This window comes from Hermetia illucens, chromosome 4 (assembly GCF_905115235.1).
Source record: "Hermetia illucens chromosome 4, iHerIll2.2.curated.20191125, whole genome shotgun sequence".
NCBI classification, from domain to species: domain Eukaryota; kingdom Metazoa; phylum Arthropoda; class Insecta; order Diptera; family Stratiomyidae; genus Hermetia; species Hermetia illucens.
This window is the reverse complement of record NC_051852.1, coordinates 12,090,321-12,151,268: the sequence shown is the minus strand read 5'-3', so window position 1 is coordinate 12,151,268 and position 60,948 is coordinate 12,090,321. Positions and strand designations below refer to the sequence as shown.

The window sequence follows — 60,948 nt, the reverse complement described above, 5'->3', positions numbered from 1 at the left end:
GGCCCCTGAGGTTCCCACCCTTCCTCGACATCCTCAGGCCAGTTTATCATCATATTTTTAGAATGTCCCTATTTAGAAGTTCCGCGGGAGAAAGGAGGAAAAGAGAGGGAGGAAATCGTCAAATTATACTAGATAGGCGGGATAGGTGTCGATTGCATAATGGGTCTAACGGTTCCGGGCCAGAGTGCTAGGTGCTGCAGGGGATGTTTTAACCCGTAGTCTGTCCGAGACCGGAGTCCGCATTTCACCTCCCTACCAAAAAAAAACACACTTGAGTGTATTTTGTCAATGAAGCATTACACCGCGTTTTTTTTCTTCTATTTTGAAAAGCTTGCTTCGGCGCAAAACCGGGATGTCTGGAGTTCCTTATTAAGGCAGGCCTAGACCGGATACCGGTTGTTGCGCCGTTGATGATGATGATTATGAAAAGCTTTATTCTTTTTACCGGACATGCTTGGGGACTCGTCTTCAATTAGCTTTACTGTGACTCATAATTTTCAAGTGAAGGTATACAAACAAATAAAAGAGATTTCGTTAAATATGCACATAATCCAGCAAATATGCTTTGAACCAACCAACGAATTAAAGATCAAAGACCTTACTTTCTTTGACAAATTTATGTTAATTCACATTACATGGAAATTATTTTTTTCATTGTTTAACTTCCGCCAATATTCTACCATCCGATCACGCTTTCAACCAACTCAATGCAAAAAAAAGAAAGACTTAAGCGAGTAACCCGAAATAAAAATTTCTGATTTGGATAAATTTCTCAACTTTTTTTCATAAACCATTTAATAATCGATATTTATATATACATTTGTTATTCAGATGATCGCGAATTGTCCTTTCTATGTTTCCAAAAATACCAAAACTTCTCATCAAAACGTCATCATATAGAATTGGCGAGAAATGGCCAGAGTGGGAAAAGAAAGAAGAAAATATCCACAGCGTTTCTTGCTTCAAGGTGACCGCATGACCCACTAACAATCTCCATTTCTTCTTCGAAAACTTCGACAGCGGAGGTACATCTGTACAAGTTGAAATAGAGCAGTGCGGGGTGTAAAAGTTTGGTGTGGGATTTTGGTAATTTTCAGAGTTTTCTGTTTTCAATTTGTGAAAGAACCAAACCGAGATATAATTTCCTTGATTTATTTGCCTCTAGCCCAAAGAAAGTATCTTTTTAATTCAATGATGATAAAGATATCGCTAATACAGTTCAAATATTTTGAAAATCATTTTCTTTTCGTGTTTATGAAAAGTATCTTGAAGATTCTTGTATTTTTAGATGGTTAAGTTTTGCTCTTGTCCATTCCCCATTTCCCCTAAACCTGACTTCATTCAATTACTGCTCTTTCTCTTGAACTTAACCGCCACATCGTCGGTAAGAAATTTATTTTCTTCAATTTTTTTTTTCCAATCGATACCGTGATCCGGTCAACCACTTCTTTAACAGCTCCAACGTGATCGATATTTGATCATTCGTATTGGTTAGTTCGTTGGTGTAACAACGCTTCCTAGTGCTTTTATCGTAGTATATTGGGTGATACCAGGCTGCAATCCAAAATTTCTCTTAGAAGTTGTTCTTGGGAAAGGTGTGTATAGTGAAGAAGTGTTTTAAGAAAAGCTTACTGGAAGTGTTATTGTCGTGTTCTTGCAATTTACTCAGTTGTAAGGCGTAATCATGTTAAATAATTACTGCCAATCAATTATCGTAATTTAAATTTCAAACATGTACCATGGGAAATTCTGCACAAGTGAAATTGAAATTTCAATGTTTGTTTGTTTGTTTTTTATTTTAGTTTAAACAGAGGCCACTGTTTCCGAATCAGGTAGTGTTTTTAAGTTAATATGGAAGTTATTTTCTAATATCCGGCATGAAATTGGTGAAAATTATTTTTACAAAGAAAAAGATAATTAATTATCCAAAATATGGATCAATGGATCAATTAAGAGTAAGAGTTGAAGCTATGCATATATGAGTGTAAATTGCTTGCTGATTTTTGGTAGCCATTGTTCACTTGCCTTAATCTCAGAAAGGCAGTCGAAAATGTGTTAATACCTCCAAACTCAAGAAATTACCATAAAAAAGTTGGAAGTTCAATAAATTTAATAAAATTCAGAATAGTTTGATAGAATTTGAGATAGCTATGAGAGTTATAGACATTATCGAGAAGAAAACAGTATCTTTTTCTGCCGACCTAATTTATATCCATAGATACATATGTATGTACTTATTTACGACATAATATCTTATGTCAGGAGGAAGTTAATATGGAAGTCATGCGTCACACGAATATTAAAGAAAGACTCCACGATTGTTGATGCGAATATGTTGCCCAACTTTTCTCTGATGAGTGCCACCAATATTGATTCTTCTTGATGTTCTCCAAACTTCTTGTGATTCTGCGGTTGTGACAGTAAATCTTGCTCGCTAGCTCGTTTCCTTAATTAATATTAATTAGAATAGAAGCTTCTGAGAACAGTTCATTTAAGGTTAGGCTGGGAATCAATATTTGCACCACGTATTTCCGGTTCGGTGTGGAAAAATTTCGTAGGGATTCCATTATAGCTTCGTCTTGACTCAAATTGGTAATCTAACTTCAAATAAACCCATCTTATTTGAATATACAGTGGTGAGAATTCATGTAAGCTCAGTGAAATTTTATATTTTTAACATAGCATATTATGGCTTTTAAAGTCTTAAAATGAACACATTAACACACAACAAAATTCATCATATTTTCTTTTCTTTTTGTGACTTCTTGTGGTGTACTTTGTTGAGCCTCCACGATTAAATATTTTTTTCAAATACGCGTTTGGGGGAAGAAATCAACTAGCTTTGTAGGTCCATCTTACGATATGAGATCCTACACTGCCTTTATGATTCTTAAGGTTTTCTGTAAAACCTTAGCATTCTCCTTACCAGATTTTCCGATAGTAGTGCTTCACCTAACGTGTCCTCTAGGCCTCTTCTCTCGTCTCTGAATCTCGGACAGTGGAAGAATATGTGTTCTGGGTCCTCGGGGACTCTTTCACAGGGAAAATCGTCCAATTTGAACCTGTAGAGGCACTTGCAATATCCCCCATGCCCCTCAGGAGCTGAGTGAGATTATAATTAATCTCCCCATGTTGTCTCCTCTGCTACTCCTTCATGGTAGGAATCAGCCTGTGTGTCCACTGACCCTGGTCCCAACGCTCTTCCCATCTATTTACAGATCTTTACCCTTCGCCGTTCTTCTTCTGCGACAAAGGAGAGACTGACTTCAGATTCTATATACTCGTCATCTCATCTGCCAGGATGTCAGTTGGCATTATTACGAAGATGACGAATGCAGCCTCATCTGAAACGGTTTTGAAGACAGAATACACCTTTAGGGCTGTCCTCCAATAGACCGCACTCAGTTTATGAGCATTACATGATAAACGAAATGCCTTTCCCCAAATAGGGCAGCAGCAAGATCGAAGTCACTACCCTGGCAATAAGTAGCCTATAAGTATACCGTGGCGCCCCCGTATTCAGCGTTTTTCCTACCAAGGCCACACTCATCGTGGTTCCTTTGCCACAAGCATATTGCACGTCTTGTTTAAAATTTAACTTCGTATCTAACGTAACTCCCAAGTATTTGATGGTTGGCTTGGAAGAGACGATGTGATTGCCGATTCTAACTCGGGCGTAATTTCGCTTCCGGCGATTTGTGATGAGGACCACTTCCCTTTTTTCCTCCGCAAATGCCGATCCAAGATTTAACAACACTGATTGCTTCGCAAGAGTATAACTCAGCATCGCTAGATGCTCTGCGGCTACAACTAACTAATGCTATATCTTGGACATTACCCACTACCGTGGCCACGTCCGAAAGTGGAAGGTTAAGTACGCCACTCTACATCATGTTCCACAGCAGTGGGTCAAGTACGGAGCCCCGTGGGACAGAGCCTCCGTTCTTGCAGGTAGCTATCGACAATAGCTGCGAGATAGGCGGGAACACCAACCGTCGTATAAAGTTTCAATTTCTCAGGCCCAGGGTCACCACTACGCAATATTTACTGGTGCTACCACTTCCGTGAATTGCATTTTGGGCTAAGCCAGTAACGATTTTAGTCTGGCTTTACGGAACCCATACTACTGCTAAGGCCACAATGGCTGTCCATGATCGGGAGTAATTTGCTGTAAATTACCCCCTTCAACATTTTCCTCATAGTGTCTAGAAGACATATGGGTCTATAAGAGGATGGTTCACCTAGTAGTTTACCAGCCTTCTGCCGCTTTCGTGTTGTACGGAATATCCCCTCGGGCATGCACGCTTCGAATAATTCAGCGAACATATTCGGTCTGGATTTAACGATGAGCTTAAGAGCTCTGTTCGGTATGTCGTTCAGTCTCGGAACTTTGTTATCACCCATTCTGCCGCCGATTTCCAACTGCTCGTCCGTGCAGGAATTTCCATCACATTCTCTTGCTGGGGGAATAATCCCCGAACGAATTTCAACAAGAGAGTAGGGCACATGATCTGTAGGGATGACTGTCCTCTCAACCGGCCTATCACAATTCTATAGGCACTCCCTCACAAATTTGCATCGGCTTCGGAGTAGAGCTCCTTAAAACGTTCCTTCTTGCTCCGCTAAACCGCAAGCTTTTGCAGGCTGTCTTGCGAGCATGCTCCTTTTATCCCTGTTCACTTCTTCCAACCGCCCTCTGAACCGTTTGCCTGGCGCGATGACTGGCTGGTCAAAGGCTGGCCAATTCACTATTCCACCAGTGGTTAGGTCTTCTACTGGGAAATGAGCACCTCCTGGGCATGGATGCGTCACACACCTTGGAGATGCATCGTGTGGCATGAAGAGCTCTCTCCATGAGACCGCCTACCTTAATAGGTTGGAATACCTACACTTCCAAGAAACTTCCTCAGCCCAATGCTTTTGCAGGCTAACCTGATGTCCTTCTCGGCTTTAGGCACCCTGTTGCCCTGGTGTGTCGCTTCCTCCTCAATTTGATGATTCTCTGGTGATCGCTGTCGGTGTAGTCGTCGATAACGTGCCAGAACATACCACGTACGAGTGCAGGGCTGACAAAGGTCGCGTCTACGATTGAGGAAGACACCCCTGTGCGAAAAGTGCTTGCATCACCTTCATTAGCCGAAGCTTTATCCAGCTGGGCAAGAGCCTCAAATAGACTTCAGCATTTGCGCTACTCTCCCTGGTTCCCCATTTGAGGGCCCACGCATTGAACCTTTGGAATTCATTCTCTTGCATCGAGAACAAGGTGGTCTAACATGCCTTCAAAATTCAGGCAATTTGAGACTGGGCGGAGCGTAGCAGCTGTACACGTATGTACTTCTTTTTTTCGCCCAAAAGAAACCACTGGCCGACTGGCTCATGGAGCATTGTATAGTTTGGAGACCGCATAATCATATCGCCGCTCCACCAGTCGAGTCTGTGACCCATACGCCACTGTCATGGTTTCTACAGGGTTCACTTACGATGGCAATTTCCATCTGAGACTCATAAGTGGTCTGCTCAAGTAAGTCTGGAGCGATTCTGCAATGATTAAAGTTTATCCAAACAAACCTCATTTTCTCATTGCAGTCAGCACCTTTCTACATTCCGGGTATTTACCACTTCCGGCAATATCCCGGTTATCCCTTCCTTCCTTTCCTTTGAACAATAGGCATTTGGGGTCAATATTGCGCTCCTTGGCAATATGTGGCAATATATCGATCAACGCCGCTAGTACATGCCTTCGCAAAGTGTCCAAACACGATATACTCAAAACACCTTTTTAATGAAACCTGCTCTCGCAAGCTGACAATAATTTCTGGGCTGCCTCCACTGAAAGTCGCATGGTGGCCGTTTGAGTCTTACCATAGGCTTTTCTCAAGCTCACGATGGATTCTTCTTCCAATTCCTCCAACTTAAATTCTTCTTTTAACGATGTTTGTCTGTCCATCTGTCTGTCTGCCTGTCTTTTTTTGGCAGGTAGAAAGCTTCAAAAGCTACCGTTGACTTCCTGCGGCTTTTCTCCACTAAAGCCAGCTCCTTCTCCATCCACTCTCCTGACGAGACTACCATATGGTATCGCGTCGCGGGGTTGGATCATTGTTTAACTGTTCTCCATGATGGTCTTATTATCTCTGTCTTTCTTCTTTCTTCTGTCGCAGAATTCGATAGCTCAATTGAAGCCAACATATTCTCCACGATGCTGTCGGTTGTTAAGTGGCTATTGGCAACCGCTTCCATTTCCGTTCTGTATGATGCAAACTTTGGGGGATAAACGGTGTATATTCTGAATCCTCCGTTACGTACCCGCATTTCGGGCAGTTCAATGAGTCATCATGACAAAATCGGTGAAAGTAGCCTCGATATCCACCATGTCTGCCTAAAAACAGGGTCCAGTGATAGCCCACGTTTTCATGCCTTTGTTTAATGCAGCTCTCGAGGTTTGGGGTCAACCTATGAGTCCAACTTCCCTGCTTCCTCTTATCCCGTCGTTTCTGAAATCCTACCAATGATTGATTCCTTGCCGATTGCCAACGAACGGCATTAGGTTCGCCAGTTTCATAACTTCGTTCTTGAACCAGTAGGGCTAAGCACTCTAGCGATCAACGAGCTGACGTTAAATACTTTTGTAGCTCCGTACGTTGTTTGTAGTTCAATTTCTGGTCAAAAATTAACCCGAGATATTTGAGAGCAGGCTGGGGATGTATAACTTAGTCTCCGACTTTAATCCTCATAGACGTATTTTTTCTGCGCAGCACTAGTTCGGTTGTGTGCTCTGCGCGTAATAGTGCAGCATTTGCCAACCACCACCTCATCTGCCAGATTGTTTTGTTGGCGTATCTTTCGCTATTATCAAAGTGGCTTGCTAAGATGGAGGAGGAGGTGACCCCACTGGGGAGACGCGGCGTTAGCACTTCATTATGTTCCACAACAAATGGCAGAGGACTGATCCTTGTGGTGTTATTCGATATTCATTAGGATCCTCATTTGGATAGCCGTTTTATTAGAAACTCGAGGACAATCCATATAAGGCATATAGCGGTATCTACCCTAGGAAGTGCCCCAGTGATTTGTTTCCCCTTCGCAAGGCATTTGTTTGCTTCAATAGTCGAGTTAACCTTCCTGATAGGCCGCGTTCTCTTTCCGCGATTGAGAGTAATCTATTGAAGATTACTTTTTCGAAAAGTTTGCCAATGGTATTTAAAAGGCATATTCGCCTATACAATGAAGGTTCGCCCAGTTACTTGTTCGGCCTTGGGATGAGTATCTATTTTGTTTCTTCCACTGCGCAGGAAAGGTACCTCTTTCAAGCAAGGAGTAAATGCTTGTGGGAAAGGTTTCGGTGCTATCCCCACTGCCAATTTGACAGTTATGTTCGGTATGTCATCTAAGTTGCTTCTGGCCGCTTCCAATACCTCTGCGTAGGTTATCTATGCTTTGGGGTTAATTTGAACGCTCGGGGAGGTCTCCACAAAATATAACCATGTGGGTTTTCAAATGAGAGGTCTTCATTAGTACTTTCCATTTTGACATCCCTTGTAAAGTGGGCATACAGGGGGTGCAAAGTGCACAGAAGTTGAGAGGTTGATATCGTCTGTATCCCTCAGCCAATAAGTAAACGTAGGTTGCTTTCCAAAATCTCATATCAATGAGATTTAACAAGTCCAATGTTGGGTCCTTTTTGAGAATTTAAGATTTGAATATCCTCCAATCTTGCGTTTTTTAGAAAGAGATTTGCAGGATCATCTTTTCACATATGCAATAAATAAAATTTTATCTTTTCCAATCCAGGTGATGTCGACATGGAGGAACACAAATACCTCATTCTTGTTGCAGTTTTATTGATTGCATATATCTCTAATTTCGCTGATGGTGGCCTTCGTTCAAAGCAAGTTCCAAAATGGAAAAAGCAGGTATCTATGCCAATATGTTTTTACTTTAAAGGAAACTATAAAAGATCTAATTGTGCAGGCGTGCGAGTTTCCATCCTATCAAAATGAACAATCTCACTATGTTTGTGATTCAACCGGTGATGTAAAATGCTTGCCTGGTTGGCAAGGTGATCTTTGTGATGTTCCAATTTGTAGAAAAGGATGCGATCCTATGCAAGGTAGGCTTTCAGATTTGACAGTTTTTTATTTTCTAGATGGAAAAAATATTAATTTGAATTTTGATGAATTTTTTATTTAATTTGACTTTGATCTCTTCGATGTTCAGACCAATCTTGGCGACTGAATTCTTGTTAGTGCGAATTACGTGACCATCGAAGACACCTCTCTCCCTGTTTTTCCACGATCAGTGCAACTCCATATCGATCGCGGATATCCTCAATTTGGATGTGATCAAAACGTGTCACGCCACTAGTCCAACACAATTTCTTCGTCTCCATTACTGAAAGTCGCTGTTCATCGTCATTTATAGTCGGCCAACACTCAGAACCATAGAGAGTGACAGGGAGGACGACATTGTGGTAAATTTTAGATTTGGGACGTTCGTTGAAAGGTCGATCACAAAGAACACCAGATGTGGAATGCCACTTCATCCACATTACGCTAATACGTAAAGCAATTTCAAAACGCAAATCACCATTGGCTGATAGGATTGACCCGAGATATTTAAATCACTCAGTTCTGGGCAGGTCACTTCCATTGATAGTGAATTTGTCCATTTCATGGGGATCGGTCGTCAAAAATTCAGTTTTCAGAGTGATGAACACACTTTATTTCCGGCTTGTTATAAAGGACGACTAGAAGGAATACAAAATTTGTTACCGAAACATTAACAATGTCTCGGATTGTCCTCACTGCTACGACCTTTGAGTATTGGAAACCATTCATGATTGGTTTCTCGAATGAGCACAAACCCCTCGATGGTGGCATAGAAGATTCCAAGATGCTCCGTTTCTCCAACTTGAACAAGAAATAGACACGGGAAAATTTGTTAACAGCGTGGGAGGGACTAAAGGAAAAGGGAAAGGAAAAACAATTTTCGTTGTCAAAAATTAGTTTTCAATGTCATAGCCAACGAGATTCACACTGACGTGCGTCCGACACGCAAGTTGCTCGCTCCACCTTAACACTCCACCCCCAGCTTCAAACTTTTGGACTGCGGGTGGTACGCGGTTGTACGGTGGCGTTTAAAGACGAGGAGTTTGCCCAACTCTAAGAAAGGGAGGATCGGTGATTATAATTTCCGGCACACCAAAACGTGGAATCCATTTTCGACAGAGGGGCTAAGCACAAGATTGTGCAGGAATGTCTTTCAGAGGTTTCACTCGGGCCACGCCATGAACTTATCGATCATTGTGAGGGAATACCTGAAACCGTGTCAAGGGTCAATGATGTCGAGGTAGATTTTGTGAAAACGCTTAATGTACCGAGGGAGCACTCCTACCCCTTCCTCGCATGCTTTGTAGTCTTGCACTTCTGGCATGCGATGCACTGTCTGGCCCAAGAATTAATGTCCTTATCATGGACGGCCAAAAATACTTCGCGGTGACTAGTTGATTCGTAGCCCGAATGCCTGGGTGCGCTATAACGTGGACGACGTGAAATGCTTGGCCCGTAGTCCCTTGTCAGAGGCCTCGTATACTCTATGTTGAGCCGAAGATAGGAAACTCTCTAAATATGCTTTTGGAGTGTGTCCTCAAGCTCTGAAGAACTACGTCGTCCTTCTGCGCCTCGACGATTTCCGGAAAATCAACGGTGGCGGGGGTCTTGACCTCTGCAACACGTGACAAAGTGTCAGCAATCAAGTTACCTTTGACAGGAACATGTTGAATGTCCGAAGTGAACTGGCTGGTAAAGGTCAAGTCCCGAAGTTGGCGACCGGGCGGCTTACGGTCCGTGAACAATGGAAAGGCCTGCCTTCAAAGAAATATTTAATTGTGAACTACGCGGCAAATAACTCACGATCATAGGTGCAGTGTTGCTCCGTTGAGCGCTCAGCTCAATCTGTTTGGAGAAGAAACTTCATGTCTGCCAAATTTGGTTAAATTTCTAGTGAAAAGCTGCATCTACGGCAATGTCTGAGACATTGACGAATACGCTTAGGGGTGCATCTTGCTGAGGGAATGTTAGAAATGTAGCATCCACCAGTTGTTACTGGGTGGTCTCAAACGTCTAGACAGCTTTTGGGAATCACACAATTAGATGGGAGTATTTGGGTTTCGGCCCAGACAAGAAGGCATTAAGGGTCGATTGATGGTGCGTGGCCTTGGGCAGGAAATGAGGATAGGAATTTATCATGCTCAAAAAGCTTCTGAGATTCTTAACCAATTTTGGAAGGGGGAAGCTCTAAATCGCTTGTACCTTAACTGGGTCCGGTTGGATGCCTTCAGGGGTAATGAGGTGGTCGAAGAATCTCACCTGAGATTGTAGGAGCTTGCACTTTTCAACGTTAAGTACTAGACCGGCCTCAAAGAGACATTGAAAAATTCACTCTAGGTGTTCTAAATGCTCGGGCTCAGAGGAAGACGTGACCAGAACATCATTCAAATATACGAAACAGAAGTTTAGATTTCGCAGCACAGAGTGGCTGAATCTCTGAAAGGTGCGCGCAGCGTTGCACAGTCCAAAAGTTATCGTAGTGAACTCGAAGAGTCTGAAAGGTGTGCATATTGGGGGGAGCTACAGAGATCTGATGGTATGCCATGACTAACTCCAGTTTGTAATAGAATGCGCAAAAACGGGGATAAGTGGGATATCAAAAGTTCTCCATTCGCCATTGGATTTAGAGACCACGTAAAGTGCCAAGGACCAACAACTGTCTGAAAGTCTGCAAATACCCTGCTTAAGAATTTTTTCGAACTCTTTCCGCGCAACTGCGAGCTTCTGCGCTGGTAACTTAGAGAAAAATGGAGAGCCAGTAGTGTTGATGTGATGCTGAACATCATGCTTAACAGGTTCAGAGAGACTACGCCTGGTAGTGATGTTGCGCTATTTTTGAATACGTGCGTCGGTAACGCCTTCAAAAACAATAGAAAGAATGCTGCCGCGAGTTTCTATGATTGTGGTATAAAATTTTTATGCGGGGATCCGGGAAGAACCGAAACTTCAGCGCCTGTATCGAGTTTTTAACTATTTATGATGATATATAAAATTAAGCTGATATTAAGATATATAAAGGTTAGTTAAATCAAGCATGCTAAACCTCCTTCTTTCAAGTGATAGCAATATTGACAAAGGACTGCTCTTATATCCTTCTGATACAAAAAAACGTGAGTTCTGTTCACCTGAATCTATAACATAATCCTATGTTAGAAAGGCTAGTGTCTTCTAGAATGAATTACCAAGTAGGTTTAGACCCTTGGTCCTGAAATTCAAATTATTGTGCGCAGAATCCAGTTGCGGTCACCTTAAAATACCAGATTAATGCCAAAAGGTCGGGGGATAATATTCACCGGGATTTAAGGCCGAAATGTATGCGTTCTTAAGAGCAACGATTTGTATGATTGACGACCGGTTGAAGGAACAGGTGAAAGTGGTTGAATGCAGAAGTTAATTAATGCTCTATCTAGATACAATGAGGTGGAACTATTCCGGACAAAAATAAAAAAGATAAAAATTAAGTCTTACAGACTTAAGTAAAAAGGGTTCAATTTCTCCTAATCATCATCAACGGCACAACAACCGGTATCCGATCAAGGTCTGTCCTAGCAAGGAACTCCAGACACCCCGGTTTTGCACCGAGGTCCATCAATTGGATATCCCTAAAAGCTGTCTGGCGTCCTGACCTATGCTATTGCTCCATCTCAGGCAGGGTTTGCCACGTCTTCCTTTCCTACCATAGATATTGCCCTTATAGTTTTTCCGAGCTGGATCATCCTCATCCATACGGATTTGGTGACCCGCCCACCGCAACTTGTAGACCCGGATTTCATCCACAACCTGACGGTCACGGTATTGCTCATAGGTTTCGTCGTTATGTAGGGCACGGGATCATCTATTTTCATGTAGGGAGCCAAAAATTCTATGGAGAATTTGGGACGCGTTGCCTCCACCATATGTTTCGTTCTTACGTTTCTTGCGCGAATTACCGCTAACGGTAGAGTCTGCTGCATCCAGTGTGGCTCTAAAAGGAGTTATTAATTTGTCTCTACCTTCCGCCGAAAATTCCGCTTCCGTACGTCTGATTGCTCTGGGCATTACCACAGCTGATGGTGCAGGCACGTCTATGTCCTCATTCCCAAGTAACTTACCTTCTTTTTTTAGTGCTTTCCTTTACCATTGGCTGGGAGCCTTCCCAGGTTTATGATGATCGGATTTATTGGCTCCAATTTCATATACCGGCGTTAAACTAAGTCAGCTCCCTTTTTTCCGCTTTTTCTAATAAGGGTAAAGGAGAAGGTTTTGACAGGCAGGAGGCGGTGGAAAGGGGAACGAATCTTTGACTGACAGTCGTATGCGCTTCTAACTGATTTCAATGACATAAAGGATAATGTTTTTAAAATCTACCCTGTTAAAGCCTTTTCCTTTCAAATGCTAGTGAGATTGACAAAGCAGCGGGATCGCCCTTTCATTTTTCTGGTACAATAGGCATGGGTTCGGTCCTACCGAATCTGTGGTTTGGGGTCAGTCAGAAAGATTAGGGTCCTTCAGAATGAAGGACCCAGGAGCGCAAGAGCCTGTGTCCTGAAATCCAGGTCATTGAGCAGTCCCTTGAATGTAGAAGTTATTAGAGCCTTATCTATATCTAGGTTCAATACGGTGGACTGGTTCTGGTTCATTCTAGTGTAGATAAAAATTAAGTCTTAGCGGTCTTCGGAAAAGAGGAGGTCAATTTCACCAATACCGGAACCGGGATCATCAACTAGAGTGTCAGTAGCAATGAGCCCCCCCGCTCATAGTTGTCTTACACGGTAATTTCCTACGATTCATTTCACTCTGACGTTTGTTTTCGATTTTCGATATCTGTTTTATTACAGAATTATCAAAGATTGAATTTCCTAATTTGAATTTTTCTTTAAATGCTCAGTGCTTCCTACTTCCAGCGCTTCATTGAATTTTTTTAACGTGTTCCAAAGGAAATGTTTCTTTAAAACTCCATTAAAATAGCATATTAGCTGCTCTAAAATAGACGAAAGACAAACAGTTATGTTTGCTTAATATATCAATCGATATCCTTAACTCCATATGCCACTTCTTCCTTTTCAGGTTACTGCACAAAACCAGGAGAATGTCGCTGTAAGCTCGGTTACTACGGCGAAAGATGTGATAAATGCATTCCCCTGCCAGGTTGCCAGCATGGTTCTTGTAATGAATCCTTTGAGTGTAAATGCCATAAAGGATGGGACGGATTATTCTGTTCAGAACGTGAGTAATATACCTTTCCATGGTTCCAGATAATTTTCACTATGCTTCGCTTATGAAACAGCTATGTGTACTCCCAATTGCCATGCGACAAGAGGATATTGCGAGCAACCGGGAGAATGTCGGTGCAAGCTTGGATGGTCAGGACCCACATGTCAAGACTGCCAAGTTCTACCAGGATGCCAACATGGGACGTGTACGAAGCCATTAGAGTGCAAGTGCCTTCCAGGTTATACCGGAATTTTGTGTCAAATACGTAAGTTATTTATTTGAATGGGTGCCATGATGGGATCAATTTCAACGGAAGCCATTTGCTCGTATATCATAAAAGTTTATCACGCAATACGTGGAGGTTATGCCAACATGTTCGTCAGTAGAATTCAGGAAAGAAATTAGGTGTCCTGAATGGTTTCATTGTACACCATCGTTCGCTTAGAAATTAAGTCAAACTTTGCAAATTTTCACTCTCTAGTTTTCACATTACAGCCATCTGCTCCGAAACGTGTCACAGACAAAGGGGATACTGTCGTCGTCCTGGCGAATGCCGGTAGGTATTTAAGTTCTTATTTCCATTTTATCAAGACTATCGCCATCGTACCTTCTGTGACAGTACCATGGCATTCATAATACCTGAAAGGAAAATTTCCACTTAAACTCAGAACCATATTACAGCCTTTACCCAAACAAATCCTGCAGAATTAATTGCATCCTCCGTTTGTCCTCATTTCAGCTACTTCCCTTCATACCATGCTCTCGTCCTGTCTGCTCCTCCATAACCTGTTCGCTTTGTTATTCTTATGCTCATTAATGAATAAATAAAATGTTTTGTTCTCACATTCGTTTTTCGACCTATTTTCAGGTGTAAAGTAGGTTGGACAGGTGAGGACTGTTCAAAATGTCATCCGTACCCGGGTTGTGTGCACGGGGACTGCCGGAAGCCATGGGAGTGTAATTGTAAGCCCGGCTGGGGTGGAATGCTGTGCGATCAAGGTAGGTTTGCATATTACCTTTGATGTCGTTGTAAAGCGTACGAAGGCTCAACGGTAGGAAGTAATGGGAGCCTTTACTTAACTCCTCTTTGGGTAGCATAAATAAATTTCCATTTGGAAGTTAGAGCTTTAGTTGGCAGAGTAGCCAGAGTGTTCCACCTAAAGCTATAACTTTCATATAAAATTCCGAGGTTTTAATGAGCATCCGCTTGGAAGCTCAAACTGAGAGCCAGGAATGCAATTGCATCAAAGTTTCGATATATCGCTGGGAGTTGACAGTGGAACTCCATCAGGACCAGTCCAGATATTTTCTTTGCAGTTTAGGGGCTCAGTGAGATATCATGATCTGATGCATTCCCAGGTACTCAACTTTGTGCGGCACCATCCTTTGGTCCGAATTTTTATATTCTGTAGTTGCGCTGGGTCAGATTTTTTGAAAATACTACCAAGGATCAATCCCTGGAAGCTTACTTTTCCGCAGCATTATGATACCAGTTGTGAACTTTGTACCCTTTCACGCAATCTAGCGCAAATTTAATTTATTTTCAAACAACATAAAACTTTGTTTATTCTAACCATATATTCTGCTTTTCTCGTCCACCTTATGCAGAACTGAAATATTGCGAGGAGAATCCCGACACTTGTCTCAATGGCGGAAGATGTATTTCGTTACTAAAGGAAGATGGTAATTTCCGTTGTTTATGCCCGAATGAATTCTGGGGAAGACGATGCGAAACTGCACTGTTCACTACAATATCTCCACCAACAATAATGGCATCGCCATCAGGCGAATTGCTATCGTCATCATCAACATCATCGTCGACTTTAGCACCTTTCACAAATACCAGTGGCAATAATACTTTGTCGTCCTTGCCGTCGTCGTCCTTGTCGTCATCAACAATGTATGCAAATGATACCGCCGGCAGTGATGATGTAAGCGATAGTATGCTCGTGGTGGGGGAGAACAGCGAGGAAGCAGTTAATGATATGGAATCGACTGTGGAAATGATAAATGCACCAGTTCTTCCTAATGAGGATGACTTGAATAATGAAGCCTGAAATTAGAGCGACACGCTGATGACTGAGTTGGGTGCAAAGCGTTCTATTACGAATTTATTCTGCTTGTGTTTTAGAATATTTAATTACGTCCGTTAATTAATTTATTTATTTATTGCTTGAATATAGTATTTAACCGCAATAAATCTGAAGTATTTTATATAATTGCAAAAAAGTGTCCAGAATTAGGTCGTTAGGTGATATCTGACCCCCGGCAGCCGGCATTGTTAGGCGGGAATCATCATTCTCCATACAGGTCCTAGGCACCTCCTAGTACACCAGTAGCATAATATTAGAAAGTTTGATACAGACCGCTACAATCACAGCCCTAAGAAATTGCTGGATATTTCAATGAATGGACCTTAGGGTGGAGAAGACTTACTTGAAACCGTCTCAAGCTGGCTATGGTACTACGTGCATATGTGCCCCTTTTCGAGAGAAGGGGGTTAAATTCGATCATCTACCTAATATAGCTCAACAGTTCGTTGGAGGCCGACAGTGACCATTGAATGGAGAGAGCGACAACCGAAGGCGCTTTATAATCAAGGGACTAGGATCTCGCGAAACTTTTTGTTAATCATTGTAAAGGAAAAAAGTTCAAAACGTTGGACTAGCTCCCGCCATATGATTATTTGATGTATGTGAATGTCACTAGAACAAAGAGTCAATTCGTTCGGGAAAACCACTCCCATGTATTCGAGAATGGCGGTCAGACTCGAGTCTGTAAGGGGCTCATCTAAAGTGGTTCTTACCACGAAGCCTCACCATAGGAACCGGGAATATACACTCCAGTTGAACTCCTGAAGGATATGCGCTCGGCCCGGTTATTAGAGGTTGGCTCTCTTGTGGGAGTTTCATAGTGGTTGTGCCCATATCGTCGGCTCGAGAGTGGAGTTGCGTTGTACAATTCAGCCTCCATAACCTTTAGTTGAGGCAGGGGTGTTAAATGGAACCTGATTTTGGTGTCCAAATCAATCCGTGTCCGAAACCGAAGGATTATGCCTACATGGGAAGTAATTACGTCAAACACCCAGGACCTTCATGTCATTAGAACCACCTTCCCCTTCTTTTTTGCTTACGGGTAAACTCTTAAGACCATGACCGCTATGAGAGGTGCTTTAAAGAAAGCTCTTAGCATTTGTGAAGGATACCAGCTGAGGTTTCCAAAGAAGTGTTTATCTAGTCTTTACTACCAGACCTTAGCTACACCCTGGGGGTTTCATCCTCCTTTCCGCAATTCTGAGTCTTACATAATTTCCTCGTCTAGGCCAGTACCCCGTGTGAACCCGGTAATCCTATAAGCATTTGCACATCTGTCTGAACCAAAAGCTCCTGCGATTAATTGTTGTTATAGAAGGGTCAAAAGCTCCTCCGATTGGTTCTTCCTAAAGGAGGGTCAGATCTCCATGGCTTAGTTCAAGTCAGAGGTTGTTAAATAGCGCAAGTTAATTTCACCCCTTTACAGAGGAGAGGAGACATTTAAGAGCGGAGCTTCGCCACCCCAGGTTGGAATGCCGAAAACAAAATTTCTCGAAAAGTCGACTTGCGTGTGGCATAATGTGGAGGAGGGGTAAGAATACGTGCAGGGCATATACCAGACAGGGATGCTGAGCCTAAGGGGCACCTTCACACGTGGTCCTCTCAAATTTTCAAAGCCTGGTACTATTGTGTTTCTTGCTCAGTTTCTGCCACAATACATTAGAACAATACGTTAGGATGGGGCAAATCAAAACTGTGTAAACCTTCCTCGACGGAACAAAGGTTCCGTTGCATGCGTTGAAAATGATGTAGGCCTTTTTAACACTCAGCTCTATGTTCAATCTCCAATTAACCTCAGAGATGCCTTGATAATTTTTTTTTTTGGGTACAGTACGTGAATGGATTTAGGCACAGAGTGTTGCACTGCCGCGACAGCACGGCGTCGGATTATCCACTTCACACTTCCGCATCCGAGAGCTACCCTGGCACCGGTCGTCACATTACTTCGCGCTAGTCTTCGAGCTCTTCTGCCTTACGGAGCATTCAAATCAGGGAATTGCTTTCACCAAACGGGAGGCGAGAGAAGGAAGGGAACTGTTAGTTCAAGGAACTTCCTGTCATCCAGCCCCTCCACCGTTCGAGCACTATCGAACGTAGATGTAATTCAAAACACGATTCCACCCGTCAGCACTCTTCAGCATCTCCTCGACAATGTTGTCTAGAGAGAGATCCCTTGTATTTAAATAGAGCTGCTGACGAATCCCATCCTACCTTCTACAAGAAAAAAAGGTGTGATGAGCATTGTCCACAACTTCATAGCAAGGAACATAATCTGGAGATCGCGCCTTTCCAGTTTTATTCAGGTAAGATTGAAAACCTCCACGCCCGCTTAGGAACTGAGTAAGAAAATAGTCAGTCTCGCCATGCTTCCGATTCAGCCGCGAACGTAAGTTGCCGATGAGCCGCGCAGTCTATCTGCCTCTAGTTTCATTTCAGCTAGGGTACGTTACGGTTCTTCTCGAGCCTCCCTGGTTTCTTCTCCCTTGACGCTCCCTTAGCAAGGAGGGCAAGGGGGATCACTCCCGCGATCACCATCACGGCCAGTTCAGAGACAGTGCGGTACGCAGATGCCACCCGCAAAGCTCCCGTCTCTGTACTTGCGCGAGACGCTTACGATATACCTCCTTGCTAAGAGCATCAGCCCACACCTCTGCACCGTAGAGCAGGACAGACTGCGTTGAACTCATCAGGAGACGTCGTCTGCTGGATGTAGGACCTTCAATATTTGCCATTAGTCTTACTTAACGCCGAAAGTTCAGCTGTAGCTTTGTTCGCTGCTGCTTTGATTTGCTCAGAAAAGCTCTTCTTTGAGTCAAAGTCAGCTCGAGGTATTTTACCGCTGATTTTGACTAGATTATAGACTTGCCGAACGATATGGGACACAGGGTCGGAATTCTTTTATTAGTCAGGATTACTTTTTCAGTTTTTTCTAGTGCAATGTTGAAACCATCAGCAGTAATCCATCCGCTTTTTCGTCAATATGGCAAGTCTGCTTTGTGCTTGCCAGACAGCGCGTCCAGCAACAAGCGGCGCGATATCATCTGGATGACCGGCTAGGCCTCACTCTTCTGGCATGTCGTGTTTAAGTAGACTATCATAGGAAACATTCCAGAGGTCCGGCCCTAGGATGGATCACCACCCGTTAAGTTCCCTGACTATGTACTTCCGCTCGTCGGACGGTATCCAAGACTTGCATGGCAACATCAACTGAGGATCTCCCTGCTCTAAAGCCAAACTGCCATGCGAAGAAGTCTCCGGTAACACGTATTGCTTCAGCGAGTCTATTTCTGATGAGCTTTTCGAGCATTTTTATAGTGTCAAGCATATAAAGTGGGCGGTATGGGTATGAAGACGGCAATTCAGGGTTACCTTTCCCTTTGGTGATCAGCGCAAGCCTCGCCAGCTTCCAACGATAAGGGAAAATGTACTCTTTTAGGCAAGCGTTGAATGCGCCGAACAGTAGGTCTGGCCGATGTTGGAATACCAGTTTGTATAACTCTGCTGAGATCCTATTGCCTGCTCCAACTCTTTTATAGAGAAAAGTAGACAGTTCTCGATGCTCTCCGCGCCGACGTCATCATCCCGCACGGGGTGCGCAGGGAACAGTGCCCGTACAATGCGGTCCATCTGCACGGGGTGAAGTGACCAGGGTTTCCGCAGAGCCTCGATTTTGCGGGTTGCCAGTTTGTAACCGAGTCTCCACGGACCCATATTCACCTCGCCGAACAGATCCTGCCAGCAGCGAGCTTTGTGACTGTTTATTGCGCAATTTGGCTTATCTATACTTTATCTTATGGTACATGCCTCCTCCCGCTTCGCTTCGTCGCTTCGACGTTGTTTTAAACGGCGGAATCTGTGACACCCCCTCTGGGGCTCTGCATTTTCCACCGTCCACCCATACATAGAAGGCCTCGATGTCCTCCTGGACATGGAGGCTTCGCAGGCCACCGTTATCAGGTTTATAATTTAATTTACGATAGTATCAGCTGCAGTGCCACCACCCACAGGGGTACCTTCCAGCGCGGCCCCTTTTGTTCTGAGAGTTTCGACAAATTTACTTTCGCGGCGTTCCATGTACAGAAAGAGCGCCGGGGTGGCGCACAACGGGAGTTTGTATCCACCACTTCGAAGGCAATAGATTGATAGTCGCTTGTCAAAAGTCTTCCACAACTCGCCACTCGTCCACTGACATCGTCTCATTCAGTGTAAGATAGACACTGAAAAACGTTATCCCTGAACAGCAAATCCAGACAAAACCGTCCCCTCGGCTTTGGGTAAGGACCATGAGGACAGTACCCCCCAGTCCCGAACCCATATGGCAGCTGTCCCCGATATGTCAGAGTGCCATGAAGCTGGGTCCTTGTTTCGGTACTGCTCACTGATGAGTACTAAATTAGCTATGGCCTCCGCAGTGGGCTACGCTAGGAACTCGTGAGCGGCTGCACTGCGGTGCATATTGATTTGTAGAATGCGGAATTATGTTGATCGCCTCCTAGCTGTTTCCAGTTCTGTTCTGAAGACTGGACACTGCCCCAAGCCCACAGTGTGCGCAACGTTCTTATGAGACGGGCCACGGTCCCTGCATAGGACGCAGCTTTCCTTTTCATTGCAGGTGTTTGTATTATGGCCAGACTGACCCCATTTATGGCATGTCGCCCTTCCACCAGGCGTTCGACAAGTTGCAGACGTGTGCCCATAATCCAAACATCTGCAACATTTGGTTGGGGCGGTCCGGATTCATATCCTACACAATACCTAATTAATTCTGATGTTGCCGCTGTTTAGAAACTTCCTAACGTATTGCTCCGCAACATCCACCATTGCGTGTTGCGTCAGATCTTTGGAGTACACTGGCTTAACGTATTTTAAACGTACAAGTTTGTTGCCGTACAGGCTTGGCATTAGTATGCGATATGATCCGGGGAGACAATTGCATTGCGGGATTGCCATGCAGTCGAATCCACTCTCGCAAGATGGCCGACGAGTGAGCCGCCCCAAGGGCACTTAGCACAGAACAGTAGAGGAGGAGTACGAGAGTCTCGAGAAGTCGTGGGAGGCTCAAGTGCATTTCAGGTAACCTTAAGTGATAGCGTTTAGTTGTGGTTGACGCGCTATACCTCACCAAGGGGTGAAATATAACACAATTCCTTACGGGACGCAGCAGCTATGGCAAATATTTGTTCTGCTTCTGATTGGATGAGCTTCTTGAATGTTATGTTATATATGTTACATTATCCAAGGTTTATTGAAGAAAGATTGAGGCTGAGTGACGTCTTCGATGAAGACATCGGGCTCCACAACCTTTTAGAGGAGATACTGACATTAGAGGGAAATTGAATCGTAAGCAAGACTGTGGTTGCTGCTATTCAATAGAAATTCCAGGAATTGGATCACGCCCCGAAGGATATTATATGCGTGATTTGAACTGCTGTACATCAAGACCTTTTTCCGAAGTGATACTTCAGGGAGGTCCCGTGGGGATATAGGCGGATTAGTGGGATGCTTTTAGCTGCTGAGTATTTCACAGACTTTTGCAACTTGATGCGGCAGCGTCTTTTTGGGGTTTCCACTTCCATCAATTAGGTAAAAGGAAGGTAATATTTGATCAATCCAGTGCTTCGTCCTTGTGTATACCTAAAGCTCTTTAACCAGATAAAAAGTGAAGATTGATTTTAAGAGCATAAAATATAAATTCTTGGATCTATGCAAGCAGAGATGAAATCGACTCAGCCCTTTGAAGCAGAATGAAAAATAGGTTCGTAGGGACAAAATCTGGTACCGGAGTGAAAATCAAGGGGATCTCCTCTAACCTTGCACAATCAACTCAATTTTGTTGAAGGCTATGGGAGCTACTATGCTTTATCCGATCTTCGGACATTTCTACTTTACGTCTACGATGAGCAAGAAGTAACGTCATACTGAAGGTCCTGCAAAATGAGTTTGGATATGCTGATAGTTTTCTATGGCACCTCTCCAGAGATTCAAGGGTAGTTTGGTGGGGTTAACGCAACACCATGATCGTGAAACTTCGGAGAAATGAAAAAAAATGGCAAAGTCCTGGGTCTGGGAAATTATGCATTGACTTGAAAATCCGCTGTTTATTGCAAGCGACCCTCCATTTCAGACAGGATCAGCTCCAGGTTTAGGACCAAAAAGAATTTGGAAGTTCCGCATGGGAAAAACATAACAAATAATGAAACCGTGAGGATCTGTAGCTTCGATGAAAAGGGAGAAGAGATTACTGAATCTGTTGATCCTGGGGTTAAAAAAGACTGGGAAAAAATTTATTGTTTCCTTCAATGACTTCTAGGTAACGAGAGGAGGGATTCCAAAACATCCGGTACCACAAACACCAAAAGGTCGCTTAAAACGAAGCTGCCCCGAAAAAGGAAGAGAATTTTCAAGGAAAAGGAATGTTTGCTTTCTGAGCGTGATCCTTTTGAAAGGAGGGTGGGTACCTTTGATTTGTTTTAAAATAAACTTTAGGATAACAATTGAAGGGGTGGCAATTCTCACTGCTAAAGTCCGCCTAACATAGACACCTGCAGGTGGTATGACTTCTAGTTCCTAAAATTTGACACTTACATAAAAAATTTACATCACTCAAAATTAATTTTGAAAAATGAGCATATTTTGGAATCATTAATGTTTTATAAAAAAAATATAAAATTACAGTGGGTCAATATTTTTGTATATGGAAAATTTCATACGTTTTTTGGCTCTAAGTATTCTGGTTTCAATGTGTTATGCAAGAGAGAGGGCCGCGCATGTTGCTGATTCTAAATTCGCCACAAAACAAGGTCAATATGGTTTCGTGGTAAGTTAAGATATTTTCCTTTTATATACGTGGACAGCGTGATAATAATATTTTGTTTCCTGAACTCGCAGGTGAGCATTGAATTGAAAGACACTTTGAGCTTTCCATTATGCATTGGCTCCTTACTATCTCCGAGTATAGTCCTAACAGCTGCTTTTTGCCTGGGGACCAACTGGGGGTAAGGAACTATCAAATTATGTAAACTGCATTACTGTATTACCTTTATTTCTTTTTTATTCTTTTTTTATTATTTTTTTTTAATATTTTCTTTATTTTTTAAAATGTTTTTTATTAATATTTTTTATATTTTTCGTAAATTTTTTTATTATTTTTTTTTTATTATTTTCTTTATTTTTTGAAAATTTTTTTATTATTTTTCTTTATATTTTTCGTAAATTTTTTTATTATTTTTTACATATTTTTAATAGAATATTTGGGAAATGTAAGTAAGAAAAATTAAAACAAGTCTCCCTTTCAGGTCAATTGTGAAAGAACTACAGGTGACAGCTGGCTCGTTGTACTTGAGACCAACCAACTGCTCATCTGTAGAAAAACGTAAGGTCCTGAGGCAAGTAATCCATCCAAAATATCATCAACAATATCCTTATAATGATATCGCCGTTTTATTACTCGGACCGCCATTTGATTTTAAGAAAAATCCCAACATAAATGCCATTTCACTCGCCACTAAAGATTTTGAAGTTGGAAAACAATGCAGATCTTTGGCATGGGGATCGCAAGAAAATGTAAATTGATTTTAAGCAATTGTTGTTACTGTCCAATGGTGGTTCATGATTTTATTACTGTTTATCTTCTTTTTAGTTATTTCACTGAAGTCTTAGATCCACCAGAGCGCCACAGAGCGCGGTCGGACGTTTCGAGTTCTGTGTTTTTGGTAATATAGATTTTTGCCGCCGTATGACGGCCAACAGTGTTACGTGTTACGTAAGGAAGTCCATATTATAAGGAAGCCAGGACTTTGAACGAAGAACTCGAAAAGCCTGACCGAGCCCTGCGTATGCTAGCTCATAACTTCGTTGTATATCTCCATTCCGCACCCCCAAGAGACTTCGCCACCGAAGAAAATCACCTCCTTCTCCACTTCAATCTTTGGGACTCAGTAACTTATAGTATACCAAACACCTCCCAAGTTTGGAGTATGTTGTTTCTATCTTTCAGGACGTCCTTCATAGTAAGATTCTCTTCCTCAAATTGCCTCTTATGAGGTGAGCATACCCCAGTTTTTCAACGTAGAAACCATCGACTGGTCTAAAAATTTTAAAATTGACGTCCTTATCCCCCAGTAGACTTCTTGCCCAGGTACAGGGAGAAATTTTTCTTTTTGTTTGGGGTGATTCTTCGTGGATCCACTTTTCGTTTTTTATGTGTTGCTACATTTTGGTGCTTGCTGTTTTCGAATTCGGGCGATTCCTTATGGAAGGTCGCTTCTTTGCAATTTTCAAGATATGTGACATTACTTTTACATTTTTCGTTGTATTGCTTTCAAGAAGGATATCTACCAAGAGCTGGCACAGGTTGAATACCGTGGTACCTTACTGTCACGGCTTGAATTCGCCGTCTGATCTGGAGTGAATTTCTTGAATACGTGCTAGCGGCTACTGTGATGGAGGCATGTTCCTTTCTTTGACCAAGACCAGCTCACCAACCGTCTGAGCCCTGCGTCTACTTGGAGCGTCCAAAACCCCTGGTGCATTGCTGTACGCATTTGTCAGCGCTCATGTATAGTCCGCGACGTCTTAGCAGGTTCTGGGAGTGCAAAAAGCGTCGATCAGAAAGTATCTAGGTGTCCGGTTGGGTCCCTAGAAATCAGCATTAATGGTCGCAAATTCAGACAGACCTTGATATGAAAAACCTCTTCGAGGGTTGGAACTATCTTCGTCTCGTCAAAAACCTGCCTCAAGTGGCCCTTTGTAGACTTGACTCCGGCCTCCTATAAGCCACCAAAATGAGGAGAAGCCACAGGTATTTGCTTTAACGAGATACCGTCCTTGACTGATTATTTCGTTGGTGGAGCTATTAATTCTGCAAAGTCTTTCTTCAGTCTGTTGTCTGTTGTAATAAAATTTGATCCATGATAACTGCATGTCCTTTGACATCCGTGTTTTGAAGGGACCTGCACAGTCTACAGTGCAATTTGTGAAAGCATTCGCAGGATTTATTCGAACCGCAGGTGGTCTCTCACCAGTGTACTGTTGTTTGAATTTGCCCCGCCCCGAATAATCTTTTTGATCAATGAATTATTCAGTATCTCATACGCTGGTAGTTCCGTACAAAAAAGGGTGGAGTTGTTTCTGCCTGCCCTTGGAGGAATAACCCTTTTTTTTATTTAAATTGCTGGAACCCTTTTCTTCGTTTTACATTGTTCTTGCAAATATCACATTGGATGACGAGTTAGTGTACACTACACGCATAGCGACCGTCAAGTAATGTACACTGTTTAAAATAATGGGGAGCAGGAGAATGGGGCATCTGAGATACATAAAGTCATGCCGGAAGAATCAGTGGACTTCAAAGGTTTTTGACGCTGAAATGTTCACTGAGACATTTAGGGATAGTTTCACACTAAGGGGTAGGTACATCGTGAGAAATATTTGAGTTAATTGTCGGAATGATCATCGCAACCTGAGATGCCTCTATGCCAAGCCGTAGAAGTGACGCTCACAGATTACCGAAACCGTGGTAAAACGACGAAATCAGGTGATTGCAAGTCGAATCTATGCAAGCAAAGAGAAATTACCAGAGCGCGAGGGAGAAAGGTGATATACAAAACCAGTTGGCGAGAACTGGGAAGGGCGATCAGTGAAAGTAATTGGAATTCCTTTAAAAAAAACCCTGTGAAGAGGCTGACATCAACCCGTGGGAAGGAGCCTATAGAGTAGTAATAGCTCAGTTGAAATGAAGCAGAGCCTCGTAGATAAAGTGTGAAGTTTTATTGTAAAGAAGCAGCAAGGTAAATACAATATTGCGGCCGAAAGAGAGCATCCCCTAAAGGATATCTCAAGTATAACAGAGGATGAGCTCATCATTGAGTACGAGAAGGTAGGGGCCAGAAAAGCACCCCATTTGGACGGAATACCGAACGTAACTTTGAAGGCGGCGATAAAAGCAAGACCGAAGTGGTTAATTTCTGCTTTTAATATCTGCTTGGAAAAGGACACCTTCCAGACTCAGTGGAAAAGGCAAATGCTGGTGCTACCAAAGAGTCGTAAACCCTCTGGAGAGCCATTGTCGTATCGCCCCATTTGTTTGCTGAACAGTATGAAAAAGTTACTGGAACGCATTATATGCAACAAGCTGCTTCCAATTGTAGAGGAAGCAGGAGACATGCCCACACAACATTACGATTGTCATGCCGGCCAATCATCGGCGCAATAGTAGCATAAAGTACGATCCCTATGCCAACTGAATGTGCTGACGTATATTCAGCTAATCACCAGGGACTATTTCGTCGATAGAAACGTCTTCTATGATAGCGAATTGAATATTTGGTAACCGACGGACTTCCCACTGCTCTGGAACGTGATGTATGACCATGCGCTGCGCATCAAACTTCGGCGGCAAGCTACCCTTATTGGTTATGCAGACATCATTGTTATTGTCGTAGTCGACAAATGCCTGACAGATGTTGTCCGAGCAAACGAGACATCGGTTACGCTGATCAAGGATTTGTCGGTATCACATGGATTCGCATTGACGGAACACAAAGCTATGCTGATCCATTTTGCTGTACACAACAGTTTGGACAAAGGTCCTTAATGTTCGACATATTGTAGGAAATTATCTTCAGCATATCTTCTAAATGCGTTAAGAGTCGCTAGCGCATTCATAACGAGGTCAGACGAAACAGATTTGGTAGTCGCAGGAATGGTGCCCATTGATATTTTGGCTAAGAAGATGCGAAGATTATACAACCGGAAAGCATTCAGTGAATATTCTGCCGAAGATCTATGATGGAAGGGTAGAACGCGTACAATCAGCGTGTAGCAGAGACGTTGGGATAATTCTTACATGGAAAAGTAGACACACAGGCTGATTCCAAATATTCACCTTTGGATTATGCGCAGCCATGGAGATGTCTACTATCGGCTGCGCTTGGTGGATACCACAGGTATTTACATCGTTTTGGGCATGACGATTCTTCCTTGTGTCCAGGATGTCTGAACGAATAGGAGGACGTGAGCACATGCTCTTCTTGGTATACAGTTAGTGGCTGTATTCTGGAGGAGCTTCGAAATTTAGAGAACTACCGAAAAAGCAGCCGCTTGGATACAATTCTCTTGGGTAATATGAGTAATGTCCCATAACCACTTGTTGCTTGCTATTGCTGGCATTATGGTCAACCGTATAAATGGGCGGTTCAGACAAACGGGCATCTATTTTTAAGTGGATGTTTGAGGGACTGAAGTTCCAAGGATCGGATACTTATTGGGGGATCAGAGGTCATCTAGTTGTTTGATCGTTGATTATATTGTTTCACTTTGGCTTGAAAGGCTCTCAGCGTAACCCATGGCTCAATATACATATGTATTCCTCGCGCTATTGCTATCAATGAGTTTTTCTCGATCAGCAATATTTAAATTACTTGGAGAATAGGAAGGTAAGGTGCTATCTCAAATCGTCACATTCTTACTTTCTCTCTTTATCATATGAAAAATTTCGCTAAAATTATTGCTGAGTGTCATATAAAAGACTCAATATCTTAGATGAAAAAACATTGATAGATTCTAACACTTCCCAGTTCAAAGTAAATCAAACGAACATTCCACTGAAAGCAATACCAGTTCACCTTTACGATCGAAAATCCTGCATGTTCGCATTCCAGTTTCTAATAAAACCCGGCCAGGCATGTTCTGGTAAATATTTAAAGCTTTTCTAAAATTTCATTTTCCAATTCAGATAACCTTTTTTCCTTTGGTTTTCTTCCTACAGAACGTCCACCACTATTTTCATCTCTTTGCCCTGTCGATATTGGTAGTCCATTGATTTGTGGAAAATTTTTAGTCGGAATTGCGACAAGAGTTCATGACTGCCAAGACATCAAACAGCCAAACGTTTACACGTTGGTGTCACATTATATTCGATTTATTGAACGTGCCATTGTTCCCATGTCCATAGAAAAAGGATCTAGACTCAAACCAAAATGGCGAATGTGTTTGACTGCAAACATTGTTACTAATTTATTTATGCTATCGTTAGGAAGTTCATAGTAAAAATGTAGGGTAGAGAATTTTGTTTAATTTAAGGGAAAAATAAAATATATTTGTCTTTTTGAAGTACATCTTCTTAGTTTTCTTTGGCCTTTGTCTCATTCATAAGCGGGGTCGGCTCATCGTGATCGGTTAGGCTACCTTGTCCTATCAAAGGCATGTATAGATGCAATAACGAGGCTTTCAAATCACCATCCAGCATATTAAGGCACGGTTGCTTCGACCGTCCTTTTGGTAGTTTAGACCAATTTTGGCAAATGAATTCTCATTAATGCCAACTGCGTGACCATTCCATCAAAGGCGCTTCTTTCGGAATTTTTCCTCGATCGGTGCATTGTCGACGTGATAATGGCATGTTCCGCCAATGCAATATCTTCGTCTCCATTTCCGCGAGACTGCATTCATTGCCTTTTACATTCGACCAACAATCAGAACTATTTAGGACAACATTGCGATAAAATTTCGACTTGAGACGTTTGTTGATACGTCCATCACAAAGAAACCAGCTGTTGAACGCCGCTTCATTCAGATTGCGCTAGTGCGTGAAGCAATTTCATAACGCAGTCCTCCATTTGCTGATAGCATTGATCCCGAGGTATTTAAATGGCTCAGTTCTGTTTGGCTCCGATTAATTAACATGCGTGAAGAGCGCTCGAAGATTTCTCGACAGGACCGAGACACGATCAGTTTTGTTTTTAACAACATTTAAAAGGCTTTCTTAGTCGATTCGGGGCCTGCCGCCAAGAGAGATCAAGTAAGATTACGATAGGGGAGTACCTCCAACCATACTTCTATCTGTTACGAATGACATTACCTCAAACCTTCTTCCTTTATCTGGGCTTGGAACTTGCATGACGATTAAAAACAAAAATGTTTTAGGGTAAGCATTGATGTCAAAAAGGAAGAAAAAATCGAAAAGGAGGTTTTGACACCAAGGGTAGAAAGGAGGTATCTTTTGCTAATAAAAAACAATAAAATCTCGTTGAGGGAGTCTGTTGTGTTTGCGATTATACATAAAGGAGCAAATACCACCAGTAGCCACTTTCGATCGTGCTGCTCCTAGGTTACAGGTAGAGGCGTTGAAGAATTACAGAAATTTAGCTATTTTGATGTCAAAAAGATAGGATTCAACTTTGATCTCATTTAGTAATCGCTTCTCCTAAAAATTTGTAGTGTCTTAAAAGGACATTATTATGGTAAATTTGTCACCCCGGCCTCAGAAGAGAGCGGGTATGGAAAATGCCCGTGAGGAGGAGAAAACCTTTTCTCTTTTAGCTTTGCTGAAAGCTTGCATTGACTGCCAAAAAGTGGCTATTTTCATATCGTTCATAAACTTATAGGGCCAGTATTTCTCCCTTTATCCCTTCCTACTGCAACGGCTGTGCATACTTTTTGAGAGGAGGGAGATAACTGCCAGGAACTTGACTCTTGATTATAGAGGGGTCACCTCTAGATTCTCCTCTATTACATCCCCAACCCTCCTGGGATGGAATTGAAACTCAAACTTCGCTAAGAAGTGGTCTTACTTGGAATTCCTGGGGCCTCCATGATATAACTAACAAAAATGTATGCAAGCTCATCGAAGTCGCTTGCAGTAGAAACATAGCAATCTCATTCACAAGAGACTATAGAGTTCATCAGATGAATTGGCTTCAACCAGATCAATAATTGAGGGACGATCTGCATCTAGCATGTTTGCAGTGCGGAAAATTGCGAAAGACTGAACCTCTGTACAAAAGTTTTGACGGAGAATACTCGCAGGTCATCGATAAAGAGCCCTTTTTGGCTATGACCCAGGTTATTGGGACTGCATCATTTCATGGGTGAAAGGAATTTTATGTAGCTATCATCTTTCTATCAGTTCCAAAATATTGGAATAGTGCGAACTCAAGAACCGTGGGTGTACCGGGGCAGATTCGCGGTCTGGAAAGAAAAAGTATGCAGGGCAATTTGAGATTCCTCTAGTGAAAAACCAAGAGCTTGCATCATTCTCAAAAGAAACTAAAGATACCAGTGTTTTCCAGCGTTTCTAATTGGAGACCTCATGGCACTCCAAGTTTCACTGGAAGCCGGGGGAGGAAACAGTCGTGGTATCAGGCGACACTCGGTTCCCACCTGAATTAGTCGCTTGGCTAGCAAAGCTCTGCGAAAAGTAGGAACAACCTCTTCTTCTCAGCTACGATGCCAACAACCACCAAGGGGTCTGGGGAAGCAGCGATATTATCCGAAGAGGTAAGCACCTTCTGGAATATATCCTCAGTTATAAGTTAAAAATACATAACAACTCTGATAAGCGGCTTGGTCAAGAATTGGAGGGTGTCGGATAAGCCCTCTATGTCGGAAGAATAACCAGATTCAACATTGAGGGTAACTCGGAAGTCAATAAAATAGAATAATAAAGAATTCCTGAAGAACAGACTGGGACTCCTACACAAGACTCCTGAGTAATAACATATATATGTGAGCGGTGACATCCAGAGCAAAATAAAAGAAACAGTGGTTGAACGCCTCAAAAAGTCAGGATTGACTTATATGAGCCCAGCTGTCCGGCCAAAACACTCAGTCATCAAGGGATGTACCCTGGTAGGAACAGAAACCTAGCCAAAATGGAAAAGAAGCTGCAAAAACGCTTCAACCGGGCGAAACGAATCGGGGACTGACAGAGGTACAAGAGAGTACTGACGAATATAGCAAAGCGATCAGGAAAGCAAAATGAAACAGCTTCAGAGAAGGCTTGTGAAGGAATAGAACAATCCACAGAAGCATCCAGGGTAAATAAAGCTATAGCCAAAGGCAAGGCACTACATTCTATCTGTGTGAAGTAGGAAGATGAAATATCGACCGAAAATGAGGAGGACAGGGTTCATCTGCTTTCCAAAACACATTTCCCGGGGTCATACCCGACGGCGGAAGGTGACAGCATTCCGCTTGATTCCCCAACAACGAATAAAAAGGGGAAGAAATGAGAAATGGAAACGCGAAAAGGTATGCTCCGAAGCTTGAATAATAGGGGCAGTGGGAACCTTTAAACCATCGAAATCTCTCGACATTTTCCGAACCCTACTCCAGAAGGGCCTTGAAATGATCTTAGGATCTCTCTTAAAAGTGATAAGGGGCAGTGTAGCCTTGGTATATATACCAACGGCACGGATGCGGGCAATAGTGGTCTTTATTCTGAAAGCGAATAAAAAGAATCCTTTCCACCTGATGAATTTGAAGAGCCAGGAGTAGCCATTGTCTTGATTGCCGTTGAGAAGTTTATTCTTCCGTGTTTTGTAAATTTCTTTACTTTCGGCCACGTCTAATTTCCTCATATCGCTTATGCAGTTCACCAACCTTATGTTCTCCCTGGAAACTCTGGGTTTGCTTTTCCCTGCAAGCTCTGTGTTTACTTAGGACGATATGCTCCGCTACCTTTGATTTGAAAGCCAACGCACCCTTTCTTTCTGCCGAATCTACTCCTTTAACTATTCTCTAAAACGTGTTTAACTGTTCATTCTAATTTGGTCCAATGTATACTTTCCTTTAATCATCGTGGGAAATTTCATATACCCCAGACTTTATCATTTGATCGATAGGATCTTTGTTTGATCCCAGAAGGGTTTTCAATTGGTTGTTGCTGATGATGACGTCCAAACCATGTCTCCCCAATTTTCTTTTCAACGAAAGGGGGATTTCGTTGAAATCCGAAGCTATTCTCGATCTGCACTGTTGATCCGGGGTCAGCATGGTGAGTGCTTGCCGTTGGAGCGTTCTTTTCCTTTTACTAATCAAGCTGCTGATGGTATCGTCGGAATAACCAGTCAGTCTGGTCACATCAAAAATATACTTTATCTCTTTCATTACTCCCTCCGAAGAAATGGGAAGAGTTAGCATTCGGTGAAGCATGGAGTTCAAAGAGGCGACTTTATGCTGATAAGCGTGATTCGAAGTGCTGGGGGTAACCCGTGTGATGTCCGTCGGTTTTCTGTAGATTTCAAAGTCTACTTTCTTTTAATTCCTCTTCAACAGCAAGTCCAAGAAAGGGAATTCCCCTTGCTTTTCCATCTCCAGAGTGAACTCTATACGGGGGTGCAGTTTATTGAGGAAGTCAATCGCTCTATCCCTATATGGTAATCTTCCTTGATGATAGCGCAGATATCGTTCACATACCTCCCCCAAAATCCGAACCGCCGAAGATAATTTTGCTGTCCACAAGATGGGGAATTATCACCATTAATGTGGAGTATGGTAGTTGCTGAATTCCTAGGAGATTTAACAAACACTGGGATACAGGTCCAGGGTTACGCTGATGATATTGTTTTAATCTGTAAGGGCAAATATGAGGACACCCTATGTGGCAGAATGCAAACTTGTCTCCTAGGCACTTGCAACTGGTGGTGGAAGGCGAGGCTGCGCATCAATTCAGCCAAGGCCAATATGGTATCATTCACTAGGAAACGCAAGCTTGATCACCGGAGAGGAATGGGGGAGGGAATCATATTAACCAAAAGAAAGCTATTCTGGAAGGCACATTTTGAAAACAAATGGCGGAAAGCCATAAGGACTCTGATGACCTGCAGGTCCATCCAAGGAAAAAAATCTTCTGAATATGCTTAAGTTTAAGTGAAGTAGGGAGCTGCCTTAATAGAAGGAAAATTGATATTCATTCTAGCGGCATCCCGAATTACTGATACCAAAGGATAACGTGACAACAAGGTTTCACTTCGGTAAGAAGTTTGAAACACGTTGGCGCAACAGGGCAAACTGGTACAGCATGACATTGACATACGGCTCAAACCAGCAAATGATTACTTGGTACATTGACTGATCCCTTACAGAAGACGCCGGGGTCACTGGTCAAAGGAAAACGTCATAGATAGATGCGCCTACTTCGACCTTAAAAAGACCTACAGGGGGCAGAACTTTACTATTTTAACCGACAGCCAATCAGTTATTAAGGCACTTGAGGGGTGGTGTCACAGCTGACACCTTCGTAAATTCAGTGATGAATCTGATAACGACGGCGTGTGAGGCTTCCATGCCACAGAGAGGCCCCAGGCACGACAAGCCTTCTATGTACTGGTGGACGGCGGAAATTGCCGACCTACGGAAGGAGTGTCATAAGCTCCGCCGCTTGGCACAACGTTTGTACGCCAACGAGGAGGCATGTGCCATAAAGGCACAATATAGATCAGCAAAAAGGAGACTCCGCAGCGCTATAAATAAAAGCAAAGCTCTGCGGCTGGCAAAATCTTGTTAATGAGGTGAATGATGACCCGTGGAGACTTGGCTATAAGCTTGTCACTCGGAAGATCGGGGCTCTGCGGAAGCTCTGCATATTGAGCACCGACCAGATGGACCGCATTGTGTGGGCATTGTTCCCCAGACACCGTGTACGGGTTGATGTGAATAGCGCGGAAAGCGTCGTGGATTGCCCCCTTTTCACAATGGGAGAACTCGAAGAAGCGGTTCTCACTATGAAAAACAGGAAGGTGCCAGGTCCTGATGGCATCCCGGCGGAAGTTTACATACTGGTGTTCCGCCAACGGCCAGAATTGCTGCTCGAAGCGTTCAACGTGTGCTTGAAGGAGGGCATTTTTCCTTGTCGCTGGAAAGTGGCCAGACTCGCGTTGATCAGTAAGGGTAAAGGAGACCCGGAGCTCCCATCTGCATACCGACCGCTGTGTATGCTTGACACGGCCGGAAAAGTGCTCGAGAAGCTCATCAGGGGTAGATTCGCTGAAGCGATCCGTGCTGCCGGGGACTTATCCGCAAGGCAGTTCGGGTCTAGAACAGGGAAATCTACAGTGGATGCTGTTATGGAGGTCGTAGATGCGTTTAATCGAGCCGGGGACACAGCCGCCGATCTCGATGGATAGTGCTCCTCATAACGCTTGGTGTCAGAAATGCCTTCAATTCCGTAAGATGGACAGATATGCTAGGCACACTAGAGAACTCCTTTCATGTGCGGATATTGAGGGATTATCTGAAAGACCGCTCCCTGTTCTATGAGACGCTAGAGGGCCAGAGGAGGATGGAAATCACGTCGGGAGTAGCGCAGGGATCCATCCTAGGGCCGGACCTCTGGAACGCTTCCTACGATAGTCTGCTGAGACTCGATATGCTCGAAGAGTCGCGCCTGGTCGGTTATGCAGACGACGTTGCGGCACTTCTTGCCGGACGCACTGTTGAACAGGCGCAAAGCAGACTTGGCATATTGATGCGATGGGTAAGCGGGTGGATGACTGCTCACGGTTTCAACCTTGCGCTGGAAAAAACCGAAGTAGTCATCCTGACCAAAAGGAGAATCCCGACTTTGCGTCCCATATCGATCGGCGAGTTGACTATAGAGTCAAAACCAGCGATTAAATACCTTGGTTTAATGCTCGACTCGAAGATGAGCTTCTTCGAGCAAATCAAAGCAGCCGCGGACAGGGCTGCAGCAGGAGTCGCGGCCTTGAGTCGGCTAATGGCGAATGTCGGCGGCCCTATATCAACTAGGAGACGTCTCCTTATGGGAGCAACGCAGTCCGTCCTTCTCTATGGTGCGAAGGTATGGGCTGATGCTCTTGAGAAGGAGGTGCATCGTAAACGCTTCGCTCAAGTGCAGAGGCGGGGAGCTTTGCGAGTGGCGTCTGCTTATCGCACCGTCTCCGAACCGGCTGTGATGGTGATTGCGGGAGTGATCCCCGTTGCCCTCCTTGCCAAGGAGCGCAAAGCTATCTATCGCCGTAAGGGCGAAAACTTAAGAGAACGCACCCTTAACGAGTGGCAACTTTCTTGGCAAAATGAGCCAAGGGGCAAGTGGACTGCGCGGCTCATCAACAAATTAGACCCATGATTGAACAGAAAACACGGTGAGATTGATTACTACCTTACCCAACTTCTAAGTGGGTATGGAGGTTTTCAGTCTTACCTGCACAGGGTTGGGAAGGCGCGATCTCCTGATTGTGTGTTCTGCAATAGAGTGGCGGATGACGCTGAACACACCTTTTTCTCTTGCGAGAGGTGGGACGGCCTCCGCCAGCAGCTTTATGCAGACACAGGGGAGCTCCCTCCAGACAACATTGTCAGAGAGATGCTGAAGAGCGCTGGCAGCTGGAATCGTATTGCGCATTATGTTCGGGCTCTTCTTACTACGAAGAAGATTGATCTCGACCGGCAGAGGGATCGGACTGTAAGGGGTTCCCTGAACTAACAACTCCCTTCCTCCCCTCCCCTCCCGTTGGTGAAAGGAATTCCCTGACTTGAAGGCTCCCAAAGCCGGGAGAGCGGGAGGGCTAGCCCGAAGTAATGTGTCAAACGGTTCCAAGCTAGTTCTCTGATGACAGGGAGGTGTTTAGTTGGTAGTCCGCCAGCGTGCTGTGGCGGGAGTCCAATACTCTGTGCGTAAACGCATTCACCTACCCTACTCCCAAAAAAAAGGCACTTGGGTCCTACCGGGGAAATTCCTGAAGATGTTCGGCTCTGTCAATAAAGTCTAAATACTGGGTTCCAGGCCATACTGAGTTAGAAGGCAATGAATTAGTGGATGAGCTGGCCAGGAAAGGGGCAGTCAAGCCACTATATGGACGAAAGCCATTCTGGGGAGTCGGAAATTGGGTCATGGCCACGACTTTGAAAAATGGAGAGGAACGGCTGAGTGAAATTTACTGAGCAAACTTACCAGGAATGTAACAGCCCAGGATGCTCATGAGGGGAACACGAACCCACCAAGAAGAGCCTCCGAATCATAGTTGGAATTCTCACTGGTCTCACCTAAGGAAGCTAGGGATATCTACTGCTAAGGAACTGCCTGCAGGTTCGACGTGGGGTGTGATACATGTTCTGAGACAGCGTCCGGCACTTGTGTAAAATAGGTCTAGCCATCTGGGAGAACACTTAATACCAGATGCAAAGTTGAAAGACTTGGAAATAGGGAATATACTAAAATCCCTTCCCTTAGCAGAATAATAATAATGATTTCGTTTTTTTCCAGAACAATTAGTGCTAAATGTTTATTCAACATTTTTATTTTACTGGAAATGTGAAGCTGACAGCGACGACAATGACGACTCACCGGCAGACAAAACACAATACCGAATGACTGAAAATACAAAAGATTTGCCTTTTATAACAGGTGGATTTGCAGAGGCAAATTTTGGTTTTCAATTTCTATTCAAAAAGTGCTGGAAATGCTATTCGCCTAAACAATTCAAATCCACCAAGTGCCTCTCAATAAATATTTTTATTTACTTATCTGATGGTACTTGATTACCATTACTATGTATATTCGCAAAGTATCTTGTAGTTCTATAACCTTGCCAAGCAGTCTAGGATTTCCTGTTCTATGTTTAGCCTTTTTTCAATCTTACCAATAGCATGGTCACGTGGAGAAAACGTGATAGAGATTTAGAAAAAGGCAAGTGTTAGGAAAAAATGATATCACACATTCCGATAGCTTTGCCTGGTAAAAAAGATAACCTACACGGACTTGGAAAACGGCTCAGCATTTTTTTTTTTATTTTCAAATCTGCAAATCTTGCAAATACAGTATGGTACTGTTATGGACTTGAATATACACCATGCCATTTTTGGCAATATCACACCGTGAATAGCCATAACGCCATTACCGGAACATTAGATTTCAGTAGGAGCCACTTAAATTAATATTCATATTGATGAGGAGTACTTAAATGAAGTACCTCTTGACGATGTGATCCTACATAATTTCGATAAGAGCTGAAGCTTTTTGCATGCTGCATACGAGAATTGCAGAATCCCGCCATGGTATAAATATGCATGTTTCGCAATATCCCGGCATCATTCAATCCTCCGTTGAATTCATATTAACTTGATCAAAATGGTAAGGATTAATATTACACCAACAAGGATACGTTATTGAACTTTTCGAATAAATCCTCCTTTTATATTTGAATTTACAGAAAGCTGTGTTCGCACTGGTTCTTTTGGCCCTTTTCGCCTTTGCTGCCGCCGATGTGTCGGAGTTGAGCTCGAATTTCGGGGGTGGTCCAGTTGGATTTGGACCCGAACGTGAATATTTGCCACCAACCCGTTCAGGAGAAGCTGCTCCTGCTCATAGTTTCGGGCCTGACGGCTACCGGTACAAAAGCCCATCCAGATTTTAATATGATAAATGGATCTTTTCGGCTGACTTTTACATTTCATTGATTATTTGAATATATTGAACCCAAAATTGGAAAAAAATGCTTTATTTGTTGTACCCCTTCACCAATTGGAATATATAAGTTGCTTGGCTTGTTTGAGATGGTTGAGTGTTCGCTTCTTGGCCATGAAAAGTCCCTGTCAGAGAGTAACAATAAAAAACGGGCTGGCCATTCTTTCAAAAGTTACGAGTCCAAACATTCTAGTTGCCGGGACCCATGTGGGTGGAAGATGGTTTGGCAATCCAGTTGGAGAGGGTTGGGTGGGACGTACCACTTATTTTTTGGGGTAGTTTTGGTGAATATTTTTACGTATAGAATGTTGCACCCGCACAACGATACGCCGTCGGAGTATCAACTAAACATCTCCCATCGTCAGAGGGCTAACCTGGAGCCGTTTGCCACATCATTTCGAGTTAGCTTCTGAGCTCCTGGAGAGTCTTGGAGAGCTTTCGAATCGGGGAATCTCTTTTCACCAATAGGAAGGGAGAAGAGGAAGGGAACTGTTAATTCAAGTGACCCCCTGCCGTCCGGCTGCTCCACCGGTCCTGCGAGCTCTATCCCCTTTGCAACAAGAATAACCCGAACGTTATGCGCAACATGGCTGCACCCATCAGCGCTCCTCAGTATCTTCTCGACAATGCTGTCTGGAGATAGATCCCCTGCGTTTAAGGAAAGATATTGAAGAGCCCCATCCCGTTTTCCACAAGGAAAAAAGGTGTGATGGGCTTCGTCCACAACCCCCAAACCAAATTTTGAAACTGTGCCTTCCTAATCTTGTATAGCTAAAACTGAAAATCTTCATGCCCATTTAGGAACTGGGTAAGGAAATAGTTAGTCTCAGTCTCACCACGCTTCCGAGTCAGCGATGCACCTATGATGCCAATAACCCACGCGGTCCATCTGCCTCTTGCCTCATTTTGCCAGAGTTGCTACTCCTCCTTAGCAAGAAGGGCAACGGTGATCACTCCCGTGATCACCACCACTGTCGGTTCAGAGAGTGTACTAGGCAAACGCCACGCACCTCCATACCGCTTCACCATAGAGCAAAATGGACTACTTCTAAATCATCAGGAGATATTGCCTGCTAAACGTAGAATGCCTAATATTTGCCATTTGCTGCAACTTCACCTTCACCCTTGTTCGCTACTGCTTTGATTTGCTCGAAAAAACCCATATTTGAGTCACTGACAGTCCAAGATACTTAATCGTTAGTTTTGACTCGATTATCGATCGATCGATCAATGTAAAATGCAAGGTCGGGATTCTCTTTTTTGTGAAGATGACTATTCCGGTGTTTTCCAGTCCGTGATTGAAGCCATCCCTCAATATGCATTCCACCTGTTCGACAGTACGTCCAACAACAAGCGCCACGCTTAACCGATAGGGCGTTACTTTTCTGGCAAGTCGAGTCTTAGCAGATTATCATAGGAAGGGCTCCAGAGGTCCGGCCGTGGGATAGTTCTCTACGCTGCCCTCGGCGTGACCTCCATTCGCCTCTCTGACCCTCTAGGTCTTCGTAGAGCACCCGTCGAGCTCGGCGGCTGTGTGTCTCCGCTCGATGCACGGCATCCATGAATTGCATGGCAGCATCGACAGTACATCCTCCTGTTGTAAATTCGAACTGCCGGGTAGATAAGTCTCCGGCAGCACGTATCGCTTCGGCGACTCTACTTGTGATGAGCTTTTGGAGCACTTTTCCGGCAGTGTGAAGCATACAAAATGGTCGGTATGAAGATGGCAGCTCAAGTCGCCTTTCCTTTTGCTAATCAACGCAAGTCTCGCCATCTTCCAACGAGAAGGGAAAATGCTCTTCAGGCAAGTGTTGAAGGGACCGAACAATAGGTCTGCCGATGGTAGAACACCAGTTTCTTCGTGTTTTTTATAGAGAGGATTTCATCTTCTAAGTCTTTTATAGAGAAAAAAGAGGCGGTCCTCGGCACTCTCCGCCCTGCCGTCCGGGTGGCGCTAGAAAGACTGCCCATACATCATGTTCCATCTGCTTGGCCTTAAGAGAACAGGGTTTTCAGAAGACCCCGATTTTTGGAGTTACCAGATTGCAATCGAGTCTCTGTGGGTCCTCACCCACCACATCGACCAGGTCCTACCAGCTGCGGGCTTTGCTTCTATTTATTGACCTCCGCAGTCTCCTTTTAGCTGATCTGCAGTCTATCATTGTTCTACAATCCTTCACGCGGTCATTTCAAAGTTATGGCGGAGTTTGTGACTCGGAGCTCTGCAATTTCGCCTTCAATACATAGAATGAATGCCACATCACGATGCCCTCCTGGGCCGTCGTTATGAAGTTCATTACTGGATTTACGACAGTGTCAGCTGCTGCACCATCAGTCCCAGGAGTGACCTCCAACGCGGTCCCACCTGCTCCAAAAGTTTCGACAAACCATCCGGTATTCGTTCCACATGCAGAAAGAGCGCTGAGGCGGCACACACCGAGAGTTTGTTTCAACCACTTAGAAGGCGATGAATTGATGGACGTTTGCCGAAAAGTCTTCCAGAACTAGTCGCCCATTCACCAACGATACTAGACGCGAAGGTGACATCGGGAATTTCTCCCTCGAGGGCGCCGGACTGTTGAGTGGATCCGGTGTTTGAAACTATGGGTCCTGTTCTCGCCGCAATTTCGAGAATTTGATTCCCCGTCGTGTCTAAGTGAGGCCCCCATTAAAGTGCCCTGGCTTTGAAGTCACTCCCAACGAGGATAACGTCTTCCAGAGCATCAAGCTGGAATCCGGCATCGTCTTATTCACACGATGAAAAGCATGATCCCAAATCGCGAGCGGCATGGTTGCTTCTATTTTTCGCGCATCTTTTGTTACTCTACATGTCCGCCTGTAGTTCGGAATTTAATCCAGGAGCTCCTCTAGCTCCATCAGAACGTTTTTCATCCCTTCGCTGGCTCAGACCACATATGCTTCATAACTGCCGCGCATTTCTTAATAAGCCTTTTCTTTTCGACTTTCGCAAGAGTAGTCGACTGCGCTCCTACTCGGCTTATGTTCGAACCCACTTCTTCCCGAAGGGGTAGATCCTTATACACGCCACAACAACCACCTTGCCAGAGCTAGACTCACATCACCCTATCAACGTCGGCAAGGAGTTTTCGACGGCTCTGGGGATTCTCAGTGTGTCCCGATGTGTATCGGTCATTAGGAGTTCGCTCTTCACCGAGGAAAGGCGTATGAAATAGGTATATTGCCAGCGAGGGGTGAGAACTACTGGAAACATGGATCACAGTAGAATATGGAGTTAACGTCTACCTTAAACGTTGGTACTGAACTCATATAGGTATGTCACCATAGTTACATTAAGGAACTTTTTTTAGACTTGTCATTTCCTAAAAGTCCATTTGAGACTTCACATCATTCATAATGAAGAAACAAGGAATGATAGTGTCGCTTCCCCGAAAAAAAATAAAGATCGGGTAAATCCTATTTTGACGGCGTAGATAACATTTTCGACACCATGGTATAAGCGCAGTAATTACGACGATTGCAGGTTTTGGAGTACCTAATGCATTGAGCCGAGATCTGCTACGACATCTTCATCATCCAAGCATAAGGAGTAATTACGAAGAAGCTTCCAAACAACAGAAACGTTCGTTTCATTGTACCTTACTTTCCTCGCACTAGCACTATGTTTTAAGGGTCTGTGAATTCTCTAGGTATACATCTGTGTCAATATAGGCCTTTTCGTGTTATCTGAGTTTTTGAAGAGGGTAGCCATACCTTTTATAGTATCCGTAGAAGCAGCACCGTCTCAGGAAGATCACTGAACCCTTGGGCGCATTTCCATTCTTCGGATTCTTTTTCAAGAAGTCGATTTCTTCAAAAGACTAACCCCAGGGTGCACCTTTCCTGAGAGTGTAGGATTTTCCACCACTAAAACCACCTCTTGCCAAGTTACGACTGAGAGTTCCCCATCCAGTAGCTTTCTTTGGATATTTGAGTTTTGTTTTGATTGGGAGCAGACCCTGTGGTCAATCCCAGCATTTTAGTTGGCTCCGCTGAGGAACTGGCTCTTCCTAAGTAGCTTATATCATTAGTGATCCTTTATGTTAACAAGGCATTATGTTACCAAGCCATTTGGCTCCCTCTCATCTCTTCTGGAAACTCCAGCAGAAATGAATAGGGTAACCCCCTTAAAGTTTGGCCTGTGCTGAAGCGAGGGTAGAAAAAGGACCCCATTGGCTGTCCTTCCTCTTCATCTTAGCCAGACTGAAACTCAACTATCATAGTCATTTCCCTTTTTTAACAATTTCCTGAGAACTTATTTTTTAGGAATATTAGGCGAAGACTGTTGTACGGTTTCTTACCAGGGCTGAGGCCAATCGTCAGACCCTGCCTCACCTCTACCCTGGGAACAGCTTCCCATTTAGTCCGGTCCGACATCAACTGGATGCGGACTTAGGACCCCGTAATTCTTAAAAAAAACTATTTTTAGGGCTTACGCTTTTCTTACAAAATAAGATGTTTTCTGCTGAGTCTATATGGCTTTGGATGGATTAATCTATGTCAATCCTGCCCTGTGACCATCATAAAAGCAGTTAGAGCAACCAATCGGTATTTAATGCTTTAACTGGAGGATGGAGTTAATATACAACCTGATCTGAATTGGTCTATGGGACCATTAAAGAGACAATATCTCCAATCGATGACATTTGCTCGCTGTCACTGATTCTCCGATAATACCCGTGGAATTCTTCTAGTCTACACTTTCTATCATAATTCACAAGCGGTTGGACATTCTGGCATGCTCAGTTTCTCAATGATTTCGTTGTGAATAAGGGGCTTATTTCCCTCCATGAGATTCTAGACCACTTCGATGTTGGCAAATACGAACTGAGGCCTCAATAGATCCTTTCTAATATTTTCTAAACGTTGATTCAGACATCAGACATCATTCAGATCTGCCTCACTTACAAGTTTTTACAAATCAAAGGACGACCCTATTGGCAGATAATGTGTTGACTTTTCTTTGAGGAAGAATCACTCCTAGCCATGCTAGCTCCATATGAAATTAAGGACCATCTTTTATTTTTCTTTTTCTTCCGTGCTAGGGACTTATTTTCTCATGTCCTTAATCTTACGTGCTACACAAATTTTGCGGTTATTCACTCCGACAACTTTGAGGGTTAGAGGAAAACGGCTATACCCTGCGGCAATTAAATCAAAATTGGCCTACATTGTTTGCTCTGGTACCCTCTATGGTTCCGAGTGCTCGGCAGCTACAAAAGACAGGGGACATCATCTGGCAAGAGGAGACATGAAGGCGTTGTACAGGACCATTGTCATAGTGGCTCAGGAAGAGCTGTTCAGGATTTTTTTTCTTATTTTCAAATCTGCAAATCTTGCAAATACGCAAAATAAATATGGTATTGTTACGGACTAGAATATGCACCACGCTATTTTTGGCAATATCCCACAATGAATAGCCATTACCGGAAAATTAAATTTCAGTTGGAGCCACTTAAATTAATATTCATATTGAGGAGGAGTACTTAAATGAAGTACCTCTTGACGATGTGATCCTACATAATTTCGATAAGAGCTGAAGCTTTTTGCATGCTGCATACGAGAACAAGAACTGCAAAACCCGCAATGGTATAAATATGCATGTTTCGCAATATTCCGGCATCATTCAATCCTCCGTTGAATTCATATTAACTTGATCAAAATGGTAAGGATTAATATTATACCAACAAGGATACGCTATTGAACTTGTCGAGTAAATCCTCCTTTTATATTTGAATTTACAGAAAGCTGTGTTCGCACTGGTTCTTTTGGCCCTTTTCGCCTTTGCTGCCGCTGATGTATCGGAGTTGGGCTCAAATTTCGGGAGTGGTCCAGTTGGATTTGGACCCGAACGTGAATATTTGCCACCAACTCGTTCAGGAGAAGCTGCTCCCGCTCATAGTTTCGGACCTGACGGCTACCGGTACAAAAGTCCATCCAGATTTTAATATGAAATATGATAAATGGATTTTTTCGGCTGCCTTTTTTCATTGATTATTTGAATATATTGAACGCAAAATTGAAAAAACTGTGTGGATTTATTTGTTTACCCCAATTGGTACATACTATATATGAGATGTTTCGCTTGCTTGAGGGCTTAAGTGTTAGCCTCTTGACTTCGTCTTCAGGGTTGACTATTGATCCTGTTTACGGAAGAAGTATGCGTGAGTTGCAGCCCTTTGAACTAAATCCAATTCGTAGTGTATAGATTGGGAAAATGTCAAATCGAACTTTATAACAGTAAGAACGAATTAGGAGGTTAGCCAATGTAGCTCCTCCAATGCTACTGCTGAAGACGAATCTTTTAGAAACATCAATCAGATAATGACAATCAAATAGACCACCCCGAACACCTAAGTCCAAATATAGCACGAGGTGCCGTGTGGCATAAATAAAGTGTTTGGCAAACCGTCATATGCTACAATTTCCTCACTAGCGTGACGGAATGGGGAGATCCCCCTCTTTAACCCAAGTGAAAACTCGTGACGATCATCTCCCGTAAAAAGAATTGACGTTTTTTATGTCATGCTGTAGTTTGAATTTCTCTATCCTCAGAGGGCAAGAGATGGGTACATCATGTGAAGGAAAGAGGGCGGTCCCCTTTTGACTCTGTTGAGAAGAATTCTGACAGTCAATCGGCCTTAGAAAGCAATAGTGCCTGAAAGTGGGGTTGTTTCGATTTCACAAGGATTGGATCTAATTTGAATTTCAACCCCCGAAGGAGATAGGGAAGATATGGAGAGAGAAGTGGGAGTCCTCTCTCCCCAACTTGATATGAAAATCATGGCCCCTGCCTTCACCTCTGCTTTTGAAAAGTTATGGCGCTGTGCAGGCACAAGCTGATCAGCGAGGATTCGTCCGAGTTCCGCACGAGAATGGTGCAATTCACCACGGAGTGAAACTCTCCTTGCCTGAGTCAGCAATCGTGGAAGTAAAAAAAATTTAGAGAGAGATCGGTGAAAAAGGGTTGAATCAATTTTTTTCTGGATTGGATTTGAAACAATGTAAATGACATTGCTTTGTAATTGAGTTTTCATATTTAATAAATGATTTAAATTTCATTGATGCGCTAATTAAGTGTGGAAGCTACAATTGGAAGCAACAGGGTGCTTCCTTTCGTTGATTCCAGCAAATTTAAGACGATACTGATAAAAAAATCGCCGCCGTCCACCAACGGCACCATGATTATAGGGACCCAAACTACTACTCTGTGCCAGATTCTACGTCAAGTTGTCAAAGCAGATTTATGATCAAGGAATTCAGACGAAGCCAGTGGAAATTAAACAGCATCTAATGAGAAAACGCGGACCGAGCACATCGAGATTTGGCAATAAACTATCAAGGAAACAGAGAAACGCCGCCACGAAAACAACTATTTACCAAGAGGATTCCCCACGAATGCATCAACAGCAAACACAACTCCACAGCTCTTAATTGTCCACGCTCTCCGTGGCCGCAGTGGTAGTACGATTGCCATCCTTTTAGCGGCGTAAACCGAAAGCCTGGTCCCGGCAATTGAAGGCAGAGTTGACGCTCGCTGGCATCACTGCTGATTCCACAACATTTAATTACGCGCTTGTCGGCCTTAACAAGGGGGCGATTGGACTCGTCGCTGATGTTCTGGAGGAGTGTTCCTGTGCATCCTCGCCAAGCGACTGTCAGTAAGTGAGTCAGCAAAGCTGAATCCCTTTCTGATGGAGCTCACCTTAGGCGATCTTTCACCGAGCCAAGGTTGGGGTTGAGCTTCTGAAATCGCTGTGATTGCAGCGACTTTTGGAAAGCACTCAGACCATCTTGGCCTCTGCGGACTCCAGATCTTTGGAGGTGTTAGCAAACCCTGCTGAACAAATCCACGAGGTGCACGCGCGTTCCGTGGTCAGTGAAGTGTCACGGGAAGCCACGGGTTAAATCACGGAGCTTGAGCAGACGGTGGCAACCCTCACGGCTCTCGTATCCAAACTAGCGGCAAGGGTTGGAGTTTTGCGTTGGAGTGGTAGGCCCCAAACTCATGCGTGATCCGCCAACCAAAATGGGGGATCGGGTAGTCGTGCGCCGAAGTCCTCAATGAGTCCTGCAATTTGCTGGTACCACCATATATGTGACGACAAAGTAGAGAAATGTGTCAACCCATGCACGTTCACAACTTCAAAGAACTAAACTCGTTGGGAGCTCCGGTGGCTGCTACCCAGAACGCAACACCACCCCGCTTAACAATATACGACTCCTTGAATAAGCGCCATTAGCTGGTTGACACAGGCGCAGATATCTCTTTTCTCTCGGTATCCCGGAATCACGGCAAATTCTTCAACCATATACACTTACGGCTACAGGCAAGTGGATGTAATTCTGCGATTTCGACGGACGTTCTCATGGCGTTTCGTTGTAAGGGATATCACTAGTTCCATATTAGGCGCAGACTTTCTAGGCCAATATGGCTTGCTGCTGAATCTGCAGAAGAGGTCTCTTATAGATCGCCTAACTTTCCTCAGGTCTTCAGGAAAACTTGCCACCTGCTCAACCGTCGGTATTTCATTCATTTTTGAAGAGAAAATACAACAACATAAATACCGAAAGTAATCTTTCCTTTTGCTTGGCCTACGTACAGCCCAACGCGAAGAGTTTGCTGCCAGTTCCGCCGAGTTGGTATACGAGGGAAATTTGAGTCTCCCCAGTGATCCTCTGTTCAATACCAGGTCGATCTTTTCCACCATTGATTTTTGCGTTTGCTCGGGGACACCGTGGTAAGATTAAAATCGCCTCCGCGATCCCGTCATTCTTCAATGAGGACTAATATCCCTAAGGACCTGGATGTCTGTACACACGTCTGGTTCGCGTGGATGCTTCCCGGAAGTGGTTTTAAACACCATATGAGGATCCACATGAAGTGCTGAACAGTGGGGAGCACTTCTTTAGGCTTCACGTCGACAGAAGACCCAAGAACATATCCATGTGCAGGTTAAAACATTTTGTCTCAGGGGCTGTGGTTTCGCCAAAAATAGGGTGCACGGCGCGTGAGATTTCATCTGCGCCTCTAAAATTGGCGGACTAGACGTCGGGTTTCTCGGTGAAGCATGGTATCAGTTGGGGGTGGGGTAGTGTGGAGGCGCAAGCTGACGTTGTTCACTAAGGAATACTCCTCTTACCATTCGACTTGGTTTTTTTCGTGGGCGCCATCACGTAGGATACCCACCGACTGTCCATCAATGACCGCCTCCAATGCGAAACCTATCTTAGCCTCTGTTTGCTGTGTTACCCTCTATGGTTCCAAGTGCTAGGCAGCTACAAAAGACAGTGGACATCACCTGGCAGTAAAGGATATGAAGATCCTGCACAGGATCGCTCTCATACCGTGTTATGATTCCACATTCGTGACTTCTCGTTGGTTGAGTCGAATCTTTATCAAATTGAATTGTAGAGAACGAAAGAATTACTAATAACCCGTTGAATCCTAAAACTCTCTTTAGTGTTGACGTACTTAAGATGTTGAAAAAATCTTATTTGCTTACTGTTCTGCACCAGGAAATAAATATACTTCGGAAGATAGTTTTGGTTTTTCCTTCCTAAAAACAGCACCAGCATAACAATGCCACTCACCAGAACATAAAATTCGCATAAGGACCACTTGAATTAATATTCATATTGGATTATGTACTTAAGTGAAGTACTACCTGATAATCTGTACTGCACTTCATATGGTTTTGTTAGCAAGTTAATCTGCTACCATAGTGTGTATTACGTACCATAATTAATAATTAAGCTAGTCTTGAAAGGTATAAATACGCATGTCTTTCTGAAGCTAGGTATCATTCACTACCGTGTTGAATCCAAATTAACTAATCAAAATGGTAAGAATCAATGACCAATCCTAGGACTTTTCTTAGCTGATGGTTTTATCTTTTCTTGGTTTACAGAAAGCTGTGTTCGCACTGGTTCTTTTGGCCATTTTCGCCGTTGTTGCTGCCGATGTATCTGAGCTGAATCGTCCTTCTAATGAGTATTTGGCTCCCTTCAGGGGTCAACAGGATTCAGGACGTGGTCCACTTGGTTTCGGACCAGAACGTGAATATTTGCCTCCAACTCGTTCAGGAGAAGCTGCTCCAGCTCATAGCTTCGGACCAGATGGCTACCGATACAGGAGTCCATCCAGGTTTTAAATTGGGGAATGATAAAGGATCGTTTGTATGGATTAATTAGGCTGATTTCGACATTTCATGGTACATTTAAATAAATAACTGATGCAGAATCACAGTATTCTTTATTTATGAATATATTATTCTACTGTGTTATGAGCTCTTGATAAGGGTCGTCGCAAATCTGCATTCAACAAAAGAGACTGTAGACCATCAAAAACTCATGGGAAAAATGGGAGCTGACCCTACGATATTCCTGAGCTTCATCTAATGTTAGCATAAAACTTCAAAGCTTTTCGAAGGTTGGGAGTTGCTCGTTGGCTACTGTATTCTGTCGTAGAGAATGACATTGCTGCGGAGGACCTTAATTTTGACAACTATTTGGTAGGACGAATACAGTCAATCGAAGATGATGGTCCTCGCAACAGGCTGGGATGCGCATATTGTTTGGAAATCAGTTAGTGTGACTTCAAATGACAATGGTCTTGAAGTTTAATCGCCGTTGGCAGAGCGTTAACAACATTAACAGTGAAACCTGCTCGATTGGCGATGGAGGAGGATGAGGTTGTCAGGATCAGGCTGGTTTCAGTCTTCCCGTGAAAATGTTGACTGTGTAAAATAAGATCTACTCTGTAGACGGTCGTTTAAATTACCCTATTGACGCGATGAGGACTTGTAAATGGATAAGTTGATAGTTTCTTGCTGAAGCGGGCATAAGTTGAGATTCCTGTTGTTGTGGTAGACTATAGGGTTTGTTCGAATCTTTCTCAGAGCAAGTCGTAATTTGTTGAGGAAAACTTGTAGATCGCTGTCGTCGTTGTCATCAAAAAGCTTCGCGCTCGGTAACCTTCTCCTCTTTTTTACGCTGGTGCGAAAGTCTAGTAAAACCCTAGGAAAAACGTCAACTCATTGGATTTTCTTTGCAACACCACATAGCAGATACACTTTCGTTCTGGTATTGAGTGAGGTCACAATCTACTTAATGCCGGGATGTAGTGATTTGAAGAGTAACTTACTCCTTCGGTAGGGTGCACGGGCCACTTTTCCTTTTGACGGTCCTTGCAAGTGGCAAAGTCAAGTCCAGGTGTGCTTTCAGCTTAATGATTTACTTCAGGTTGTAGAAGGCTCTGGTTCGAAATAGATCTTTGGTGAACAGCTAACTGTGTAGCTTCCAGCCAACGAGTATATCTGCCTGCCAACATAGTTTCGGTAAACCTGGAAGGGTGGAGGTAGTCCATTAACGCCCAGATGAACGTGCTGAAATTTCTTGTCGGAAAATTCGAAGGGTTCGTAATATGTTTTCCTGTTTGATAACTTCTGGAAGCTGTTGCGTGGGCCCGCACAGACATATATCTGTCCACATTTTGAGCCACACGAATTTTCTAATCAATGGTTGTTACACAGTGTCCTGGATGAGACCGATCATCATGATTTCCGTTGAAAACTCCGAAATGAAGTTTAAACGCTTTGATCACGTTGACAGGTCATGTCTTCCGTTTTTTTGCGTGAATATGGATGGGTTTGTGGTGGAGTCTGATGGTGAAGTACATACCTTCTAGAATATGCCGGAAGTGGCCATACTGTAGTAAATTGCCAATAATTCTCAGTCGTAAATGGAGTAATTTTGCTCGGCTGTATGTCATTCCCATTGAAAGTAGACACATAATTGGCTGCCGGTGATTCAGATGCTAAGGGTCACGTTCGTCATGCGACGGAAAAATCGGTAAAAATATGGTTCCAGGGTGAAAATTATGCGGAAAAATGGGGCCCGGACCCTTCTGTAATCCCTTTTTTCATAGAAATTTCTACTCTGGATGCCCGAGAAAACTCTGGGGTAAGAGGGAATTCCCTCTTTTCATCCCCGGAAACATTAGCACTCGGTCGGTCGCAAGACGCGCAAGATCTAAAATTTACGAAATGCCGAGGATAATTTGAACGTTGACGGGCAACATCTGAAACCACATCGTGAGTAATACGTTTTCCAACACTTTTATACCGCCTTTGAATTTCATTGCCCATAGCAACTGGAACGGTTTTTCATCACTCAATTCCAGACCAGTAAGAATAATAATGATCCTTGACCTGACAGTCCAAGCACTTCATTCAAGATCGTAACGGTATACTACAATATACTAGTGGAGGTAATGATGTCAGCATTACGCTCGCCTGTGATTATTACCTTGATTTTGACTCAGGTACTCATTCACAGCTGAGTCGACTGGTACCCGACATTCAGTTATGATGCATAATCCTCTACCCCAAATGTGAATTGAATTTGCTCATACTTTTGTCGTACGCCTGTTTATTGAAAAAAGGGACGAAGACGGCTACGCTTTCGTACCAGGGCAGACGCAACTCATCAGACGCTGGCTCACCTCTACCCTGGGAACAGCGTGACAGGTGTTATACGTTCCCATTTATAATTCGCAAAATACGACAAGGGCGTGAATTATATTCAACGGAAACCCGCCAACAGTTTGGACCAAAGCTTGGCCGGAGCTACATAATTTTTGTTTAGCGATTGAGGAGTCCAAAGTCCACATCCAATTGGGTCGGACCGGACCAAATGGAGAGCAATTTACTCCCACTCTTTATGGACCACGGACCAAACACCCAAAATTCAAAAACTTTTTAACTTCGTGTTCGTTCCGCTTCTACAGGGTGTTCTGTTCATGATGGTAGAAATTTTAATGGTGGATAGTACTATTTGATTGAAGAAAATTGTTTCATGGATGGACACTACTCTATCCTTTACAGAGTTATAGTGTTTTTCGAGAGTAGTGTCAAAAAGCCTGACACCATTATGTTAGCTTTCAAATGACATGTAAAAATGATGGGCTTAATTATGGAAAATTTATCAAGACCACGTTTTCTGGCATTTAATGGGTAGTATTCCTTAATTTTCCATAATTACGCCCATTTTTTTAAGGTTTTGTTTGTAAAACAAAACCTTATTAAAATCGGTTTACTGTCTGTCTGTCTGTCCGTCTGTCTGTCTGTCTGTCTGTCTGTCCGTCACACGCATTTTTCTCGGAGACGGTTGTAGCGATTGGCACCAAATTCAGTAGAAAGGTGGGAACTGTGAACGCTCACCCATATAGTGAGTTACATCCTTTTACGTCGAATTTAAGGGGGAGTCCCCATACATGCAAAGGGAGGGTGTAAATTTTTTTTTCATCAAATATAGTCATGTGGGGTATCAAATTAAAGGTCTCGATTAGTACTTTTCGAAGCCAGTTTTAGTTTTGACATTTGTTGAAAAGGTGGGGGGTGTGGGGGGTTTAAAGTGGTCATTTTTTTAACGAACCCATTCTCAGAAACTACTCAACCGAAAAATCTGAAAAAAATCAGGGGGCTGTTACTATATGGTGCCTAGGCTCCGAAATACCCTCCATACCGATACCTGTTCAAATAAAGTTAATAATAGTACATTACTATAATTTTTAGTAATTGACAGGAAAACCCCCCTTAAGTTCACCCCAGAATCACAAAATTTTGCAACAATATAGGCTACAGCATAGAGCGTAATCCTGACAAATTTGGTGAAAATCGCACTATTACTAACAAAGTAATACTAAGTCAAAGCTGTCACTTCTCTGCAAATTCGAGACTATGAATGTCAATATCACTTGAAAATGGCTATTTTCACATAATATATGCATATTTTACGTGCTACATGCTAATGGGACAAATGCACACCCAAATCTCTTTATAAAAGAAATAAACAAAACCTTTCATACCTGAAGCGTCTAGCTTCCGGTTTCCCGACTTGTTTACATCTAATTTGAAAGATAACACAATGAGGCAACTTTTGTCAATTTTGCAGGTTTGTAAGTTTAAAGTACCGTTACAATAATGCATACTGAAATTTAAATAAGAAATTGAGTTTGAAATTTGTTTAAAATTTGAACAGTTATATCTTCGAAATGATGATGACCTTGCAATTAAAAAATTTCCATTTATAGGAAATATTCTGTAGTTTCCAAAAATGGTATTAAATTTGGGATTAAATGATTGAGGGAGTGGGAAATCGTGATTATTTTTTTTTAATGTCAAGCTTTTTGACAAAAGCTATAACTATGTAACGATAAAAACGTCGGTATAGCCCGTGACCCGTCGGCGGCACAGCGCTCATTCCCTTCAACAACACAGAGGTAAAAAAAATGAATTTTTTCACAATTTTTTTTGTGGAAAAGTAACTTAAGTAACAAATCAAAAGTAAGCTAATTCAAACTAGGTTTTAAATTATATTATATTAATTAAGTAAATATAAATATATCTTTATATTATTAATAAAATTTATTAATTTGCACTTTAAATTTTAATATTAACTTGTAGAAACGTCCGTTCTCTACAAATGTCAGCGTACTACTTCATGAGTAAACAGTAACGCAACTTGATATGACGCTAATTGAAACTAGTACATATCAGGTTAATAAAAGATAATAAAGGATCTTAGAATTTGCCACAATATGCCTTTATGAAGCCACACTTCAGATGACGTATATGTACATATTTTTGCTTTATAGAAGGTATGAATAACCTCCCTCAATGGGATTAGAAGTGGAGATAACGTCTGCATTACGTCGTTTCTTGAAACAAACTTGGTTTAAAAATTTAGGAATTATTGGCGAAGTTGAAATTCACACGCTTATATGGAATATAAGTGTCTTTCATTTTGGTACGAAACATCTTAGTCACAATATAGTGAACAATCCGTGCTGAAGTACGATGTTTGTACAAACCTTTCCCTTTATGAATCAGGAAAATCAGTTTGAATCTAAAAAAGTTAAGTGCAATGTTAAGTACAAGCTCTAGTGGTATATAGAAGGAGGGTCAAAAACGCTGAGATCGCTGTGTTTTATCATTTTGAAACACGAGTGTATTTTTGCACAGCAAATTTATTTTTAAATCAATCCATTATCAGTAGTTAACCTTTATCAGATAATCTAGAACCTGCGAGCACTGGGGTTTTTGTATCTGTAGCCGTCAGGACCGAAGCTATGAGCTGGTGCGGGTTCTCCAGATTGAGTGGGTGGTAAGTATTCACGTGGTGGTCCAAATCCAGCTGCGACACGTCCAAAGTCCTGTTCATTTTTGAAAGGAGGCAAATACTCGTTTGATGGACCACTCAATTCAGATACATCAGCGGCTGCGAGGGCGAAAAGGGCCAAAAGAACCAGTGCAAAGACAGCTTTCTGCAGAAGTATAAAATGAATGAATCAATCGATATTAATTTAGTATTCACTAATTATTTACCATTTTGGATATGTTGCTTTTGATTGAACAAGAAACTGAATGATACTATCTGCCAATGAAGGTGCCTATTTATACACGCAATTATTTCTTGGATTCTCTTGTAATTCGCACTTAAACATTTTTTGGTAGGAACCACTTGTCTCAAGTAATACAATAGACGGTCAGTGAATAATGGTAGGTTTTTTAGTTGAAGCCAGTGCCATTGACGCCGGTTGAAGACAGTACACTCAATTGTCTTTTGATTTCTTCCATAGACACTACGTGAACAGACCAAATTTGAACTGTTAGAGATATTTTTTGCCCCTTTTCATCAATAAAGTTATTTTTATCACAGAAGATTATTAATTAATGGATTATTATTATTGGATCGAGTTGAACCAATAAAACAGAAATAAGGAATACAAATTATATGGTTTCGATTTGCAATGCTCCTAAGGAAAATTATATTATGAAATCACCCTCCTGAGTGGCCGAAGGCGACCTAGAGGGAAGAGCTATCACAGAAACCCAAAAAGTTGGCAAAGTTGACCGTGGAGGACCGCCCGCAAAGACTAAAGCTTCATCAAAGTGCTGGGTTGACACGTTCGTGCACGCCTCTGTGCGAGCCAGGCTCGAGAATGTGGGGGGGGGGCGGCCTTGGGGCGCTTTGATCCCTCACGCGTCATTAGTACAAAATTAACGTGTCTATACCGATGCGTGGGTCCGAACTGGATGTAAAAATAGACAACAAACAAAGGAATTCGCCAGGGCCTAAAGAAAAAAACCAGAACGCGAGCTAAACCTGTAAAATAAGAAAAAACGGCTCGACCGCGCGTGGAGCCGTAAGCCTCCAGAGCCAAGTACCGCGATCGAGAAGGAAGATCCGGGACGCATCACAGTCCCGATCATTGCTTCTTCTACCTCAGATAGTTATTGAGGCGCGGCCCCTGAAGTTCCCTCCATTCCTTGCCATCCTCAGGTCGTTATATAGAGGATGTCCCTAAAAAGATTTGTTGCTCTTTTATTAGCAGGGGGCCAAATTAGGCGGCTAACCAGTTGCTTGCTGCTTTTGGAACAAGAGAAAAGGAACGAAATGGGACGGTAATTCCCAGCAAGTGTGCGATCAAAACTGTGTGAATGAGGATGATGGGAACCTCTTTCCACGTGTTAGCAAAATGACCCTCCATTACTGGAGAGGGGAAGAAAAACTGAGAGAATCTGTACGCTCGAAGCATTTATCGGAAGAGTTGATTCGGTTGATAATTGGCGAGGAGGGTGTCGTCCGCTAAACAACTTCTGCTGGCGTCGAAAACTTGTTCAGCTTTTTGCGTCTACTCGATGAGTGATTTGTCACCCTTTTTCTTCTACAATTCTGGTGCTCAGAGGTGGCGGCGAGGAAGATGGGGCGGCAACCCTATCGACCAAACCAAAAACCAAGTTGCCGAGGAGAACCTCCATAGTGGTGGCACCGGGAGACGCTGTAATCACTTTGGTTTGCCGGCAGTGATTCAGTAGGCGAATGCTCCAAAGGCCTAATCAGGGCGATCAGACCCGAGTCTGTACGGGGACTCATCTGAAATGGCAAATCGGTCACGAAACCTTACCAGGGGTACACTGGTACCATGGGAACCGGGAAAGCCCCTGGACTCTCATACTTCGGGTGAACTCCCGTTGTATGTGAGGACAGCTCGGTTATTTGCAGTTGGCCCCCCTAGTGAGAGTTTCATGGTGGTTGTGGTTATGCTCAAGCGAGAAGAGACCTTCGGGCCTCGACGTGGTGTTGCGTATCAACACGGGTGCCGTACTCCATAGTTCGGTAGAGATTTAGGTAATTCTTGCATCCACCAGTATGAATGCTAAGCCATGCACTTGGTATAGACTGGTACCGTTGTTGCTTGTCTCAGCGGGGCTCTGATTGTGGTCGCAAAATCAATCCGTGTCTGAAGAGGACCGTAGGATTAAGTCTCACGACAGGTACCTACGTGAAACACCATGGGCTTCACCCTTTTTCTTCTGGTGGTGCAAACAATCGCTCAACCGTGTTCCGAAAGGTCACAGTATCTGAAACAAATCTCCGAAACTAAGTCAGGACATCAATATGAAATCGATGAAGTTCCTTCACACTAGTTGATCACTTAACCTTTTTTTTATGGCTTCGACACGGAATGACGGTGAAGAGTACCAGGCTCATTGATGTGGAAGATACATTTTAAGATGTTAATGACCAGCCCATTGGCTTTACGTCTACAAAATACTTGACGTAAGTGTTCCTGGTATTATTCGGGTGACCCTGAAGCATTGCTGATTAGTATTTTTGGAATGTCAATGTTTGCGATGGAAATTAGGTGAAGTTCGCTTTTAGAAAATCCGATCTGAAGGAAATAGTCAAACTTCGCGCTCATTTTGCAGCAGAAAACTGGGAGTTACAATCTTATGCCCAACATTGTGTATCATATATATTTTCTGGCATGATGGGTTGATGATTTTCGGTAATTCATCGAACAGGTGACGAAATTTGCAACCTCTCGTAACCGTCGAGATAGAATCGAGCCTACTGGGGGCTTGGAGTTCCAGTAGTAGGGTCAGCTAGTTGATGGTTTTTTACATCTTAGTTCCCCTTCTCCCATAAAGGGACGATAACGCCGCCTTACCAAATGCTGCACTAAATGCGCTACACACTTTCAGCGTAATTAAATGATATACAAAACTCACTATATCACTCCGGTGCCTGATGCTCCCACCCATATAGGGGCTTTAATCTTTAAGAGTGTAAAGGCCATTTAACCCTCGTAGTGCCACCCAAAAAAATATTGTTCACCCCCCGGGTACCCAAGCATAGAAGGTTAAAAACGCTGACATCCCTGTTCTTTACCATTTTGAAACACGAGTGTACTTTTGCACAGCAAATTTATTATTAAATCAATCCATTATCAGTAGTTAAGCTTCTTGAAATAACCTAGAACCTGCGAGCAGTCGGGTTTTTGTATCTGTAACCATCAGGTCCGAAACTATGAGCTGGTGCTGGTTCTCCAGATTGAGTGGGTGGTAAGTATTCCCGTGGTGGTCCAAATCCAGCTGCGACGCGTCCAAAGTCCTGTTCATTTTTGAAAGGAGGCAAATACTCGTTTGATGGACCACTCAATTCAGATACATCAGCAGCGACGATGGCGAAAAGAGCCAAAAGAACCAGTGCGAAAACAGCTTTCTGCGGAAGTAAAATAGATGAATCAATCGATGAGGAATATTAACTTCCAATTCAATTCATTTAATATTCGCTATTAATTTACCATTTTGGATATGTTGCTTCGAATTCAACGCGAGACTGAATGATGTTTTCTGCCAATGAAGGTGCGTATTTATACACGTAATTGTTCCTTCGATTCTCTTGTAATTCGCACTTCAAAATTTTTTGGCGAAACCACTTGTCTCAAGTAATACCAGTACAATAGGCTGGCAACGAATATGGCTAGGTTTTCAATTTCAATTCGGTGTTATTAATGCCGGTTAAAGACAGTACACTCAATTGTCTTCCATTGATACCACGTGTATATACCAATTGAAAATCTTAAGATTTTCGGGATATTTTTTGTAGCTATCTATTTAGTTACTTTTATTATTTGAAATTATAAATTAATGTTTGGGCTTTAAATCGTGCAGTAATAAGCTATGTGAATTGTATGGTTTCGATTTATTTCACGACTGAAGACTGGCACCCATGAGATAAATAAGAAGGTTCAAACCCATTCCGGACAACATGTTGTTTCCTTTCGAAAAATGCTTTGCGAGAACAAGTGTCCAGTTTTCTTCGTAGTCAATAGTTTTGACGATCCTTCAAAAGTGGCCGATGGTATTTGCTGATATCTAAAAACACTAGATTTATTTATAAGCCAAATAAGCCTTTGGGCGATGTCAAACAAAAAGCGTCGCAGAAATAAAAGCAAACCCGGCTCCAAATAGAATGAGTCGGAATACGGGCACGCTTTGAAGAAGCAGAATGGGATCCTTCTCTGGAAACCTGGAAATCTCTGGAAGCGCAGGTTCGTGAATTGAAATCGGCGATTGCTCCTCTTGAGGCAACTATTCGGAGAACTTTTGAAGGATCGTGCACGAAAATGACGTATTGACGCACTACAACCACGCGTACCGATCCAATCTAAGTACAGGCTGGCATCGACTTAGGTGGACATTACACCAGCCGCCCCGACCAACCCATTCCAACAGCAACCATTTTCGTCCAAGGGACAACAACAACAAGCACCTCGGAGGAAGCAAGTAAGTACTAGAATTCCACCAATTTTAATTGTAGTGCTCACCGAAAACTCTAGGGCTATCTGGAACATCATATCCAGCTCCATCACCAAGCACTTCCTGGTCAAGTAATCAGGAGGTTCCAAACAATAAAATCCTCTGTAAAACTGAGGAGGACTACTCCGCGACCAAAGACCTTCTTGTGAAGAACCAAGCGAAGTCCCCTCGGAGAAAATTGCGTCGCTTATCATTCGTGAGCTAGACTACACATACTCCCCACAGGAGATTGCCGATAACCTAAATGACGGCGCACACGAGCCAGCTGAGTGCCCCAAGACGCCAGATGAAAGTCATAAATGCGTTTCTTTCGTCGACGCAATCCGTAGCGGCAACCCAAATGTACCGACTTTCCGAGCACCCACCAATCCAACTATCCTCGATCTTTAGCAATCTCTACAGTGTCTGACGATATTCAACACCAAGAAAACCTCCTGGCATACAAATCATGGATGCCAGGATGATTGAATTGAACATCAACTCTTTAGTCGGTCCTCGGCGAACGCAACCAGCAAGTAGTGGTCCTGTCTAAAAACCAGGCTGCTCTATCGTCATAGTCCCGAATTTCTTAATTTTAACCTCTTTCGAGCTGACAGACACCATCCTAACCAAACCCTAGAACGTCCCGCCGGGGGTATCACAATATTAGTTTCCAACAAGTTCCTCGTCACTCAACTTTTCCTTCCTTCCACCATCTTGGAATGCAAGTATCGCCTCTATCGAAACCACATTCGTTTTCATATATGTCGTTTCCCTCTATTGCCCTAATCATCTTTTTCATGTCGCCTCTCTACCAGCAGATCCTTCTGCAAGAACTAAGTAGGCTAAGCTGGCAAATCGTGTTCACTTATTTTTCGGGGTGATTTAAATGCCAGACATATCTCTTGGCTTGATTTCTTGGTAAACAACAATTGTCACCAATTACACCGGTGGCTGAGATCCAATCCGCTCTACGAAATATCTCCCATTTTAGCCCGACACTCCCTACTTACAACGTAAGGGACCGCCACTCTTATCTTGATCACTTACTGAAAAGCAGCAACATCAACGTAAATCCGAACTCGAATACTTCCCCCTTTTTCGAAACCGTTTCTGGCATCAGTGACCACCATGCCATTCTCCTTGATATCCAACTCTCTGATAGAGTGATACGTTCACCTCCCCCAACTGCACCTGACTTCAGGAATGCAAATTGGCAGCTCATTAGCAAATTCCTTAGATCCAAACTATTCCAAATTCAACTTTTCCAAAACCACCGGATATCCGACGATGTAATTAATAGCACTGCTCGTCAGTACATTGAAGTAATTCAGGTGGTATGCGATGGGCTTGTGCCAACCCGCACTCTTAACTACCGAAACCTTATTTCTCCTCCGGACGACATACTCCTAGATATACCATATAAGAAGATCATACGGCGGAGATTATTTAGAAATCGATACTTTCCACAGTATTCATTCCTAAAGAATGAAATCCATGACCTCGACAATCACATCCGTGATAGAATCCTCACCCTCTATACAAACCACCTTCACAACCGTCTATCCAGTATAGAACTTAACTCAATATATATAGCGAACTACTTAAAGGCTCCCAGCGACTAGGCAAAGTCGCTAGCTGTAGTGATATCCAACCCCAAAACATCTCTCTTCCTGAACATGCAAAGGTCCTTGCAAACCACTTTTTCAAACCAATCAAGCATCATATACCCAATTAACTAGTCAGACTAGCCTATTCCAGAATTCACTTTTCCTAACCAGACTCACTAGCTCTGTCTGACCCATTAACTTCGTCAAGTCAAGATGACCATTAAGCAGAGTAAAAACAAAAAATCGATTGGGCTTGACAAAATTCCACTCATTGTCCTAAAAAAATGATCTGCAACCATTAGCCCTATTCTGTACTCTCTAATTAATCATTACCTGTGTGGGCGTTCAACTTTGAGCTGAAAGTATGCTCAAATCATTCCTATCCCTAAAAGGAATGAAAATCCTCTCCTTATTGATAGCTACAGGCCTATCATCATACTCTAAACCTACGCCAAAATCTTCGAGTGGACCATCAAACTCATCACCAATGAGCACTGTGATAGCAGCAATACCATCCCAGATTTCTGGTTTTGACTCCGTATGGTAATACGGGTTACTCTTTAAGTTTAATAACATCTTAGATTTCCACCACACCTTTACCTTTAGTTAATCTTTATCTTTCTAGATGATCAGCAATCCTAAGTGAAAGCTCAGCAACAGTAAACCTCTCCCTATAACAGCCCTGCTGGCATCCCACAAGGATCCGTCCTTTCAACAACCCTTTTCTCGCTCTTCACAGTAGACACTCCTAAACCCACTCCTAGTCGTAATACCATCAAGATCCTCCAATTGGCCGCTGGTCTCATAGTTTACACCTCCACGAAGGACATAGTATGCGGGCAAACTCTTCTGAATTCGTATTTGGATACATACAAGCAGATTGTAAAATGCCTTCCAAGGAATGTGTATCGCAAGGAGGGCATTTACTGGTGCTGTTCTACTCTAGATCTGCCAAACTGCTGTTAAAAAACAACACTTTGAGTCGTTTTATGATTTTGACAGCAGTTCGTCTGTTATTTTTCTTCCCTTGCTTCGAATGACGTCACACGACTGCTTAGTCTAGACTAAGTGTTATAAAATCAAATAGGTGATTCACACCTGCGTCAGGACTGACTGAGCCGGAACATTGAGCGAGCGTGATTAGACTCTATGAAAGTATGGGTAAGATAACTGATAAAAGGAAGTGATATAATAGAAGGAAGGGAAGTGTGATGGTTGAAAGGTGAATTGCTGTCGAGGAGTTAGGCCAACCTTGACACGTAGAACCTCCGAACGCTGAACCAGGCATTACGTATGGCAAGCTTTGTATCAGGGGATTAGGGAGGGGCAACGACTTTTTGAGTCTCACGCGTGACAGTTTAACCATTTGCGAGATTATGGAAGAAATATTTACGGCTTAGGATAGAGCCTTGTGAAAGTCCTGAATCTATAAGGAAGTCAACAGAGCGAAGTCTGTCGAAGCGCAAGTATCAGAATCTATTAGAGAGAAAATCTGCCAGTATTCTAAATAAGGGGAATGGGCATTTATCTTGAAGAGCAGACCCTTTTTACCGGCTGAATCGAATGCCTTTTCAAGGTTTAGGGTGCAGGCCACAGTGGATTGCCTTTTCTCCAGATCATTGAGGGTGTTGTCTTGTAAATAAAAAATTGCCTCTTCAGTGGATCTGAGTCTGCCGCCGAATTGCCATAGAGAGGTGTTAGGGGTAGTGAAATGGGTAGAGGAGATATTGGCCTCTCCTATCTTTGAGGTGACTGGATTTCCAGTTTACAGGAAAGTGTCCTTATTCAGGCAGTTGTTGGAAAGAATGGCAAGATACTCACTGATGGCGGGCACGCACCTCCCTGGGATGAAGTTGGATATACAGTCTCGTTTCGTTGAACTTCTTTTTGTAAGGCAAAGGATGACAAATACTTATCTCAACTTATTTAGCATTTCAAAGCCGTTGTGCCCTATAGAATGATATTTCAATTGACTATTTAGGTACTCCAAAATTACCACAGGTAAAACTTTTATTGTACTTAATTTATTATGGATTGAATCGTCAACGAATACTAAATTGTCACATCAAAGTATCTAGAATCTGCGAGCAGTTGGATTTTTGTATCTGTAACCATCAGGGCCAAAACTATGAGCTGGTGCTGGTTCTCCAGACTGAGTTGGTGGCAAGTATTCACGTGGTGGTCCAAATCCAGCTGCGACACGTCCAAAGTCCTGTTCATTTTTGAAAGGAGGCAAATATTCGTTTGATGGACCACTCAATTCAGAAACATCAGCAGCAGCGATGGCGAAAAGAGCCAAAAGAACTAGTGCAAAGACAGCTTTCTGCGAAAGTAAAATAGATGAATCAATCGATGAGGAATATTAACTTCCAATTCAATTCATTTAATATTCGCTATTAATTTACCATTTTGGATATGTTTCTTCGAATTCAACGCGAGACTGAATGATACTATCTGCCAATGATGGTAAGTATTTATACACGTAATTGTTCCTTCGATTCTCTTATAATTCGCACTTCAAAATTTTTTGGCGAAACCACTTGTCTCAAGTAATACCAGTACAATAGGCTGGCAACAAATATGGCTAGGTATTCAATTTGAATTCAGTGTTATTAATGCCGGTTAAAGACAATACACTCAATTGTCCTCCATTGATACCACGTGTATATATCATTTGAACATCTTAAGATTTTCGAGATATTTTTTGTAGCTTCCCATTTTGTTACTTTTATTATAGGAAATTATAAATTAATATTTAGGCTTGAAATCGTGCAGAAATAAGCTATGGAAATTGTATGGTTTCGATTTATTTCACGACTGAAGACTGGCATCCATGAGATACATGAGAAGGTTCAAACCCATTCCGGGTAACATATTTTTTCCTTACGAAAAATGCCCTGCGAGAGCAAGTGTCCAGTTTTCTTCGTTGTCAATAGTTTTGACGATCCTGCAAAAGTGGCCGATGGTATTTGCTGATATCTAAAAACACCCAGATTTATTTATAAGCCAAATAAGCCTTTGGGCGATGTCCAGCAAAAAGCGTCGCAGAAATAAAAGCAAACCCGGCTCCAA

At 43.0% G+C, this 60,948-nt stretch overlaps 2 protein-coding genes across 3 annotated transcripts; both read left to right on the top strand.

The window, feature by feature from the left end:
- Positions 1 to 1,440: 1,440 nt before the first annotated feature.
- LOC119656040 (delta-like protein 4) lies at positions 1,441 to 15,512 on the top strand. 2 transcript variants are annotated; one of them, XM_038062308.1, is made up of 8 exons: positions 1,441 to 1,595; positions 7,789 to 7,910; positions 7,969 to 8,107; positions 13,152 to 13,310; positions 13,372 to 13,563; positions 13,794 to 13,854; positions 14,167 to 14,297; positions 14,907 to 15,512. In XM_038062308.1, exons 2-8 carry the CDS (start codon positions 7,800 to 7,802, stop codon positions 15,353 to 15,355), a joined length of 1,242 nt encoding a protein of 413 aa, XP_037918236.1. In that variant the 5' UTR covers positions 1,441 to 1,595; positions 7,789 to 7,799; the 3' UTR covers positions 15,356 to 15,512. The 2 variants fall into 2 exon arrangements, with proteins under 2 accessions (XP_037918236.1, XP_037918237.1); XM_038062309.1 differs by lacking the exon at positions 1,441 to 1,595 and adding an exon at positions 1,671 to 1,832.
- A 6,417-nt stretch (positions 15,513 to 21,929) lies between these two features.
- LOC119655196 (trypsin-like) lies at positions 21,930 to 27,507 on the top strand. The gene is made up of 5 exons (XM_038060967.1): positions 21,930 to 22,208; positions 22,280 to 22,386; positions 22,687 to 22,954; positions 26,968 to 27,082; positions 27,159 to 27,507. Exons 1-5 carry the CDS (start codon positions 22,086 to 22,088, stop codon positions 27,434 to 27,436), a joined length of 891 nt encoding a protein of 296 aa, XP_037916895.1. The 5' UTR covers positions 21,930 to 22,085; the 3' UTR covers positions 27,437 to 27,507.
- Positions 27,508 to 60,948: the final 33,441 nt, after the last annotated feature.

Excerpts from the sequence above, each read along its gene's own strand:
- LOC119655196 (XM_038060967.1), top strand. The coding sequence starts at position 22,086 with ATGGAAAATTTCATACGTTTTTTGGCTCTAAGTATTCTGGTTTCAATG. Across the intron at positions 22,387-22,686 it reads TGCCTGGGGACCAACTGGGG|GTCAATTGTGAAAGAACTAC; the intron begins GTAAGGAACTAT and ends TCTCCCTTTCAG. Across the intron at positions 22,955-26,967 it reads CATGGGGATCGCAAGAAAAT|TTCAAAGTAAATCAAACGAA; the intron begins GTAAATTGATTT and ends AACACTTCCCAG.
- LOC119656040 (XM_038062308.1), top strand. The coding sequence starts at position 7,800 with ATGGAGGAACACAAATACCTCATTCTTGTTGCAGTTTTATTGATTGCA. Across the intron at positions 13,855-14,166 it reads CGTCGTCCTGGCGAATGCCG|GTGTAAAGTAGGTTGGACAG; the intron begins GTAGGTATTTAA and ends ACCTATTTTCAG. Across the intron at positions 14,298-14,906 it reads TGGAATGCTGTGCGATCAAG|AACTGAAATATTGCGAGGAG; the intron begins GTAGGTTTGCAT and ends CACCTTATGCAG.